The following is a 66,471-nucleotide window of genomic DNA, read 5'->3' on the forward strand; positions in this document are numbered from 1 at the left end:
CAAATTCACAGAGGCAGAAAGTAGAATGGTGGTTGCCAAGGGCTGGTTGCACGACAGTGTGAGTACCTAATACCATTGAATTATACATTTAAAAATGGTAAATTTTACGTTATATATATTTTACCACAATAACAAAAATATTAAAGAAGACCTTTCTTTTTTGAGGCAGAGTCTCACTCTCTTGCCCAGGCTAGAGTGCCATGGCATAAGCCTAGCTCACAGCAACCTCAAACTCCTGGGCTCAAGCGATCCTTCTGCCTCAGCCTCCCAAGTAGCTGGGACTATAGTCACATGCCACCATGCCTGGCTAATTTTCCTTTTTTTTTTTTTTTTTTTTTTTTGAGACAGAGTCTCACTTTGTTGCCCAGGCTAGAGTGAGTGCCGTGGCATCAGCCTAGCTCACAGCAACCTCAAACTCCTGGGCTCAAGAGATCCTACTGCCTCAGCCTCCCAAGTAGCTGGGACTACAGGCATGCACCACCATGCCCGGCCAATTTTTTGTATATATATCTTAGTTAGCCAATTTCTTTCTATTTATAGTAGAGACGGGGTCTCGCTCTTGCTCAGGCTGGTCTTGAACTCCTGAGCTCAAGCAATCCTCCCCCTCGGCCTCCCAGAGTGCTAGGATTACAGGCGGGAGCCCCCACTCCCGGCCTAATGAGTTCATTTTATACAGTCTCTTAGCATGGGGCCAAATATGTATTATTATCACTTTGTCCCTAGAAGTGGTCTAATACAGGGAGAAACCAAGAGCTGGGAGAGCGGAAGCAGGCAAGTTGGCTAACGCTGTCTGTGACCTGAGTCAGGTGCCAGGTGCCACTTCACAGCCCATGTGACACTGGACTGAGATTTTGCTGCCCAGCTAGAAGAGGAAGCTCTCGTGAGCATGGATCCACCAGAATATAAACACTGTAAGTAACTACAGGGAGGCTCCCCTAGCCTTATCGGGGGGTAGGCGCTAGGGGCAGCCCACCTGCCTATGCCCTTCCCTTCCCAGACTGCCAGAAGTCCTGTCCTTTGTTTTAACAGGGCAGGAATTGCCAGGCCTGGGAGATTTGCATTTGGTGTCTTAACTACTGGCCTGTTCCCACAGCCGCTAAACCACTGATACACTTTCTCTCTCTGAAACCCCAGTGGGCAGGTAAAGTCAGTAAGCCTGGCCCTACCAACTTTTGTGTCATAATTGGCATTTTATTCCTTGCGTAGAGAGAAAATAGCCCGAACACCTGCCCTCAGAGGCGTCAGTTGCCGGCAGAACTCCTTTGTACATTCTTTATAGATATGATTTTAGAGGAGAGAGCTTGAGGAGTCTCCTGGTCCGACCCATTCATTTTACAGGGAAGCCGCTGCCATGCCAGAGGAGTAAACAGACGTGCAGTGCAAGGGGCGTGATGGTTCAAATCCCGGGCGGCCACTTTCAAGCTTTCCGACTCCGACAAGTTACTTACCCTCTGTAAGTGTCATTCTCCCACAGTAGAATAAGGATGATAATACTTTCCTCTTGGGGATCTGCTGAGGAATGGAGGCCACAGTGAAGTTTCAAGCCAACCGCAGCTTGCCGGAGGGAAGCTCAGCCGGCCCCACCTCTGAGAATCCTGTCTACACCAGCTGTCTCTTCCCGCTTCATCACCCGACTTGGGATTATTGTCTCCCTGACATGTATACTCAGTTGAAGTTGTTTGTGTATGTACTTTTTTTTTCTTTTTTTGAGCTAGAGTCTCACTCCGTTGCCCAGGCTAGAGTGCCGTGGCGTCAGCCTAGCTCACAGCAACCTCAAACTCCTGGGCTCAAGCGATCCTCCTGCCTCAGCCTCCCCAGTAACTGGGACTACAGGCATGCGCCACCATGCCTGGCTAATTTTTTCTATATATTTTTGGTTGGCCAATTAATTTCTTTCTATTTATAGTAGAGACAGGATCTCGCTCTTGCTCAGGCTTGTTTCGAACTCCTGACCTTGAGGAATCCACCCACCTCGGTCTCCCAGAGTGCTAGGACTACAGGCATGAGCCACCACGCCCGGCCTGTGCGTGTGTACTTCTTGCTTTGCTCTTGCCCCTTCCTCCAGGAGAAAGCAGCTCTGACCCACCCTGGCCCAACAGCTAGGGCTGTGTCTGGTGTACTACTGGCTTTTAATAAATGTTTGTGGAATAAATGGCCCTCTAGAGTCACTGTGGGGAGAACCAGATCTTGTTTATTGAAATCCACACAAAACTGTCCGTGTTGGACACTTTGTGTACATTATTTCACTGACTGTTGAGAAGCCATCAACCTGAGAGGGAGATATATTTAGCTGTGTGGGACCAGGAAGTAGCTCATACCTCCAGGGCCTGGGGAAAAAAGAGTAAATAAACTAAAACCTTTTGTAGCAGCAGCTTTATAGCCAGCTCCAGGAACAAATTTCTTTTTTTTTCTTTTTTTTTTTTTGAGACAGAGTCTCGCTTTGTTGCCCAGGCTAGAGTGAGTGCCGTGGCATCAGCCTAGCTCACAGCAACCTCAATCTCCTGGGCTCAAGCAATCCTCCTGCCTCAGCCTCCCAAGTGGCTGGGACTACAGGCATTCGCCACCATGCCTGGCTAATTTTTTCTATATACATTAGTTGGCCAATTAATTTATTTCTATTTATAGTAGAGACAGGATCTCACTCTTGCTCAGGCTGGTTTCGAACTCCTGACCTTGAGCCATCTGCCCGCCTAGGCCTCCCAGAGTGCTAGGATTACAGGTGTGAGCCACCGTGCCCAGCCTCCAGGAACAAATTTCAGTGACCCCTATATGTTTTTTAGAATACTTTCCCTCAACTAAATACATGACCTTTTGAGGTATTTCCCAGATATGTTGGATTTTCTGCAAGACAAAGGAGCTGAGACTCTGAAGGCCCTAGGACAGACTTCCTGACAACTCACTTCCGCCCAGACCTGCCCCAAGGTACAAGACCCCTCCCTGGTGAGCACATGATCTCCAATAGTCTGAGACACTGGTTTGAGGCAACTTTCTCGCAGGTGTCTGCTGTAGGAAAAAATTGCCTGGCTGTCCTCCCTGTCTCAATAATTGGATCTTTGTGTGGTGAGCAACTGAACCTAGGCTGCAACTCCCTTGTGGTTTTGATAACACCTTCTTTGTGGAACCCAATGGCCTAGTAACCCAGGAGAAGCACTAGGGTTCTGAGAGTAGAGGTGGGAAGGAGATGAATGTGAGTGTGTAAGACATAGTGGGTAGGGACAAAACGACAACCTGCAGTTGAACTGGCTCTCCTAGGCATCTGATGCTTGGCCATGGAGGGTATTGAAATCGTTGTGTTGGCGGGCGAGGTATCTCACGCCTGTAGTCCTAGCGCTCTGGGAGGCCGAGGCCGGTGGATCCTTTGAGCTCAGGAGTTCGTGACCAGCCTGAGCAAGAGCAAGACCTGTCTCTACTAAAAATAGAAAGAAATTAATTGGCCAACTAAAAATATATAGAAAAAATTAGCCAGGCATGGTGGCACATGCCTGTAGTCCCAGCTACTCGGAAGGCTGAGGCAGGAGGATTGCTTGAGCCCAGGAGTTTGAGGTTGCTGTGAGCCAGGCTGACGCCACAGCACTCTAGCCCAGGCAAGGCAACAGACTCTGTCTTAAAAGAAAAAAATTTTTAAATTAAAAAAAAAGAAATTATTGTGTTGAACAGGGTAGCTTAGTGGCAAAGTACATGGGCTCCAGGTCTAAAACTAGCTCCATCTCTTACCTCTTGTGTGATTTGGAGTCAGGTTTGTTTCTTCTCTGAGCCTCAGTTTCTTTGCCTGTAAAAATGGGATAATAATACAAGCTACTTTACGAAGTTAGCCCATGGTTAAAGGAGATCAGCTATGCAATGGTCAGCACAGTGCTTAGCACAGGAGAGTGACCAAATAATTCCTAGCTATAGTTTCATCCAAATGAAGCCTTGAGATACAGCACAGACATGACTGCCAGTTAGTGTCAGATCCTGGACTGGAACCCAGGGCTCCCGAGCTCGTGCTCTTTCCAGCTATATGTGGTAGCTGCCATTTCTTGTCCCCAAAAGCCTGAGAGTCTAAGAGAGGGGGCTGAATATGTACAAAATAAATCTCAGAAACATGTAGGGGTGACAACTGAGGCTTAGTGTATACAGTAAAGTAGACCTGTGCTTTGTGATTTTAGGATCTCCAAGAAGAGCCCTCCAACTGAGAATGATGGTGACAAATATAATTTACGAAGTGCTTCTGTATGCCAGACCTTGGTTGAGTGCTTGAAATGAATTATCTTATTTAATCTTCAAAGCAACTCTAGGAAGCAGTAGCTGTTATGACTGCCATCTTACAAATGTGTCCACTAAGGCCATAAGAAATTTAACTAGTTCAAAGCCGTGTAAGAAAATTCAGCTGGCCGGGCGCGGTGGCTCACGCCTGTAATCCTAGCACTCTAGGAGGCCAAGGCGGGAGGATTGCTTGAGCTCAGGAGTTCGAGATCAGCCTGAGCAAGAGCGAGACCCCCATCTCTACTATAAATAGAAAGAAATTAGCCAAACAACTAAAAATAGAAAAAATCAACCGGGCGTGGTTGCACGTGCCTGTAGTCCCAGCTACTTGGGAGGCTGAAGCAGGCGGGTCGCTTGAGCCCAGGAGTTTGAGGTTGCTGTGAGCTAGGCTGACGCCACGCCATGGCACTCTGGCCTGGGCAACAGAGTGAGACTCTGTCTCAAAAAAAAAGAAAATTCAGCGGAGGGGAGGGAGGAGAGCAAAAAGAAAATTCTAAGTTCTAAGTTTAGTGATGGGGCTTCTCCTCCTTACCTTTCCACAGATTGATGTCCACCATCTGAGAGTCCTGCTGGTTGATCATAGCATTGCCCCTGGCAAAATGCAAAGACTATATTAAGGCTTGCCAGTTACACATTTAAAATATCTGAGTTTGTTCAGAGTAGAATCTCAGGGTGGAAAAGAACATCAGCAATAATCATAGCTAACACTGTGCTAAGAAGTTCTCTTAACCCTTTAAAGTAAGACTACAAAGTAGGTACTATTGTCCTTGTCTCATGGATGCAGAAACAGTGACAGAGAGAGGTTAAGCAGTCGGCCACTGGAATGGCATCGCTGATGGCCATGAACCGAGCAGAGAGTCAAACTCAGCCCACAGGCAATACTGTGCTCCTAATTTGACATAGTCTTGCCTCATGACAGTCTACCTACCCAGCTGTTTGATAACCTTTTTTGTGTTTTGTTTTGTTTTGTTTTGTTTTCCTGAGACAGAATCTTGCACTGTTAACCAGGCTAGAGTGCAGTAGCATCACCATAGCTCACAGCGACCTCAAACTCCTGAGCTGAAGTGATCGTCCTGCCTCAGTCTCCCAAGTAGGTGGGACTATAGGTGTGTGCCACCATGCTCTGTTAATTTTTGTATTTTTTTTTGTAGAGATGCCACTATGCCTAGCTGATAACTGTAAGGTTTTTCGGCGGTGGCGAAAAGAAAAGAGACACAGAAAGAGAAAGAGTGGGGGGCCAAACCACGTGGCTTTATTATACACTCGTGGACGAGGTTCTGGGGCCCCAAGAGCGGGGGGGGGGCCCCGGAAGTCGCCGCAGTTTGAAGGGGCTGAGGCCTTTTATATCCTTTGGGCCTGGCTAGGGACTTTTGGCGGGAAGAGCTGGGGATTTTAGGAGGGGCTGGAGGTGTTTGTGGAATCCAGGAGCCAAAACATTCTTATCTAGGTGGACATCTGGGTGTGGATCCTCTCAGCAGGGCCTGACAGCTTTGTCCTTGGCGGGTCTGGTCTCATGAGTCTTCTCTTTTTGATCCAGGGAAGGGAGGGGGCCCGCCACCAGCCTTACAATAACCTTTAAAAAAATTTTTAAAATTCTTTTATTGATATATAATAAAATTATATACATGTACATATTTTTGAGGTACATGTGATATTTTGATACATTATACAATGTATAATGTAAATGATCAAATCAAGGTAATGGGGGGTATCTATTGTGTCAAGTTTTCACCTCTTCCCATCCAAGTACCTACCAGGCCTGAGTCTGCTTAGTTTCCAAGATCAGAGGAGATGGGGCGTGTCCAAGGTGGTATGGCAGTAGACCAGTGTTTATCTTTTCTTTGTGTTGGGAACATTACAAATCTTATCTTCTAGTAATTTAAAAATATACAATCCTAGCACTCTGGGAGGCCAAGGCGGGCGGATTGCTTTCGAGGTCAGGAGTTCAAAACCAGCCTGAGCAAGAGCAAGACCCCCATCTCTACTATACATAGAAAGAAATTAATTGGCCAACTAATGATACAGAAAAAATTAGCCGGGCATGGTGGCGCATGCCTGTAGTCCCAGCTATTCGAGAGGCTGAAGCAGGAGGATTGCTTGAGCCCAGGAGTTTGAGGTTGCTGTGAGCTAGGCTGACGCCACAGCACTCACTCTGGCCTGGGCAACAAAGCGAGACACTGTCTCAAAAAAAAAAAAAATACAATAAATTATTGTTAACTATAATTTCCCTACTGTACTACCAAATTGTAGAACTTACTCCTCTCTAACTGTATTTTTACACCCCTTAACTAACTTCTCTTCATCTCCTCCTCTCCCCTCCCTTTCATGGCCTCTGGTAACCACTATTGTACTCTTTACCTCCATGAGAACCACTTTTTTAGCTCCCACTTATGAGTGACAACATGGAGTATTTGTCTTTCTGTGCCTGGCTTATTTCACTTAACCTAATGACCTCTAGTTCCATCCATGTTGCTGCGAATGTCATGATTTCATCTTTTTTATGGTCAAATAATTCTGTTATATATATAGACCACATTTTTCACCTATTCATCTGTTTAAGGCTATTTAGGTTGATTCCATATCTTGTTTGTTTGTTTGTTTGAGACAAGATCTTGATCTATCTTCACCCCAGGTAGAGTGCAGTGGCATCATCATAGCTCACAGCTACCTCAAACTCCCGGGGTCATGTAACCTCCTGCCTCAGCCTTTCCAAGTAGCTGGGACTACATGTGCATGCCATGATGCCCTGCCAATTTTTCTACTTTTTTTTTCTTTTCTTTGAGACAGGGTCTCACTCTGTTGCCCAGGCTAGAGTGCCGTGACGTCAGCCTAGTTCACAGCAACCTCAAACTCCTGGGCTCAAGCAATCCTCCTGCCTCAGCCTCCCGAGTAGCTGAGACTACAGGCATGCACCACCATGCCCAGCTAATTTTTTCTATATATATTTTTAGGTGGCCAATTAATTTCTTTCTTTCTTTTTTTTTTGAGACAGAGTCTCACTTTGTTGCCCAGGCTAGAGTGCCGTGGCATCAGCCTAGCTCACAGCAACCTCAAACTCCTGGGCTCAGGCAATCTTGCTGCCTCAGCCTCCCTAGTAGCTGGGACTACAGGCATGCGCCACCATGCCCGGCTAATTTTTTCTATATATATTAGTTGGCCAATTAATTTCTTTCTATTTATAGTAGAGACAGGGTCTCGCTCTTGCTCAGGCTAGTTTCGAACTCCTGACCTCAAGCAATCCACCTGCCTCGGCCTCCCAGAGTGCTAGGATTACAGGCGTGAGCCACTACGCCCGGCCTTCTTTCTGTTTTTAGTAGAGATGGGGTCTCGCTCTTGCTCAGGCTGGTTTCGAACTCCTGACCTCAAGCAATCCACCTGTCTCAGCCTCCCAGAGTGCTAGGGTTACAGGCGTGAGCCACCACGCCCGGCCAATTCCATATCTTGGCTATTGTGAATAGTGCTGCAATAAACATGGGAGTGCAGATATCTCTTCAATAAGCTGATTTCCTTTCTTTTGGATACATACCTACCCAGCAGCAGGATTGCTGGATCACATGGTAGTTCTGTTTTTAGTTTTTTGAGGATGATAATCTTTCCGTAGCTCAGATGACCCTACTGAATCTGAAAAAAGTCACACTCTCCCCAGACGCACAACTCTCTGTGATTTTAGGGGGCTCCCCAAGCCTCTAATATTTATCTGAAAACCTCCAAAAAGTAACCTCGGCTCAACCCAGAGGCTCTGGTTGCCATCTTGCTACAGCACCGCCATCGGTGGCTTCCTGCCTTTCTGTATGGTCTCCAAGAGCAGGCACTTCCTATCTCTCCAGGCTCATTCTTAGAACATCAAGATCCAACAGAAACTTCTTCCTTCTGGTAAGCAGAAGTGTGTCTCTCGGGGACCACTGCACAGAGCCTGGAGCCCGAGAGCAAGTCAGCTCCCCGCTCCCAGACAGCCCTTCAGATGATGGCCTTGCTCCCTCCCACCCCTCCTTCCTCAAAGGCTTCTGTTTTTTGTTGTTGTTGTTGTTTGGTGGTTTTTTTTTGTTTCTTTTCGAGACAGAGTCTCACTCTGTTGCCCGGGCTAGAGTGCCATGGCATCAGCCTAGCTCACAGCAACCTCAAACTCTTGGGCTCAAGCGATCCTCCTGCCTCAGCCTCCCGAGTAGCTGGGACTACAGGCATGCACCACCATGCCCGGCTAATTTTATATATATATATATATATTTTTTTTTTTTTTTTTTTTTTTTTTGAGACAGAGTCTCACTCTGTTGCCCGGGCTACAGTGCTGTGGCATCAGCCTAGCTCACAGCAACCTCAAACTGCTGGGTTCAAGCAATCCTCCTGCCTCAGCCTCCCTAGTAGCTGGGACTACAGGCATGTGCCACCATGCCCAGCTAATTTTTTTTCTATATATATTAGTTGGCTGTCGCGCCCGCCTCGCCAGCAAGGAAGACGCGGCAACCGGAGATCTTCTGACAGTGCTTTAATGGGGTTCCCTTTAGACTTACATGATGCGGAAGACCCAGCCCAGCAGCGCGCAGGCTGCTATATACCCTAGAAGCACAACCCCTAAGCTGGGATAGGCCGCTCAGCTGTCGAGCCACCAAAGCATTAGTCCATAGCAGGACCCTTCGTTTGCATGCTCGCGCCACAGGGCAACCGACAATTGCGCGTGCGCTGAACTTGTTTGCTGCTCTAGGCAAAGCCGGAAACAGGCGCCAACTTGTAATGGCGTTGACACCGCGCCCCACAGTTGGCCAATTAATTTCTTTCTATTTATAGTAGAGACGGGGTCTCGCTCTTGCTCAGGCTGGTTTCGAACTGCTGACCTTGAGCAATCCACCTGTCTCAGCCTCCCAGAGTGCTAGGATTACAGGCGTGAGCCACCGCGCCCGGCCCCCTCAAAGGCTTCTGGCCCTGCCACTTGTGTCCTCTGCAAAGACCCCTGTGAAAGCAGGAGGTGCAGAGATGAGGGTGGTGCTCCTTCTTAAAAGATGCCCTCAGCCCTGCTGGGAGCAGGTGTAACCGAGGGAAGCCAAAGGCCCCTTGCCATCTAAGACGTGCAGGTATAGATACCTTTCCCCTGGCCCACTGTGCATCCTTGGCCAAGAGACTGGACTGTACCTTTCTGGGCCCAGATGAATCCTTCTGCAAAACTAGGGGTGGGAGGGTGATTAAATTTGGATTGCAAACCCAAATGCTTACTGGGGCCAAGCCAATGATAGAAACACCTAGGAATAGTCATTTCCTCTATAAAGAGGCGGGTTCTCTTGGGATTTCCTTGAAACATGTCACCCTCTCACTCTTTCATTTCCTATTTCTGATGGAGCCGTAGAGACCAACTAGCTAAAGTAATAAAAACGAAAATGTAAGAGTGAAAGAAAATGACAACTGGCACTTGGTCTCATCAGATGGGAACAAAGGGGACCTGAGATCTACTCCCTGTCCATGCAGCAAATGTAGGATGCCTGCTGTCTTCAGGAGCAACTGACACCCAACACTGGCCATTAATGCCACAGGGACATGCAGGCCCAGTGTCAGCAGATCTTACAAGCTTTTTAGAGAAGTCAGACACATGAATTTTTATGTGAAATCTACCAATTTTTAAATGTTGGCTCAAATTTTTCTTAACAAGTGGGAGGGCCAAATACAACATGTCCTGGACTATGAGGTGCCAGTCTGCAATCTCCAGATTAGATGTTTTTAAAGCTCCCTTTCTGCTGGAACATTCTGTGATGGGAGAAGTGGAGAAGGAAGGAGGAAGGGAAGAAGGGATGGCAGGAGCCACTAGGGAATCTGAGACCTGCTTCAGCCTCTGCCGAACCTCTGAACCTCTGCTGGTTGAGCAGAGGGTGTGGGGAGAAGGAGAGGAAGGCCTGGCCTTCCCACCCTGCAAGGCGTCGTTTTAGGTTAACCCTTCCTTTCCTCTTGCTGTTGGCTCTCACTTGGGAGAACTGTGATGGCCCAGGCCTCAGGAATGTCTGAGCAGGTCTGAACAGGATGCTCCAGTCTGTGGTTGGAGAGGCGTGATCGTGGCTCCTAGGCCCCATGCTGATTGGAGAGGGGAGACTCTGGCATCCTAGTCCCGAGTGGGACCTCAGCCCTGGCCTCAGAGTCGACTGCTCCCTGCACCCTGTCCTACTTCTAGCTCTGGAGGAGCCCCGGATGTCCTTCCGACTGGGCCTCTGTGTCAGGGAGAGAGAATGTAGTCTGTGGTCAGCATGGCTGGTGGCCAGCCTGGCGGAGGGCCAGAGTCCGGAGCTCACTGGGAAGAAGCATAAACAAGGCCTGGTGGGCAGCTGTGACCCAGAATCTTCCAGTGAAAGAGCAGTGAGGAAGGAGGGGGAATGGCAGGGACACACTGCCCCTGACCCCCAGGCTGCCCAGGACACAGGAATCAGCCAGGGACAGAATGGGGCTCCCTGGGGTAACTAGGCAAGCCGTTGTCACATAAAGGGCTGGGTGAGCCCACATTTAAGGGGCCTTCTGAGACTCTGTGATTCCACGACTCTGTGATCTAGCTTCTCTCACGCTGTAGAATTCTCTCTCTGTAGAGAGGACATCTGTGGCTTTCCCTTGCCCAGCATCCACTCTGCTCCTTCTGCTAGCAGCACCCCAGTTATCCATCCCGAAGCCACCTCTTCTCCACTGTCTGTCCACGTGGTTTGGGCGAGGCTGACATTCTCTGCCCTCCCACCCTCTGGCTCCAGGGTGGGTGTGTGCGCCAGGCCTGGCCAGTCAGCAGATTGCTTCGGCTGCTGGATCCAAGGAGATCCAATCCCAGGGATTTGCTGGAACTCTTGGGAACAGTAAAATTGCCAGCACTTGGCGTGATGCATATCTGAAAGTGCTGGGGGCCACCTGGCCCTGCCAGGAGAGGAGACTGCCTGAGAATGAGACCATCACAGAGAAGGCAGAGAAGACAGGGAGGGAGAGGGCAACAGATGGAGTCATTGACATCTATAAGAGGGCACAGGGACTTGAGACTTGTTGAAATAGTTTGAGCCCCTAGATCTAGCTTTAACTGATGCAGTCAGTATCTTATCCCTGGACTTCTCAGTGAAGGAATCCTGAATACACCACCAGGGCATGAAAATTATTTTGAGCACAAGGCATTTGAGTTCCTGAAATCATTTATCTGCCTAAAAGCAGAGCCTCAGAAATCTCCTCCCAGGAGCAATCAGGGAAGATCAACTCTTATCATTGCATGCTAAAGGTCACCAAATCTAAACTAGGAGGGTCACAAAATCATCCTATCTTCCTGTAAATGTCATTCTCCCCTCACTTCCTCTATTTAGATGGTTTATACCATCCCACCCAATCTCCTCCAATCCTAAACACCTCCTTGGTTCACATTTTTCTGTGAATTCCTGGAGGGGCATGATTAAATTGTCTTTTCTCTTGCTAATCTGTCTTTTGTCGGTTTAATCCAGAGGCCTGGCTCCCAATTGTTAAACCTAAGAGGGCAGAGAGAAAGTTTTCCCTCCTCCCACCCCAATCAGTTATGTAAGCAAAAAATCACCTCTGACTTAAGCTTCTATGACTCTAACATTCCCAAGTCTATGATTTCCCTAAAGATAAAATTCTTTTTTTATTTTATTTTTTTTTACTAGAGACAGGGCCTTGCTCTTGCTGGTCTAGAACTCCTGACCTCAAGTGATCCTCCCGCCTCGGCCTCCCAGAATGCTAGGATTACTGGTGTGAACCACCATGCCCAACCTGTAGGGCAGAGGAAGGGCAGAGGAATTTTTCCAATTGTCGGGAATTTACTTGGGTGGGGCAATGAGCTAACTGCAAACTTTTGCTTCTGGTCATTGCTTGCTACACCGCTGTATGGGGAATTATGGGATGAGGTCATTGAAGCTTGGGCGACTGGCCCATCAGGCAATAGGGAGCAACCAACCCGCCAATTATTTCAAAAGGCAATAGTGGGCAACCAATCATTTTAAAGGTCAACGCATGATCCATGCGTAGTCAGCTTGTGCACCATGGGGATAAAAGGCATGCCGTTGTTCCGGTCGGGGTCCTTGCCTGCGAGAGTGGCCACTGCGTTGGTGCTCTGGGGCTTGGACCCTGGCTAGCCAGAAAATAAACCTCCTCTTGTGTGATTGCATCCTCGATGTCTCTGCTTTTCTGTCCGGTGGGGCTGTGGAAGGTCGGTCACTAACACAACCCTTAAGAGTAAATTCTACTTTATTTTCTGCAGGGCAGAAAGAAGCCAGCAATGACCTGGGCACCTTAAAGCCTGCCCTGGTTACCTGAAATCAGAGGGATTTGCCTCAAGGAACCCCGCTGCATTCCTGCCCTGCCCGCAAGCCCAGCAGATGCCCCAGGCAGCCCTGGTCTCTGCCCAGACCTGCAAAGGGGATGCCATGGGTCCTAGTGGTGTCCCTCACTCATTCATCCATCAATTCAACACACATTTATGGAGCACCAACTGTGTTCAAAGATGAAGTTCTTACCCTCAGAGAATCTAGGATTTAATGAGGAAAACAGACCAGTAAAAGGAATTTCATTAGAATGTGATTAGTGGCTGGGCGTGGTGGCTCACGCCTGTAATCCTAGCACCCTGGGAGCCCGAGGTGAGCAGATTGCTCCACGTCAGGAGTTCGAGACCAGCCTGAGCAAAAGTTAGACACCGTCTCTACCATAAATAGAAAGAAATTAATTGGCCAACTAAAATATATATAGAAAAAATTAGCCAGGCATGGTGGCGGCGCATGCCTATAGTCCCAACTACTTAGGAGGCTGAGGCAGTAGGATTGCTTGAGCCCAGGAGTTTGAGGTTGCTGTGAGCTAAGCTGATGCCATGGCACTCACTCTAGCCTGGGCAACAAAGTGAGACTCTGTCTCAAAAAAAAAAAAAAAAGAACACACAGATAGGAAGCAACACAGCCCCCGTCCCAAACCTGAGCCCAGGGCAAAGCCTGTCCACAGAGTAGAAAACAAGCCTGCAGACCTCCATCCAGGGCTCTGAGCCAAGTGGTACAGCAGACCCTTGAGCACAGTATGGGTGAGCTCCTTGCCCAGCAAAAGCACTCGGACCTTTCCCTGTTGAAAGTTACTGGAGGGAAAAGCAAGGCTTTTCGTCACAGCCTTGGCTTCTTCCTGGGCACAAGGATGTCCAATCATGATATCTCCTTTTTGGCAACAGCAACTGGTCCTTGGGGTGGGCTCAAGCCTCAAGCAGGCCAACCAGAGCCTGCCTTGGGAGAGAATCTCTTCCTGGGCTTCCTGAGCTGGGAGAATACAAGTCTGGAGAGAGCCTGTCTATCTGTGGATAAAGTCACTTCTCAGAAGGAAACAGAGCCGAGGTGGTGAAGACGGTGTAGACATCCTTGTGCATTGCTTGAAGCCAAATCCACGCCTAGACTTCCTAGTTCCAAGGGCCAATTCATTAGCCTTTCCCTTATTTAGTTGGGTTTCCTTTACTTACAGCCACAGGAATCTTAAATTATTTAGCAGGTAAAGCCTTGAGCACAGTGTCCGCCACATAAGAAGGGCTCAATGAATGGTCACGACAATGCAGAGGGTGAAAATGATCTTATTCCCCTTCCCCACACTTCTTTTTTCTCCCAGTTCCACCCCTTTTCCCTCTGGCCTGGGGAACAGGCTGCTGGCTGGGTGGGCTTTCTACTTGCAAGGGTGGGCTGGAGGTGAGGAATGTAGCAATAGGCAGGCCAAGCCACCCGAGGCCCAACTGTCAGCATGGGTGCCTCAGCAGCACCCCCAAAGTCCCTAGCCTGTTCACCAAATGCGATTCGAATCAACTGCATGATGGAGCAGGATTAAGCTGGAGTCAGAATGACCTAGTTTGAATCCTGTCACTATAGCTGTGTGACCTCCAAAAGGTCACTTTATCTTTCCAGGTTTCTGTTTCCTTATCTACAAAACCAAGACAAAAATAAGCCCTGTCTTTCCAAGAGAAGTTGTGAGGATTAAATGAGAATGAAAAAGAACCCTAAAATTAATATCGTGCTGTATATGTTCCAGAGCGTGTTCTAAGCACTTTGCAAACTGTTAGTCCAATTAACCTTCACACCAAGCCTGGATGGTATTATTATTCTTCCCACATAACAGAAGAAGAAATTGAGGCACAGAGAGGTTAGTGTGCCCAGAAGTAGAACCCAGCACTTATGGTACATCCTGTGATACCTGAAAAGCAAGGAAAGGGCAACTGGGGGCCCTCCTGTCCCTCCTCCCCCAGACCTTTGCACATCTGGAAGATTCTACAGATTGCTCTGTACAGCTGGGTGCAGACCTGACACAAGAAGCGAGCTCTCTTTTCTCTTTTTAGGGAGTAGGGGAGTAGGAGCAGCCTGGATCACCCCACAAACTGCTTTGGGCTCTGAGAGAAGCAGATGCAGCAGCTGCAGAAGATCAGGAGGCAGATAAGTGGGGTGAGGTGCCCCGCAGCTCCCTCATTTCCTTCTTTTACAAAAGCCATCACATCACCCCCTGCTTGGTCCCTGTCCCGGCCCGCCCGCGGGACCTTCTGTTACTCACGGGGGTCAAGGGGGACCTTGCCTGAAAGAGATGGGTGAGAGAAAGGAATGAGACCAAGCAAAGGGTTGTCAAGGTCGACTTTACTTAGATTCTTAGTAGGTTTTATAAGCATACAGAAACAAGGAAGTAGAAACAAAAAATGCAGTGGGGTGACGGTGAGTCTTGGGTTTGGGCTAATCAGCCCCAATCAGTATCTTATCGGTATCTGTATCAAGGTTTGTGACTGATTACTCGACCCCAACCTGGCAGGTGGTCGGGAACAATTGCAGTTAGCACACCCTGGAGCATTTTGGATCTTTTCAGAGCTATAACTGGAGGGTGGGGTGTTGTTTTTGTCCTAGGAATTTTTCTAGGGCGAGGCCCGTGCGTAGGACAAGTCATAGGGGAGTTGAGGGTCTTTGAGGGTCCTTGCCTCTAACAGGTCCCCTCATTCCCTTACCCCTGCAGGCCTCTGTATAACCTTGATGAGTAGCTGGGAAACAGCTGCCACTTGCTGCCCTGGAGCAGGCAGGATCCCACAGGTGACAGAGAGCACGAGCAAGGGCAAAAGATCCTGGCCAGCACACAAGAGATGTAGGGTCTGAGCCTGCTCTGGTGGGATACAGCATAGATAGTCATGGGAAACCTGCCCTTTGACGCAGCATTCTGTCTCTAGGAATTTAATCTTGCACAGGGGTCCTCAAACTTTTAAAACAGGGGCCAGTTCACTGTCCCTCAGACCGTTGGAGAGTGTGGCACACATTCCACACATGCACACTGTGGGCCCGGGACAAGTTGGCTGCTAAGCAGGACAAGCAGCGGTGTCCTTGGTGGGCCGCATGTGGCCCATGGCCGTAGTTTGAGGACCCTGATCCTTGCACAAGTGCACAAAGACTTCTGGAAAAGGCTATCCACTGCAGTGTGGATTATGATTAGCGGAAGACTGGAGAAAAAGAGCAAGTAGCCAATAGGAGGTGATTTAATTAAACACATTACAGTGCATTTGAACAATGAAATTGCTCCATGCTCATACAAGAAATGAGGCCCATGTATATGTGCTGAAACAGGCTGATCTTTCAGATAAATTATTAAGTGAAAGATGCAAGGCACAGAATTGTATATCTAGTATACTCACATTTTGGAGGGGGAGTAAAAAGAGGTATTTGTATGTATATTTATGCAAGCATCATTTGCTATCCAAATCTATTTATGTTTCTGAATTCAGATAGTGAGGAGTCAGAAAGCATGGAATGCTACATTATTGGAATCTTTGACTCCTGTATTTCATTTTAGATAGCAAATAGCAAGAGTCAGATAGCAAATAGATCATCCAGGAGGTTATCTGAATCCATTTGGTTTTTATGTTGGAATAGTATTAATATTTGGATAGTCAGAGTAGATAATAGAGATATATGTACATGCCTAACTCTCATGCCTATATATATGTGCACTCTCTCTGGGAAGACACACAAGAAATTGGTTAGTAGTAGTTGCTGCTGGGCTGGTGGGTAATTCAGCCCTGAGATGATGGGGTAGAAGGAAAACTTATTTTTCAGTTAACGTATAATGTTGTGATGATTTTAAAGCATGGTCCCAGAATTCTTTGAGAGACAGAATCTATGTCCCCTCTCATTAGATCTGAGTGGTTTGCAAATGGTTAGAAAAATAAAGAATGGTGGGACTGACATTATGATTTTTTTTTTTTTTTTGAGACAGAGTCTCACTTTGTTGCCCAGGCTAGAGTGAGTGCCATGGCGTCAGCCTAGCTCACAGCAACCTCAAACTCCTGGGCTCAAGCGATCCTTCTGCCTCAGCCTCCCAAGTAGCTGGGACTACAGGAATGTGCCACCATGCCCGGCTCATTTTTCTATATATATTAGTTGGCCAATTAATTTCTTTCTATTTATAGTAGAGATGGGGTCTCACTCTTGCTCAGAGCTAGTTTCGAACTCCTGACCTCAAGCAATCCACCCTCCTAGGCCTTCCAGAGTGCTAGGATTACAAGCGTGAGCTACCGCGCCCGGCCTGATACTATGATTTTTAAGGTGAGGTAGAAGATCATGCGGCTACCCCAGGTTCTCTTGGATTGCTTGCTCTTGCTATGTTCTCTCTCAGACCCCAGCCACCATGCTGGGAGAAGCCCAAGCCACATGGAGTGACCCCACGGAGGCACCATGGTCCATCCGAGCTCCCCATTGACAGCTAACATCATAGGTCAGGCGTGTAAATATGCCAACTTGGTAGGTCAGTCCCTGTCAAACGTTCAAATGACTGTGCTCCCAGTTGTCATGTGACCTCAACAACTCCTGAGACCCCTGGTGAGATCCGCCCATCTGAACTAAGTCAACATGCAGAGCCACAAGAGACAACAATATATTATTGTTTCAAGCCACTAAGTACTTTGGTGGCCTGTGTGTGTGTGTGTTATATTACCATGCATATAACCTATTTAAAATTTAGAGTATCTTCCTTGTCAACATACAAGGGAGGGTGCTAAGTGTTAAATGTGCAGTATCTATTTTAATCCATTTTGCAGATGAGGAAACTGAGGCTCAGAGGGGTTCCTCGGTTACCTGCCAAGAGTCATGCAGCTCATAAGAGATATGAATCCAGGAGGCTTCTCCGCTCCAGGGCTGTCACTCGTGGGTCCCTGCGTAAGTTCCTTGCGCTCTGTGGGCCTCACTTTCCCCAGTGGGGGGGTTCAACAGAAAACTCCAAGGGTGGGGGGCGCCTGGGGAACACAAAGGGGTGCAGTGGGCGTGGCGGGCTCTGTCTGGAGCAGTCTCAACTCAGCTCTGGGAAAGGCCAGCCCAGAGTTGCCAGATCTTTGGAGAATTTAAGGGAAACCAGAAATCAGACTTTTATGTGCAATCTATTCCCGTTTAAATGTCGGAAACTAATTCTTCTTCTTTTTTTTTTAATTGTGCAGACTAAAAGCAAAACAAAAACAAAAGCCAAGGGCCGCTGCTTTGCCTCTCTGGACTAGATGGTGTCTGGGGAGTCTTGGGCTCAGACGTCTCGAGTTTCAGCACAAAGCCCCTCCCGGGAGGCCGCGATGGAGGAGGGAGAGGCTGCCGGGGAGGGCGGAGATGCCCGGCCGCGCCGCCACGCCCTCCCGGGTGCAGGGGGCGCCGGTCCGGGAAGCCAGGGAGCCCCAGCGGGCGTGTGCGGGAGGGCAGCCCGGCCGCCACCCGTCGGCGCCGGGGCCGCCCGTTTCCCGGAGCTCCAGTCTGCTCCCGGGAGCCGCGGGGCGCGGGCCGGCTCCAGCCGGGCCGAGTTTCCGCTGCGGGGGGAAGCCGCCCGCCACGCAGCCATCTCCTCCGCCTCTGCTGTCCCTCTGCTGTCCCGGTGGAACCCTGCCCTGCCTCCGCCCCTCCTTAGCCGCCGGGAACCGGATCGATCCCGCCCGGGCCTGTCTGTCTGAGCCTTCCCTCCCTCCCTCCCGCCCTCGCGGCGGCTTCGGTCCCCTCCTGAGCCCGCGGCCCGCCCCGGCTCCCGCAGACTCGTCTTCCCCCGAGATCCGCCCGGCCGCGTGATCGATGGGCTGCGACGCTGGGCTGGCGGGCGGGTGGCAGCCGGCCAGGACCACGGCTCTCTCTGGCGCGCTAGATAGCAGGGCTGCCCCCGGGGAGAGCCCGCAGCCACCGGGATGCGACGCTCCCTGGGGTCCCCCTCTGCTCCCCCTACCCCATGCCTAGGCTGCTGGTGGCGGCCACTCTGGGCAGAGCAGACAGCCACAGGGGCCACTGGGCACTGTATCTGGCACGCAGTAGGCCCCCGGTCAGTGGGGGCTCCCTTCTTCCCCCACTCCAAAACAGAGACCCAAGGAGATGAAGACAGGGAGCTCCTGAAAGCTGGAAGTGTCTGTCATTCAGTCATGCCACTCATTCCAGGTGTTTATAATTTGCTCATTCATTCATTTATTCATGCATGAGGGTTTGCTATTAATAGGAGGCTCAGCACACCACTGGAACTGTAATTGTGGTCTTGGGGCGCAGGCTGGTTTCAATCCTGGCTCCATCCCTTCCTAGCTGGTGACCTTGAGCAGGTCAAGTCACCTGCCTAAGCTGCAGCTTCGATCTTGGGGTTGCCACTGCAAGATTCAGTCAGATAGTGCATGCAAAATGCCCAGAACAGAGCCTGGCATATAAAGAGATCAGTAAGTTCATTCATCCTGTCACTGATACCTGAGGGCCTGTGATGGCCTGGGTTCTGGGGCCACAGCGGTGAGCCAGGCAGGTAAGGTCCCTGATGGCAGGCAGTTAGTCTTAGAAAGAGGAAGGCTGCCCACCCCCCCAGGTGGCTCATGCCTGTAATCCTAGCACTCTGGGAGGCCGAGGCAGGAGGACTGCTCAAGGTCAGGAGTTCGAAACCAGCCTGAGCAAGAGTAAGATCCCGTCTCTACTAAAAAAATAATACAAAGAAATTAATTGGCCAATTAAAAATATACAGAGAAAAAAAATTAGCCAGGTGTGGTGGCGCATGCCTGTAGTCCCGGCTACTCGGGAGGCTGAGGGAGGAGGATCACTCTAGCCCAAGAGTTTGAGGTTGCAGTGAGATACACCACTGCACTCTAGCCCGTGCAACAGAGCAAGACTCTTGTCTCAAAAAAAAAATTAAAAAAAGAAAGAGGAAGGCTGACAATAAACACATACCTTGATGACCAAAGGAGGAAATGAGGGGGGCCGGGATAAGTGGGTGTAGAATGGGAGTGGTGGTGGGGAGGGTGGGTGGTCATGAAGGCTGAGTTTGGTTGAGAAGGAAGCAGTCTAGCGGTCTGGAACATCTGGGGAAATAGCATTCTAGCTGGAGGGAACAGCACATGTTCCTTGAGGCAAGAATAGACCTTGGAGTGTGTAATAATCAGAAAAAGAATGACTAGGGACTGGGAGAGCAGAGCAGTGTGGGGAGAGGAGTGGAGGGAAGAGGAGTGTACAGGAGGAGAGCTCAGAGACAGACAAGCCAAAGCTGCAAGGGCCTGCAGACCAGGACAAAGGTTTTACTTCTAGCCCTGTATGAAGTGACTGTGCTTTTGTTTTTGTTTTGCTTTCACTCTGCATAGCGTGAAAAAAAAAAAAAAACAGCAACAATTAGTTTTAAGCAGGAGTGGGGTGTGATGGGGGTAGTAGAAGAGAGAGCCTCTCAGCAGCTGCCTAGGTGGCTGGGGCAGATTCCAGATGGTTTGAGGGGCAGAGGGGACTGATCTTTTCCCGGATACCTGGGAAGAGGGAAATCAAAATCAAGGAGTCCATCCTGATTCCTCGGTTTCCCATTTGTGCCCCCTGATGAGTGGTGGGCTGAGTGCCGAGCTGGCGCAGGCCAGAGAGACAGTGTTGGGCTCTGCTCATGGATAATGAGGATTTTACTTTAACTAGTGAGTTAAGAATAGGCCGGGCGCAGTGGCTCACTCCTATAATCCTAGCACTCTGGGAGGGCGACGCAGGCGGATTCTTCGAGGTCAGGAGTTCAAAACCAGCCTGAGCAAGAGCTAGACCCCGTCTCTACTATAAATAGAAAGAAATTAATTGGACAACTACTATATAGAGAAAAAAATTAGCTGGGCATGGTGGCACATGCCTGTAGTCCCAGCTACTCGGGAGGCTGAGGCTGCCTCATGTTACAAATGAGGAAACCGAGGCCCTGAGAGGGAATGGATTTGTGCCAGTTCACACAGCAAGCCAGTGGCAGAGCTGGGATGGGAGCCCAGTGTCCTGACTGCTGGTTGGGAGCCTTTCCCAGTTTGTCCCACCTTCTGTCAATCCACTTCCAGCCCTCTGCCTTTCAAGTTGTCAGAAACCAGCAGATTAGAGCCAACAGGAAACCCCCAGCGCCTTTTACCAGAGTGAAGGCATTGGGTTACAGGGAGAGCAGATGGGGCGACCCCATTAGCTAACACTGAGTTCCTGTAGGTTCCATTAGCGTCTCTGATTAGCCCATTTTAGCACCCAGGGGAAGCCGGAAGCACAGGGACCGCAGAGGGGATGAGTCACTCAGTAAATCAGCTTTTTTTTTTTTTTAATTTATTTATTTTGTTTTTTTATTTTTTTCCACCCGCCCCCCCCCCAGTAAATCAGCTTTGAGAGGTCGAAGGAACAGAGGTAGAGAGAGAGAGGGAGGGGTCTTTCCTCTTTCTTTGGAAAGTGGCTCAAAGGTGATGAGAGTGTCCCTGGCAGTGTCAGGGATGATAAGGACCAGGCAGGCCTCAGAGTCGTGGCATTTGGGAGCTCCAGGGAGCCTGTTGAACTGACCCATTGTACAGATAGAAAAACTGAGCTTCGGAGAGAAGGAAATTGTTTCTGAGTCACAGAGACCCAGGCTTCCTGCCCATCACAGTATGTTATGGGACTGAAGAGTGCTGTAAGAGTTACAGCCAAAATTACAGCCACCATGCTAACTGCTCTGCATACATTATTTGATTCTCATGGCAACCCTGGGAGATAGGTACCATCACTCCGATTTATAGGGCAAAACTGCCATCCTGCTGAGCAGCAGAAATAGAGTTACCATTTCATTTGATAAATACTATCTGCTGAACCCTTCACACACACAGGGCATGCTTTATATTACAACCACTTTGAGATGATATTATCCTATTTTACAGGTGAAAATTCCAAGCCACAGTGAGGCCCAGTAACCTACTTATGTCACTCATACACAAATATCATCAGAAATCTGTTTGTCTCTTTTTCTTTTTTTTTTTTTTTTTGTTTGAGACAGAGTCTCACTCTGTTGCACGGGCTAGAGTGCAGTAGTGTAGCTCACTGCAACCTCAAACTCTTGGGCTAGAGTGATCCTCCTGCCTCAGCCTCCCAAGTAGCTAGGACTATAGGCATGTGCTATCACGAAAGGCTAATTTTTAAATTTTTATATAGAGATGAGGTCTTGTTCTTGCTCAGGCTGGTCTCAAACTCCTGGGTTCAAAGTGATCTTCCTGCCTCAGCCTCCCAGAGTGCTAGTATTACAGGAGTGAGCCACTTCACCGGCCTCCCTCCCCACATTTGTTTCACTTCAAAGCTAAGGCTCTTGGCCACTCCACTACATGAATGAGATCCCACGCCCCAAGTTAGGACAACTGTATAATGCGCCACATCCATGCCTGGCACCCAGATCGATGCATCCACTTAATCATTTGTTCATTCACTCATTCAACAAACATGATGTCGAGCACCTGTTGTGTGCCAGGTTCTCCCTTGCTTACAAGAGCAGTGGGGTTCCAGCACCCTTGCAGCTTACATTCTTGGGGGACAGTCAGACAAGCAGTTCCAGTATGGCAGGGATGAGCATTGGGTGTTGTGACATGGCCTAGTCCTAGGCCACAGAGAAGGCCAAGTTGAGTCTTACAGGCCAAGTACGTGTTGTCCGGGCAAACAGAGGACCAAGGGCTGGCACATGCAGAGGCCCAGAGGCCTAAAAGAGCACCAGGGCAGCGACAGCAGGGCAGGGAGAGGAGTTTGGGGTTTAGCCAGGAGACAACGGGGAGCCACTGTGGCGTATTAGGCATGGTGACATGGATTTGCATTTAGAAAGCTTGGGAGCCGGGCATGGTGGCTCATGCCTGTAGTCCCAGCTACTCGGGAGGCTGAGGCAGAAGGATTGCTTGAGCCCAGGAGTTTGAGGTTGCTGTGAGCTAGGCTGACGCCACGGCACTCACTCTAGCCTGGACAACAAAGCGAGACTCTGTCTCAAAAAAAAAGGAAAAAAAAAAAAAAATAGAAAGCTTGGGGTCTGGAGGAAGGATGCCAGGAGGCTGATTGCATAGAGTTGCCAGAGATAAGGAGGGCCTTTGGCGACTGATTAGATCTGAGAGGGAGAGGTACAGGGGAGGCCTGGTTTCTGACTGGAGTGACAGCCACAGGGTGGGATGAGGCTGGGGATAAGGAACCTTGGAAGAAAAGCCTGGAGAAGAGAGATAAGTTCTGTTCTAGAACTACTGAGTGTGAGAGGCCTGAGGGTGTCCAGGAGCCTCTGTTCAGACTGCAGCTGGACTTAAGGCCTGGATTTTTTCTTTTTCTTTCTTTTTTTTTGAGACGGAGTCTCGCTTTGTAGAGTGAGTGCCGTGGTGTCAGCCTAGCTCACAGCAACCTCAAACTCCTGGGCTTAAGCAATCCTCCTGCCTCAGCCTCCCAAGTAGCTGGGACTACAGGCATGCGCCACCATGCCCGGCTAACTTTTTCTATATATATTAGTTTGCCAATTAATTTCTTCCTATTTATAGTAGAGACAGGGTCTCGCTCTTGCTCAGGTTAGTTTCGAACTCCTGGACTCAAACGATCCGCCCGCCTCAGCCTCCCAGAGAGCTAGGATTACAGGCGTGAGCCACCGTGCCCGGCCTCTTTCTTTTTCTTAGACAGTCTCACTGGGTTGCCCAGGCTAGAATGCCATGGTGTCAGCCTAGCTCCCAGCAACCTCAAACTCCTAGGCTCAAGCAATCCTCTGTCTCAGCCTCCTGAGTAGCTGGGACTACAGGCATGTGCCACCATACCCAGCTAATTTTCTCTATATACATTTTTAGTTGGCCAATTAATTTCTTTCAATTTTTAGTAGAGATGGGGTCTGGCACTTGCTTAGAGCTGGTTTCAAACTCCTGACCTTCAGCAATCCTCTTGCCTCGGCCTCCCAGTGTTCTAGGATTATAGGCGTGAGGCACCATGACTGGCCCAAGGCCTGGATTTTAGGAGAGTACTCCAAAGTTTCTATAGAGAACCGGCTCCTGACTCGCCTTCCCTGTACCTCAGTTTCCCCATCTGTAAAATGGCTAATAATATTACCTATCTCATAGAGTTATAAAGATTAAATGGAGGCTGGGCGAGGTGGCTCACGCCTATAATCCTAGCACTCTGGGAGGCCCAGGCGGGTGGATTGCTCGAGGTCAGGAGTTTGAAACCAGCCTGAGCAAGAGCGAGACCCCGTCTCTACTATAAATAGAAAGAAATTAATTGGCCAACTAATATATATAGAAAAAGTTAGCCGGGCATGGTGGCACATGCCTGTAGTCCCAGCTACTTGGGAGGCTGAGGCAGGAGGATGGCTTGAGCCCAGGAGTTGGAGGTTGCTGTGAGCTAGGCTGACGCCATGGCACTCACTCTAGCCTGGGCAACAAAGTGAGACTCTGTCTCAACAAAATAAATAATTTTTTGACTCTTTATAATAATACAGCTTAAATGCAAACACATTGTACAGCTGTACAAAATTATTTTTTTTCTTTATATCTTTATTCTATAAGCTTTTTTCCTACTTAAAAAGCTTTTTTTTTTTATGTTTTAAACTGTTTTGTTAAAAACTACGACACAAACACGCACGTGAGCCTAGGCCTACACAGGGTCAGGACGGTCAGCGTCACTGTCTTCTACCTCCACACCTCGTCCCCCCGGAAGGACTTCAGGGGCAGTAACATGCTTGGAGCTGTCATCTCCTATGACAACAATGCCTTCTTCCAGAATACCTCCTGACGGACCCACCTGGGGCTGTTTTACTTTTTTTTTTTTTTTGAGACAGAGTCTCTCTCTGTTTCCCAGGCTAGAGTGAGTGCCGTGGCGTCAGCCTAGCTCACAGCAACCTCAAACTCCTGGGCTCAAGCAATCCTTCTGCCTCAGCCTCCCGAGTAGCTGGGACTACAGGCATGCGCCACCATGCCCGGCTAATTTTTTTTCTCTATATATGTATATACTTTTTGTTTGTTTGTTTTGAGACAGAGTCTCGCTTTATTGCCCAGGCTAGAGTGAGTGCCATGGTGTCAGCCTACCTCACAACAACCTCAATCTCCTGGGCTCAACCAATCCTACTGCCTCAGCCTCCTGAGTAGCTGGGACTACAGGCATGCATCACCATGCCCACCTAATGCTATATATTTTTAGCTGGCCAATTAATTTCTTTCTATTTTTAGTAGAGATGGGGTCTCGAGATCTTGCTCAGGCTGACCTTGAGCGATCCACCCGCCTGGGCCTCCCAGAGTGCTGGGATTACAGGCGTGAGCCACTGCGCCAGGCTGCATTTTTTTTGTATATAAAAGAAGAAGGAGTACACCGTAACATAATGATAAAAAGTATAGTATAGTAATGTAGGGCAGAGGAATTTGTAGGACAGAGGAAGGGCAGAGGAGTTTTTCCAATTGTCAGGAATTTACTTGGGTGGGGCAATGAGCTAACCGCAAACCTTTGCTTCTGGTCATTGCTTGCTTGCTACACCGCTGTATGGGGAATTATGGGATGAGGTCATTAAAGCATGGGCGACTGGCCCATCAGGCAATAGGGGGCAACCAACCCGCCAATTATTTCAAAAGGCAATAGTGGGCAACCAATCATTTTAAAGGTGAACGCATGATCCATGCGTGGTCAGCTTGTGTGCAGCTTGTGCACCATGGGGATAAAAGGCATGCCGTTGTTCTGGTTGGGGTCCTTGCCTGCGAGAGTGGCCACTGCGTTGGTGCTCTGGGGCTTGGACCCTGGCTAGCCAGAAAATAAACCTCCTCTTGTGTGATTGCATCCTCGATGTCTCTGCTTTTCTGTCCGGTGGGGCTGTGGAAGGTCGGTCCCTAACAGTAAATACATAAGCCAGTAACATAGTTGTTTATTATCATTGTCAAGTATTATGTATTTGATGGGAGTTTTTCAGCTCCGTTAGAATCTTATGGAAACACTATCATATATGCGGTCTGACCAAAGGTCTTTATGCGGTACATGACTGTAATTACTGTATGAAGCACTTAACAAAAGACCAGCCACATGTGTAAGGCTTAATAAAGGTTAACTGAATAAATATACAAATGGGTAGTTCTTTCAGCCATGGCAGATAGAAGCTACTTAGGAAGAAAGAGTTGATCTATAAACCCAAGGACATTTCCCTCCCTCTTAGTTATTCAGGGTTGGGTGGGGAGGTAAGGGAAAAGTATAGGAATGCAAGTGTTATCTGGAAAGGATTCAGTGGGGGAGGGGATGGTGCTGTTTCTCATCCCCACCCCCACCCCCCACCCAGGAGACAGACAGACAGACACACACACGTACACTCAGGAGGTCAATCCTTTGCTAGATATTGAATAACATAAGCATTATGACCGAGAGGACTTTTGGAGGTTTTGCAGGACTTTGGTTCTATAGGCGTGGAGCTTTGAGCATTGTTTTGGGAGGAAAGGAATGGCCAGGCCTTCTCTGGCTCTCTTCCTCTCAACAGGGCTGACATTTTAAGCTAAAGAAAGTAATAGACACAAAAGTAATACCATTGGGTGAGTCTGGGAAGGGGAACTGGGTGTCTGTCTTCTCATGCAGAGATTAAGATATAAAGGTAAAAGAGTTTATTTTATCTTCTCAGAAGGATAGAGAGAATAAGAGAGTGAGAGAAAGAGGGAGAAAGAGAGAGGGGAAGGGGAGGAAGAGAGCAGGGAGCTGGGCGTGGCATCCCCAAAGAAATAGCAGGGGTGCCAGTAGCAAGGCCAAGTGGCTCGCTGATTTTAAGGGGGACCAAGAGAAGGAAAAAATAGCGGCAGCTGTCAGTTGATAACAAAAGTGGCAGCGGGTAGATAACAAAAGCTGCAAGGATGTCAAAGTCCAAGACTTGGTTTTCTGCCTTTCCTTGGAGGAGGAATTATCACAGGAGATGTGACTCTGTCCTCAAGATATGGTTGAGGCTGTAGCTCGGTCTCCTGCTGTTTACTCAAGAACTCTGTAAAAGCAGGTTCTAAAAAAAACAATTTTGGAAGAGAGATTGACATCTCTTTTCTGCCCATACAGCTATCTTCAGAAGTTGTGCAAAACAGAACTCCTGCAGGGTACCTGTTAGTGAGAGAACTCATAGGGTTGATCTTGAACCGTTACTGGGGAAATTGTAGGATTAGGCATTTTCCTGTTATTTTTGCAAGGCTGCCCCTTTCAGCCGGGGTTTGGGGGGCCCAGAGAGTGGGAGACCGAGGCTGGGTGAACAGTTACTCTCCTGCTGGGTTCTGAGCCACGCCCTTAACACATGTTTGTGATTATTTTTATTATTTCTCCAGGCTACAAGAGAGGGCGTCTTCTGAATTCCTCTGGGGCAGTACTCTCATTTCACCCAGGAGGAAAGCAGGCAGGGGTCCGGCAGGCGAGGAGGACTCCAGCGGGAAGCAGGGCTGAGGTGGGCGGCTGGGGCGGTGGCAGCCCAGGGCTGCTCTCCAGGCGTCCTGCAGATTCCTATCAGCCGGGAGCTCCAGTTTCTCCCACCAAACGAGATCAATGCTGCTTCGGATTCCAAGGAAGCTGGGTGCGTTTCTGTGCTTTGCAAGAAAAGCAGGACAGAAAAGCCCCCGGTGAATCCCAGGGCCCAGGTAGCAGGCGGCTGGGTGGCCCCGGCCTGCAGCTGGGGAGGGGAGTGGAGGGCTTTGCTCCGAAGCCCAAGCTGGGTGCAGGCTGAGCACGGGACAGATAGGGAGGCCAAGCCGCAGGCGCCTCGCCTGTGCCGCCCTGGCCCAGCTCAACCGAGGGGGCCCCTGAGGCCTGAGGCGCCGCCCTCGGGGCTGCGCTAGCCTGATGCGACCCCCAGTGTGGCCCTGGTCTCCCCGCTGCCGCTGAGGAGGCAGCTCCTGGACCTGGCTGTTAGCCACGTGCTGGGTGGCTTTGGGCAGATTGCCTCCTCTCTCTGGGCCTCAGATTTTTCTCATCTAAAAGAGGGAGCAGGACTCTTTCTCCAAGATCCCTCTCACTGGCTGCAGTCCCTGCAATGCCTTTTCTTCTTTGGATTTGAAACTCTTGCATTCTCCATAGCCTTAGGGGACGCAGGGGAGGGAGGTTCCAGGGTTATCTCTGGGTGGCATTTATCCTGTCTGTCTCTTTGGAGAGAGGTGGTGCTGTGCAGCTGCCATTTTAGAGCTGAGGCCTGCACCCTTTTTCTTCTTTTTTCTTGTTGTTGTTTTTGTTTGTTTGTTTTTGTTGTTTTTAACATCCAGAACGCACAATGGAAGCACTCTTTTTCTATTGATATAAAGGGCCAGAGAGTAAATATTTTGGGCTTCACAGGCCATCCTTTGTAGCAACAACTCAACTTTACCACTGTAGCAAAAGCAGCCACGGATGAGGGATAAATGAATGGGCCTGGATGGTTCCCATGAAACTTTGCTTATGGCAGCTGACATTTTTTTTTTTTTTTTTTTGAGACAGAGTCTTGCTTTGTAGCCCAGGCTAGAGTGAGTGCCATGGCGTCAGCCTAGCTCACAGCAACCTCAAACTCCTGGGCTCCAGCAATCCTACTGCCTCAGCCTCCCAAGTAGCTGGGACTACAGGCATGCGCCACCATGCCCGGCTAATTTTTTCTATATATATTAGTTGGCCAATTAATTTCTTTCTATTTATAGTAGAGACGGGGTCTTGCTCTTGCTCAGGCTGGTTTCGAACTCCTGACCTTGAGCAAATCCACCCATCTCTGCCTCCCAGAGTGCTAGGATTACAGGCCTGAGCCACTGCGCCCGCCCGGCCGGCAGCTGACATTTGATTGCTCATGTGTCAAGAAGTTTTATTCTTCTTTTGATTTTTTTCCAGCTATTTAAAACCACTGCTGGCTAGCAGGCTGTAATAACACAGGGACTTGGCCACAGGTGGACGGTTTCCCCAGCCCTGGTTTAGAGCCCAGACTTTGTCATGTGGACTTTAGGGCTCCTGACATAGCTCAGGCATACTTGCGGGATGAAGCTACAGCATGAATGACAGTCATCGTGTCGTTGCTGGTGGGTGTCCCCAGCACAAGGTGGAGGCTTAGAGGTTAGGGTGGTGTGTCTTGTTGGCCCTTGCATTGTCCCCGTTTCCTGAGCACTTCTGGTGAGACAGGCACTGTGCTAGGTGTCCACTGTGCAATATCTCATTTAATCATCTCAGCCTAGGAGATAAAAATGACACATTCCCACTTTATAGGAAAGAAGACTGGGACTCAGAGCCAAGATTTGAACTTGGTGTGTTAGATCTGCCCCCAGAGCCCCTAATTCATCCTCCTCCTTTTCCTCAGTTTGAATAAACTTGAAGTTGCTTGGTCTAGCTACGGGACATTTTTTTTTCTTGAGACACAGTCTCGCTTTGTTGCCCAGGCTAGAGTGAGTGTAGTGGCATCAGCCTAGCTCACAGCAACCTCACTCTCCTGGGCTCAAGCAATCCTGCTGCCTCAGCCTCCCGAGTAGCTGGGCATACAGGCATGCGCCACCATGGCCAGCTAATTTTTTCTATATATATATTAGTTGGCCAATTAATTTCTTCCTATTTATAGTAGAGACGGGGTCTCGCTCTTGCTCAGGCTGGTTTTGAACTCCTGACCTCGAGCAATCTGCCTGCCTCGGCCTCCCAGAGTGCTAGGATTACAGGCGTGAGCCACCATGCTCGGCCGATGTGACTTTATTTTTTTATATATTTTTTATTTTAGCGTATTATGGGGGTAAAAGTATTAAGGTTACGTATATTGCCCATACCTCCCCCCCCCCCCAGTTACCTGACTTTAAACAGAGCACTTTATTTTTTCTGGAAGCCTATAACTTCTTTGGTCAAGGGATAAGAATTAAGACTTTCTATGTACAACTATCATCTTGTCCCTATTTTACAGAAGAGAAAACTGAAGCTTGAAGAGATTAAGGTAAGGATTGAAATTCGTGGCTGCCTGACCTCAAAACTGAGCTCTTTCTACTGAGAACAGCTCCAGACTAAATAGTTGCACAGGCTCCAAGCCTAGCAGCCCTCTAGGCCTCTTCCCTTTCCTAAACCTGTGTCCAATATACTGGCAAGTTGTTCTCATTCATCCTCGAAAATATATCCTGAGTCTATCCATTTTGGGGAAAGTAAGCCATAGCCTTCTTTGGGATCTACCACGGTGTTCTAAAAGTACAAATCAGATCATGCTGCATACCTGCCTAGAACCTCAGAAGGCTTCCTAGTTGACTTAGAATAAAATCTGGAACCTTACCTTGCCCATAGGACGCTGTGCCACCTAGCCTCTGCCCAACTCTCTACTATGTCCCCCTCTCAAGCCCTCATTCCCTTATTTGTTTATTATTATTATTATTTTTTTTTTTTTTTTTGAGTCAGAGTCTCACTCTGTTGCCCGGACTAGCTCACAGGAACCTCAAATGTCTGGGCTCAAGCAATCCTGCTGCCTCAGCCTCCCAAGTAGCTGGGACTACAGGCATGCACCACCATGCCCAGCTAATTTTTTGTATATATATTTTTAGTTGGTCAATTTCGTTCTTGCTATTTTTAGTAGAGGCGGGGTCTCGTTCTTGCTCAGGCTGGTTTCGAACTCCTGACCTTGAGTGATCCACCCGCCTCAGCCTCCCAGAGTGCTAGGATTACAGGTTTGAGCCACCATGCCCGGCCTTTTTTTATTTTTATTTTTTAAAGCCAGTCCAATTTAGCAGTGAGGGGTTGAATATCAACTTTAGTGACACTAATGTGAATAAGTTCTGATAACCCACTACCATCCGACCAGCCAAGCCCTCATTCCTTTTGCTCTGGCCCCAGTGGCTTCCTTTCTATTCCTTTACCTAGCCAGGGAGCCATGTCCCTTGCCTTCACCTGACCCTTTGCACTTTCCTGCTGGTCTTCACATGGGTAATGGCCCCAATGACACCTCCCCAGCCAGCCTTCCCTGGCCACCCCCACTGGTCCTCTTATCCCATACCCTATTTTATCTTGTTTCCAGCCGTCTTCCCGAACTGACATTCTTCTGCATACGCTGTGTCTCTCCCAGTGGGATGTTAGCTCCATTCCAGCAGGAACCTTGTTTGTTTATTCTCCACCAAGTCCCCAGGCTGAGCCTGTATCTGGCACACAGAAAGTGCTCAACACGAATCTGATGAGCTGATGACTCATTATGCCTCCATCTCTATCCCCTTTGCGGGAGATCATGAACTTGCAACAGAATCATCCAGTAGACATTGGGCCCTACTACGTGCCTGGCATTGTGCCAGACAGCAGGGCAGGCACAGAGACACAGGCCCAGTCCTGGGCTGAGGAACTCACTGGCCCACTGGGCAGAGACAATGTGCACTTACAGTAGTAGTAAGGTCAGACAAGGAGCATGTACCCAGGTTCTGCTGAAAGATGGCCTGGGTTCAAGGGCAGCCAGACATAATGCCAACATGGCTCCTGAGTCCTATCAGGAATCCCCATGCCCACTCTGTCCCACAGCTGGGCCTCTCCCCCGGGACTCCCTCTGCCTGGAACACCTTCCTCCACTGCAGCCCCAGCTCTCCCGGGCTTTTGTTCATTCTTCTGACCCCAGTTTCCACATCACCTCTCCAGGACGCCTTCCCTGGCCCCTCGTGTCCCACCTCGATGGCAGTCCCCTTAGAAGCCAGTCCTAGTGCTGGTCACTGCTGCGCTCTGCTGCCTGTTTCTTTTTCTTTTCTTTTCTTTTTTCTTCTTTTTGAGACAGTCTTTGTTGTCCAGGCTAGAGTGAGTGCCGTGGCATCAGCCTAGCTCACAGCAACCTCCAACTCCTGGGCTCAAGCAATCCTGCTGCCTCAGCCTCCCAAGTAGCTGGGACTACAGGCATGAGCCACCACGCCTGGCTAATTTTTTTCTATTTATATTAGTTGGCCAATTAATTTCTTTCTATTAATAGTAGAGACGGGGTCTCGCTCTTGCTCAGGCTGGTTTCAAACTCCTGACTTCAAGCAATCCGCCCGCCTCGGCCTCCCAGAGTGCTCTGCTGCCTATTTCCCTGTCTGTCTGTACTTCCACATCCGCCACTCCCTGCCCACCCACAGGTCTATTTGTCCAGGAAAGCACCCAGTGCAGTGCTAAACACATAGTAGGAGCTTAAGAAATATTTGTTGCTTGAATGAGCAAATACATGGACGAAGGGTTTCCTGGAAAGACAGAATTTAGTTTCCTTTCTGAAACCAGGACAAGGGGATGAGAACAAGAGCCTCTGCATGGTCACAGCCTGTTCTCAGTCTGTGTTCGCTGTTGGCCTGGCCGCCGCCTCGTTTAGGGGCTCCAGTGCCAAGCCTCCAATCAATTCTTTTTTTTTTTTTTTTTTTTTTGAGACAGAGTCTCACTTTGTTGCCCAGGCTAGAGTGAGTGCCGTGGCGTCAGCCTAGCTCACAGCAACCTCAATCTCTGGGCTCAAGCAATCCTCCTACCTCAGTCTCCCAAATAGCTGGGACTACAGGCACGCGCCACCATGCCTGGCTAATTTTTTCTATTATATTAGTTGGCCAATTAATTTCTTTCTATTTATAGTAGAAACAGGGTCTTGCTCTTGCTCAGGCTGGTTTTGAACTCCTGACCTCGAGCAATCCGCCTGCCTCGGCCTCCCAGAGTGCTAGGATTACAGGTGTGAGCCGCTGTGCCCGGCCCTCCAATCAATTCTTTCTCTTTTATTATTATTACTTTTTCAATAGGTCCACCAAGGTTCACCTTTCAAGAGGTACACAAGGGTGTGCACCAGTGCATCTGCCTCCTCCCCTCCAGAGGTAGCTGGGCTTCCCGTGTTGTCCTCCACTCTGGGGTACATTCAGGCCACATAACCCTGCAGCCTGCATGGGAGCCCCAGCGCCACTCGCTGTTTCAAAGGAGGGTTCAGCTCTGGTGCCGGCAGCCCCGCTCCAGGGCAGCGGATCCAGGCAGAGGCAATGGAGGCTGTGAACACAAAGGGGACATGGCCTGGAGGATTCATTCCAGGCTGGAAGATGCCCAGCTCCCGGGCAGCCGGAGAACCCCATGCAGAGAGAACAGACAGTGCCCACTGTCCCCCATCACAGGGTCCTCCTGGTCAAACCACCTGTGGCAATGCCAGGCTGCTTGATGAAGGGTAGGAAAGGTCTCACTCCAGTGGGGGGACCTGGAGAAGGGACAGCCCTAATCTGGGCCCCTCTGCCAGTTCTAGCCCAAACCTTCCCCAAGAGGACTGAGAAAGTGGTAAATATCTCAACTATAGACCCTCTGTCTGCCCAGACAGGAATCCTGGTAATATCAGGTTAAGATGAATGGCAGGAGGACCCTGGGAAGGAAGGCACTGCAGTTGGTGGAGGCTTTCTTGGGGACCTGGTGTCTTATGAGCCCCAAGTCTTGTGGATTTGCCAGCTCAATTTTGAGTCACTGCTGAGTTGCAAGGAGTGGGGAGGGGCAAGACAGCTTCTAGCCAAATTGCATTTCCTATTCCCCATATCTGAGGACAGAGGAGGCAGATGCTGGGCACTCGGAGCCACTCCCATGTCCTCTTCCTGCTCCAGACCTTACTCACTGACCATGTGTCTGCTATGCAACCCACGTTTGCACTGAGACAAAGCCCATTTGCTATCCCTGCCTTAAAGGCAAGTGTGCCTTACCCCCACAAGGAAGCCCACGGGAATGGCGTCCCCCAGAGTTTTGCAGTGCACAACCTGTGCCCCCCTCCATGGTGGCCCTGCCAAGGTGGACAGATGGCCTTGGAGGCTCCATAGGGAGGACAGGAAGGAGGTGGAGCTGTGGGGGAGGGGGGCTGACACCCTCCCCCACCTCTTGAGCTTCACCCAGGCAGTTCTCCTTTATCTCTCTTACACACTGGACTTCCAAGTGAGCCTTCACTTGATACAATGTGTCCCATTGCCAAGACAATGACATACCTTTTTTTTTTTTTTTTTGAGACAGAGTCTTGCTTTGTTGCCCAGGCTAGAGTGAGTGCCATGGCGTCAGCCTAGCTCACAGCAACCTCAGACTCCTGGGCTCAAGCGATCCTGCTGCCTCAGCCTCCCAAGTAGCTGGGACTACAGGCACGCGCCACCATGCCAGGCTAATTTTTTCTATATATATTAGTTGGCCAATTAATTTCTTTCTATTAATAGTAGAGACGGGATCTCGCTCTTGCTCAGGCTGGTTTCGAACCTGGAGCAATCCACCCACCTCAGCCTCCCAGAGTGCTAGGATTACAGGCGTGAGCCACCATGCCCGGCCATGACATACCTTTTGAAAAGCCCCTCCCTAGGGAGAGAGGCCCGTTAAACCACAGGCTCTATAGTCAGAATCCCGGCTCCATGCCCTTGGGCAGATAATACTACCTTCTCAGTGTGGCAGAGAAGACTGACAGAGATAATGCAGGGACAGTGTGGCCACACAGCTACTGCCTGATACACGGCCACGTGGTGACAGTGGGACCATGAGGAAGAGGACAGTCCCTTCCTCCAGCCCTGACGGCAGAGCCTGGGGAAGGGGCTCCCAGCTTCAGCACTGTGGACTCTTGGGGCATGATCATCCCTCGCTGTGGGGCTGGCCTGCGCATCCCTGGTCTCTAGCCACTTGTCCTGCCCCCTCCCTAGTTATAACAACCGAAAATGTCTCCAGAGGTTGCCAGGTGTCCCGGGAGACAGAGTAGCCTCCGGTGGAGAGCCACGGGTCTAGGAGAAATGCGGAGGGAAGCTGACAGGGCGATGTGGAGGCGGCGGGAGCCGGAAGGAATGTAGAAGGCGCAGAAGTCGCCTCCCCCTGCTCAGAAACCGCCACCGTCAGCGCCTCTTGCGCTGTCCCTGGAGACAGCTTGTCTTTGCTAAAGGCTTCCTCCTGATAAGGCTGCAGTAAACTGCCTGTGTGTGTGTGTGTGTGTGTGTGTGTGTGTGTGTGTGTGTGTGTGAGAGAGAGAGAGAGAGAGAGACACGGAGGAAGAGGGGAAGCTGGAGAGGGAAGGGAGAGGGAGAGAAGAGAGAAGGGAGGAGGGGTGGAGGAGAGGGACTGCAGAGGCAGGCAGGGAGAGGACAGCTATATGAGGCTGAAAACACCTCCGGCCCCCAGGTCCCTTGTTTCTGGACAGACCCAAGACAGCTCTGAGACCCAGGGACCTCTGGCAGCAGAATCTGGGGTCCTTTGCCCCCCCTCCTCTTAGGGACCTCAGGGCGATGACTCAGAGGGCCCCCCACCCAGGCTGAAAGGGGTGCAAAGGAGGAGGGAAAGGTGCCCAGTCTGTCCTTCGCTGTCCCTGTCCCCTCCCAGGCAGTCCAGCAGCAGGTCTTGCCCACCGTGCCTCAATAGTCTCCATCGGTACCTGACTGCTCCCGGCTGCCTGGCCTGGTCACCACGTATGTGTTTCCGGAGCCGGGAAGTTGCTCCTCTCTGGTCTGATTCCATGTTCCCTCTTCCTACCACGCACTCTCCTCAGAGCAGGCGAACGGCATAGGGAAAACGCAAATGGGATTGTGCCACCCCTGTGCCACAGCCCTCCTTGGACCCGCTAAGCTTCCGTAGAAGCTGAACCTTTGTTTGCAGTGCCTCGCCCTGCGTCCTCAGCACTAGGGCAGCCACGCAAATGTCCCTTTGCCAGACAGGCCTTCCGCCACCCGATCTGAACCTGCCCCCTGGGACGCTCACACATAGCCCTGTTGTCTATTGTTCTCAGCACTCCTCGTCCTCTCCTCTCCGTGCCTTCCCTGCCTGGAATCTGAGTCCCCAGGGGACAGGCCCTCCCCTGTCCTTTTGCGTCCCCAGGGCCCCTGTGTCTGGCAGGTATTGAACAGACAATGGGTGCGTGGTTAGATGGGCTCCAGCCCAGTCTGAGCCTTGCTCTCCATCTTACTGCAGGCTTTGTCACCTCTGGCTCAGTGGTGCCCACGGGCGGAGCTGGCCTAGCCCAGAGGCGAGGAAGACGGTGGTAATGACGGTGGTGGGGCAGCAGGTGCTGACCGGGCATCCCTGAAGCTGGAAAGAGGTCATTGAGGCAAATGAAAGGATGTCCCGGGTCACCGTGGGGAGGACACCAGGCAGGCATGTCCACCTTTCCCCGACAGCAGACTTGCTATGGCTTCGAGCACCCTTTTCCTCCTTTCAACTGTCTCTTCGTGAGAGTCTCACTGTGACTTTACTGAACTGGCTTCCCTTAGAGGAGGGACACTCTCCGGGTGGTGGCAGGCCCGCCCTCCGTTAGAGACGATGTCCCTTGGCCCAGCCCCTCCCAAGCCTCCCTGGCCGGGCCGGACCGAGTGGCCGCCAGAGGGCGCTGCAGGTCGCGGCGTCCGGGCTCTGTGGCGGCGGGAGGCGGCTGGGCGGGGCCCGGCGCTTTCCCACTGAGGCCTCCGGCTTCTCCTCCCCTGTCCTCCCCATGGAGCCCCTCGCCTTCCTCTCCGGGAGCAAGCCGGCATGGCCTGTCCTGTGCTCAGCCCCCGTGTCAGGCACAGGCGGGGACACAGACGCGTCTCAGTGGGGTCTCTGCCCGCCAGGCAGCTCACCGCCTAACCCACACCAGCCTGGGAGTGATGAAGCCTCATAGGAGGACTGCTGGGAGGATTGCAGGGAGGATTCCTGGGAGGATTCCTGGGAGGATTGCAGGGAGGACTCCTGGGAGGATTCCTGGGAGGACTCCTGGGAGGATTGCTGGGAGGACTGCAGGGAGGACTCCTGGGAGGACTGCAGGGAGGACTCCTGGGAGGATTCCTGGGAGGACTCCTGTGAGGACTGCTGGGAAAACTCCTGGGAGGACTGCTGGGAGGACTCCTGGGAGGACTGCTGGGAGGACTCCTGGGAGGACTCCTGGGAGGACTGCAGGGAGGACTCCTGGGAGGATTGCTGGGAGGATTGCTGGGCGGATTACAGGAGGTGGAGCAAGACACGGTCTTCCCAGCACAGGGGGCTCCAAGTCCTCCACCCGTCCCAAGCCAGTTGCTCTCTGGGGTGCTACTCACTGGGCTGTCACAGCACACGTGGCTTCCTGAGACAGAAAAGGCTTAGGCAGATCTGGCTGCCTCATCTCACTGAGACTCCAGCTTAAATATAGTAAAACATAGTGTTAAGTATGGGTTCAAATCCTGACACTGCTGCTTAATAGCTAGACGACCTTGGACAGGTTCCTTTTTTTTTTGAGACAGAGTCTCACTGTGTTGCCCAGGCTAGAGTGAGTGCTGTGGCGTCAGCCCAGCTCACGGCAACCTCAAACTCCTGGGCTCAAGCAATCCTGCTGCCTCAGCCTCCCGAGTAGCTGGGACTACAGGCATGCGCCACCATGCCCAGCTAATTTTTTCTATATATATTAGTTGGCCAGTTATTTCTTTCTATTTATAGTAGAGACGGGGTCTCGCTCTTGCTCAGGCTGGTTTCGAACCCCTGACCTCGAGCAATCCGCCCGCCTGGGCCTCCCAGAGAGCTAGGATTACAGGCGTGAGCCACCGTGCCGGCCTTGGACAGGTTCCTTAACCTCTCTGAGCCCAGGCTGCGCACGTACCAGCCTCTTAGGGTTATGGGAGATCACACATGCAACGTGCTCACCCGTGTGCCTGGAGTCAGCTGCTCCCTTATGAAAGTGGCCTGCCCAGGGCCACCTGATGAGCAGAGGTGGCAGATATAGGCCCAGAATCCCCATCTCTGAACTCTGAGGCCCCAGCTCTTCCTGCTGTGGGGAGTCGAGGCTGCAGGCAACAGCAGCGGTGGCTACCTGTGGGTGGGTCCTTATTTTGGAGGAGAGCTCCGTGTTACCCGCTGATATTAAAGGACTGTCCCCAGCTGCCTCATCTGTGTTTTCCTGCCACAGGCTTCTCTCAGGATGGCGCCACCCTTCCTCCTGGCCTGGCCACACCTGATCTCCCAGCAAACCCAGGTGTGGGGTGGGGAGGAAGGGTCTTCAGACATTACTGGGGGAACAGAAACTAGCACCACCCCCATGGAGGAAGCTCTGCCAACAATGTCTAGCAATATTCTGACCCAGCTGTTCTACTTAAATCAGGGGATTTAACACTACCGATATAATCTTACAGATGCAAAATAAAATAATGTACAACATTTTCCACTACGGTTTTGTTTATGATAACCTAATAACCTAAATATTCTAAATAACCTAAACATTCCTTCAGTAGGTGACCGGTTAAATACATTATGGTGCATAGTCATAGAATGAAATACTAGGCAGTTGCAGAAAAGAATTAGGATCTCTTTCGTACCCTTGTGAAACATTCTCCAAGCCATATTAAATTGAAAAATCAAAGTGTGAAAAAGGGGGGAAATATATATACACACACATATAAATGTACAAGTATTTGTGTGCATATGCATCGTGTCTCTCTGAAGGATACGTAAGAAACTGGTAGTTTTGTTTCCTGGGGGGAAATCAAGGGGTGGGGGTGGAGATGGGGGTGGCAGATTTTCTCTATAGCCTCATTTATTACTCTTTTTATTTTGGAGACAGGGCCTTGCTTAGGCGTCAGGGCTAGAGTGCAATGGCATCACTGAAACCTCCAACTCCTGGGCTCAAGCCATCCTCCTGCCTCAGCCTCCTGAGTAGCTGGGACTACAGGCACAAGCCACCGCGTCCAGCTAAATTTTCTTTTCTTTCCTTTTCCTTTTTTTTTTTTTTTTAGGAGAGACGAGGTCTCACTTTTGCTCAAGCCGGTCTTGAACTCCTGGCCTCAAGCAATTCTCCTGCCTTAGTCTCCCTAAATGCGAGGATTACAGGCGTGAATTATCATGCCCAGCTTACTTTTTGCATTAATATTATTTATTACTTTTTTTTTTTTTTTGAGACAGAGTCTCACTCTTGCCCGGGCTAGAGTGCCGTGGCATCAGCCTAGCTCACAGCAACCTCAAACTCCTCTGCTTAAGCAATCCTCCTGCCTCAGCCTCCCAAGTAGCTGGGACTACAGGCATGCACCACCATGCATGGCTAATTTATATATATATATATATATATATATATATATATATATATATATTTATAGTTGTCCAGCTAATTTCTTTCTTTTTTTTTTTTAGCAGAGATGGGGGGTCTCGCTCTTGCTCAGGCTGGTTTCGAACTCCTTAGCTCAAATGATCCTCCCGCCTCAGTCCCCAGAGTGCTAGGATTGATTACAGGCGTGAGTCACTGCGCTCGGCCCTGTATCCCCTTCTATTTGGTGACGGGGCTCTGGAATGAGGCAGACTGGAGTTCCTGTCCCACCTCTGCTAATTATAAATGGGGAGTCTGTGGGGAATCACTTTCCCTCTCTGAGCATCCATTTCCTTGTCTGTAAAAAGACCACAGGGTCCTTGCTTCAGAGCTCATTGTGGAGACTGAGTGAAATTCCACAGAGGACACATGTGAGTGGCGCATGAACATGCTCAGTCCATGGCGCTTCCTCCCCTGCTCTGTTTCCCCACCCCTCGTATCTTCTTTCCCGGGAGACGCTGTGCAGAGTGAAGAGAAGTCGGGGGCTTGGGGCCTAGTGGAGGTGGGAGGCCTCACCCTGCCAGCAGCCTTGAGCTCGGGTCCTGCTCTCTGAGAAATCCTGTCCTGAGGTTTACAGGCGTGGGTGGGGATGGGATGCAGATTGGGGAAGGAGGGGGTATAATGACCAAAGTTCCCACTGGCTGTTTTATATTTTATTTTATTTTTTGAGACAGAGTCTCACTCTGTTGCCCGGGCTAGAGTGCCGCGCCATCAGCCTAGCTCACAGCAACCTCAAACTCCTGGGCTCAAGCAATCCTCCTGCCTCAGCCTCCCGAGTAGCTGGGACTACAGGCATGCCCCACCATGCCCAGCTAATTTTTTGTATATATATTTTTAGTTGGCCAATTAATTTCTTTCTATTTTTAGTAGAGACGGGGTCTCGGTCTTGCTCAGGCTGGTTTTGAACTCCTGACCTCGAGCAATCCGCCCACCTCGGCCTCCTAGAGTGCTAGGATTACAGGCGTGAGCCACCGCACCCGGCCCCCATGGGCTATTGGGGGCCAGCAGTGCCCCAGGTAGAAAACCCCTGGCCTGGAAGTCTCTCAGGGCATAAGAAAAAAACGTGGAAGCTTCTTCCCCCACTGCTGGCATTGCAGTTTGGGTGGGGTAATGAAAAGGGCTGCAAGGCCTTCCGGTCAAGGACAAGATCCCAGTCGTGATTAGATCGTTACCTTGGCCAGGATCTGCTGTCTCAGCACACCTACCCAGAAAGGCCCCAGTTGTGGCAGGACTCCACTATGCACGCACATGTCTCCCTTTCCTCCACTACACATGCCCCCAGCTCAGGTGGACATGTGCACAACTCCTTGTGTGTGTCAATATAACATGTGCACACATACAGGCACATATATGTGCACATATATGTGCACTCCCGCATACACATACCACTCTCCTTAATGTACACACTCGATGCACCCACACCCAGGGCCGTGTGACTCTGCACCTAAGCCTTCAGCTTCCATCCAAAGGTTTTCTCGTGCCAAACTCCCAAATTACATTGAAAAGACATTTTGGGAGATAAGGTAGCAATAGGCGAATTTCCTTTCTGGCTTGTGTGTGAAGTTATTTGGGTTTTAGTCTCTAAATTGCCATTCTTTTGACTCTTTTTATAACAAAGAGGAGTTACCAAGGATATTCTTGCAAATTGGTTTTTATTTATTATTTGACAATGTAAATTCACATTTCAGAAATGTCATGTTTCTAAGTTTAATAAAAAGCTATTTCCAAAATAGTACGTGTGTGGTATGATTCTGTTTTGGATAAAATGTTTGCATGTGTATTTATATGTGCATATAATAAGATCTAGAAGGAGATACACACCAACTGTTAAACAATAGTTATATATGAGTGACAGGATTGCAGATCATTTTTATCTTCTTTAGTCTTTTCTGCATTTTTCTGAATTTTAGGCAAAAAGCATAGGTTACTTTTATCATCAGGAGAAAATGATTTCAAATTTTAAAAAAAGTTTAATCTTCATTGCTATGGTTTGGATGTTTGTCTCCTGTGAAACCTATGTTGGAACCTAATCCCTGGCCAGGCATAGTGAGTGGCTCAGGCCTATAATCCTAGCACTCTGGGAGACCGAGGCAGAAGGATCACTTGAGGTTAGTAGTTCAAGACCAGCCTGAGCAAGAGCAAGATCCCATCTCTACTAAAAATAGAAAAAATTAACCGGGCATGGTGGCACATGCCTATAGTCCCAGCTACTCAGGAGGCTGAGGCAGGAGGATCACTTGAGCACAGGAGTTTGAGTTTGCTGTGAAGAGGTAGGCTGATGCCATGGCACTCTAGCCTGGGTGACAGAGTGAGACTCCATCTCAAAAATAATAATAATAATAATGAAGTCATATTTGGGGGGAGGAGAAAGGAAGAAAATGTTTCTTTATTAAAATTTTTTCTTTTTTTATATTATTATTTTTTTAATTAAAAAAAAAGGAAGAAGAAACTTAATCCCCAATGTAACATTATTAAGAGGTGGTGATAGGGTCTCAAAGGCTCTGCCCTCATGAATGGATTAATGCACTCCTGGATTAATGGATTAACGGGTTATCACAGGAGTGGGTTAGTTGTCAAGACAGTGGGTCTATTATAAAAGCCAGTTTGGGTTCCCAGTGAGCTCTCTCGCCATGTGATGCCCGGCACCACTACTTCTGCAGAGAGTCCTCACCAGCAGAAAGCCCCCCACCAAATATGACCTCTAGACCTTGGACTTCCCAGCCTCCAGAACTGTAAGAAATAAAATTTTTTCTTTTTTTTTTTTCCAGCATATTATGGGGGTACAAATGTTAAAATTACATATATTGCCCTTGTCCCCCCTCCCCCCCTTTTTTTCTCAATAAATTATCCAATTCCCAGGTACTCAGTTATAGCAACAGAAACTGAACTAAGATACACATTTTAACCACAAGTATAAAACGGGTTGTAAGAAAATTTCGGAAAGAAGTGGAAAAAGAAAGCATAAAATCAGCCTGTGTGTGATAGAATCTTCTGGATATTTCAGGACACCTGACCTGAGCTAACCGAGGGAGCCCTGCAGCACCATCTTCTGAATCAAGGCAAGTCAACAGGTAATGAGGATCACAGAAAGGGCTCCGACCTCAAGAACGTCCGATCTAAGTGGAAGGATGAGTCACACAGGCATGAAAAGCACAGCAGGCAATAAATGAAAGGTGAGCTGGAAAGAGAATTCGCCTGGGTGCCAGGAGATATGGGTTCTGATGTCAGTTCTGGCACCCAGCGACCTTGGGAACCCAGTGGCTTTGCCTCTATGAACCCCAATCTCCTTATCTGTCAAAGGGGTTTAATGACAATAATTGGGATGTCATGATGATCAGATGAGATAACCTATCTCTGACTGCTTTGTGAACTGGGAGGTGGGGAATAGGTCGCCTTTCTACCTGGAACAGCACCTCAAACAGGAAGAAAATGTATACCCAAGGAGTGGGCAGATGGGGTAGACCATCTGGGGACAGGGCCACCTTTGGATGGCCCTTAAAAATCCAGGCACACAGAGGCAGGCTGCCCAGCTCCCACACTGCAGAATATGAAGTCAGGGAGGGCATCCCTGCCTCAGCTCAGAGCCCTTTGTAGAGCAGTGCACCCCAAGGAGAAAATGCAGCAGCAGCCACATCTTGGCCTTCTCCAAATGGCCAATCCTTCCCATAATTTGACTGCTTGCTCTGCATAATTACTTTTCTGTTGCTTATGAGCTTAGAGCAATAGTAGTTCCCAATAACTAGAGACTTAATAAGGCTAAATTACAATGAGTGTCCTGCGGAATTACACACCGCATTAACACCAAATGAGTTCATTAGAAATTCATTAGGAATGATTCCTGTGGCTGCCACAGGAATTAATCACGGTTAGCCAGCGGCAGGAGATGGGGCGATGTATAATTTCATGGGGGACTGGAAGACCTTTTGGCATCTGACTTTGGCCTGAAGCAAATGTTTTTCAGGGATCATGGGCTGCTTTGGAGGTGAGGCTGCTTGGATGTTGTTGAACCTGTCTCCCACTCTTCCTCCTCCTCCTTCTTCTTGGCTATGGCCCCAGTTGGGATTAGACCTGTAGATGGGGTGAGCAATCGTTGTCAGTCCTGGGGAGCTGAGAATCACAGTTAGCACTCCTGTGCTAGCTAGCTCCTGCCTGTCCAGCATCCGTTTCCCCTTCTTCCGTCAGAGGACTTCTGTGTTCTTTGAAGAGCTACCCTTGGAAGATCCTGCTGCATGTGGGTCTTCATGGAGCTGTCAATCAAGATCCTCCACCCACCTCACCCACTCCCAGGAGTGGGTACACGTCCCTAGCTAAGTCAGTGGACTTTCCTTCCTGGTATATTTTTAATCTCTGATATTTATGAATATCAAGCTGTCTAGGTGCCAGCCCTTTCTCTAAGGATCTTCCTGTATTGAGTATCCAACCCTCCTATTACCCTAGGAGCTGGGTTTAATTGTTAGCTCCATTCTTTTTTTTTTTTTTTTTTTTTTTTTGAGACAGAGTCTCACTCTGTTGCCTGGGCTAGAGTGTCATGGCATCAGCCTAGCTCATAGCAACTTCAAACTCCTGGGCTCAAGCGATCCTACTGCCTCAGCCTCCCGAGTAGCTAGGACTACAGGCATCTGCCGCCATGCCCGGCTATTTTTTTCTATATATTTTAGTTGGCCAATTAATTTTTTTCTACTTTTTAGTAGAGATGGGATCTTGCTCTTGCTCAGGCTAGTTTCGAACTCCTGACCTTGAGCAATCCTCCTGCCCTGGCCTCCCAGAGTGCTAGGATTACAGGCGTGAGCCACCGCGCCCGGCCTAATTGTTAGCCCCATTCTGCCAACAAGGAAAAAGAGGGTTAGTGACCTGTCCAAGTTACTGGCCAAGCTGGGACTTTGAGTCTTGGGTGCTGTGCTATAAAGATGAAAGATTGGTGAAGGTGATTGACCAGAGGGCAGTGCCCCAGGGAGTCTCTCTCTTCCTTCTTGCTCCCTGGCGCCATGTGCTATTTGGTAGTTCGGCTCTTCCATCCTTTTTACGAGCTACCCATTACCCTTCCAAGAAATTTCTTTTTTGGCTTGCTACCAAGAGTCAGTGTCTGTTCCATCTGTAAAAGCCCTGGATGATGCTCGAGCCAACCAACACGTGTAAAGCCCCAGGTATAGGCCCTGTTCTGGGTCAGCCGCTGTATAGTTCACATAAAAGCATATGGCGGGCTTCCTGCTTTGCAAGTGCTTACATCTCAGATGGAAAACCAATGTTAATGATTTCATCTTCTATCCTCCTATGCAGGTTCTGAGTGAAAGAGAGACCAGGATGGGGTAGATTGGGAGGAAGAAAGAAAGGCTTCATGGAGGGCACATGAACTGACCAGGATCTCTGGGGAGCGGTCACTGTTGTGGACACTCTTTGAGCATCTACCCAGCCCACAGTCCCTTCTCCAAGACTGTCCACCCAAAGCAATTGGCCCTCATGGCCAAGGTGGTCTTTCATGACCCTGTCAGTGGGATCGAGCATCTGCACCCTTTTCTTTGTTTAGAGAACTCCCCACTCCATGGGTCCTGGTGGAAGGTGGGTCCACCTCCCAGTGCAAAGCTGAAAAGGCCAGATACTCATGTCCCCTCACCCTGTGGCAATGAGGGTGACCGCTCATGAGGTGGGCTCAGCCTCTGCAGCTTGTGATGACAATATGTGGGGACAGGATAATCCATTCTGCCGCAGGCGGTGGCCCTATCCCATGCACAGGGAAGTGGCCCTGCAGTGCCAGCAGTGCTACCGTGATATGGGAGCAAACTGCCCAGGCCAGCTTGCAACAGTACTGGCAGCAGGATCCTCACAAAACCATTTCTGGCTGTTTGTTCTCTCCTGTCCCTGCTTGTTTTGCAAGCTTGGAAATTCCGTGATCTAGTGGATATCCTTTCCATAAATGTCTTTTTTTTTTTTTTTTTTGAGACAGAGTCTCACTTTGTTGCCTGGGCTAGAGTAAGTGCCGTGGTGTCAGCCTAGCTCACAGCAACCTCAGACTCCTGGGCTCAAACAATCCTTCTGCCTCAGCCTCCTGAGTAGCTGGGACTACAAGCATGTGCCACCATGCCCGGCTAATTTGTGCTATATATTTTTAGTTGGCCAATTAGTTTCTTTCTATTTTTAGTGGAGATGGGGTCTTGCTCTTGCCAGGCTAGTTTCGAACTTCCCACCTCAGCCTCCCAGAGAGCTAGGATTCCAGGTGGTTCCACGCCCGGCAAATTTCTTTTCTACTCAAATCAGTTTCCATTGCTTGCAATTAGAAGCCTTGCAATGAAGAGCTCCGCCTTCCTGCCCACAGCTGATAGGACCAAAGGCGAACACTTGACACGAGATAGACCAATCAGATGATTTCTCTCCTAACTTAGCTTCTGAAAGCCACCTTGTCTGGGTGTCCGCGGGTCAGCAGGGAAGGGAGGTCTGCAGAGAATGACGTAAGCACAGAGAGGAGAGGGGCGGGGGATGAGGAGGTAGGCAATGGTTCTTGAGGTGGTCCAGTTCCTGGTTCTAGTTCCTAATGAACCCAGACTTCATTTCTTAACTCTTGAGCTCCCTGAATGTCCCTGCATCCTTAGAATATTGGCGTGAACCATACGAAATTGTTGTTTTTCTAGGTCAAAAAGGTCCAGTACTGGCAATTGCAAATGGTTTGACCTAATAAAGTCCCCTCGTTTGGCCTAAGCTAGCTCAAATGGGTTTCTGTACTTGTAACCCAAAGGACTTTGTCTGCGACAGTCAGAAATTCCATGAACTCAAAAGCAGGGAGTGAAATAGCAGAGACACAGCATGGAAGCAGCAGATAAAGATTTTCCTGTCTGGCATTTTCCTGTTCCCAGTAAGGAGCTGCCCTGAAGTCCAATGGCGCAGGATTTCCCATATTGTCTCCGGTCACCATCCTAGAGGTCACTGTTCTCCGCTAGTTTATGACCCATGAACCTCTGGCAGAACTTCAGCCCCACCCTACTTCCAGCTACTTGGGAGTTTCAGCTACTTTGGAGGCTGAGGCAGAAGGATTACTTGAGCCCAGGAGTTTGAGGTTGCTGTGAGCTAGGCTGACGCCACGGCACTCACTCTAGCCCGGACAACAAAGTGAGACCCTGTCTCAAAAAAAAAAAAAAAAAAAAAAAAAAAGAAGAAGAAGAAGAAGAAGAAGAAAAAGAAAAAGTAAAGGAAAAAGAAAAATAGGACTTTTGGACATGTTAAGTTCAAGACAGCATAAGCATAGAGTGGAGGAGTTAGGTATGCAGTGGAATATACTAAGTCCAGAGAAGAGGTCTGAGATAGATGGAAAAAACTCAGAGTTATCAGCATGAGATGATCTTTAGAGGTATGGGCTGGACGAGGTCAGCAAGGCAATGAGTGCTCAGAGAGAGGACAGGAAGGGGAACTGGACGCTGGGGCATCTGGTGCTGGGAGAGGAGGGAGGTGATTGTCACTACAAAGCTGGGATGGGGCACAGTGCATGGAAGCTGCGCGGCCAACCTGCCCCTGCAACCTGCACTTTACACGCTCCTCTATATTCAGTGCCAGGCCCTGTAAAAGTGCTTTTAAAAAAATTAACTCATGTAATACTAGTAATATTCCTTTCAAGCAGGCACTATTATTATCCTCATTTTGTAGGACAGAAAACTGACACATAGAAAGATAAACAACTTGTCCAAGGCCACACAGCCAGTGAGTGGAAGAGCTGGGATTCAAACCCGGGTAGCCTGGCCCCAGAGTCTCTATCTCTTCCATTTTTTTTCTTTTTTTTTGAGACAGAGTCTTGCTTTGTTGCCCAGGCTAGAGTGAGTGCCGTGGCGTCAGCCTAGCTCACAGCAACCTCAATCTCCTGGACTCAAGCAATCCTCCTGCCTCAGCCTCCTGAGTAGCTGGGACTACAGGCATGCGCCACCATGCCCGGCTAATTTTTTTCTATATATATTAGTTGGCCAATTAATTTCTTTCTATTTATAGTAGAGATGGGGTCTCGCTCTTGCTAAGGCTGGTCTTGAACTCCTGACCTCGAGCAATCCCGCCTGCCTTAGCCTCCCAGAGTGCTAGGATTACAGGCGTGAGCCACCGCGCCCAGCCTATTCCATTTCTCACTGTGGGTGAACACAGTGCCCACTGGACTTTCCAAGGGAATGCTGAAGTTCTTAGCCTTCGACTCTTGAGAGTAGAGCTAGAAGAATCATCATGGAATAAATCGCCTCCCATGTAGTCCTGACATTCTAGGATCAATGGCAATTAGCATTTCAGATTCTTGGTTGAGGAAAGAGGAAGGGGGTTTAATCAAGGAATTGACAGCTCTGATAGTTCGCTTAGTCTATGCAAGGCCTGTAAGGTCCTGGGGATGGGGAGGGCAGGAGAAGGCCCAGGGCTCCTCCTCCCACCGTGGACTCAAGCACCTGCACTCCCACCCCCTTTTCTAGGCATCACTCTCAGCATGGTGCTGCCCATCAAAGGCAGGAGCCAGAGTCCAGATGGGAAGTTTGGGTGGCCCGGGGAGATTAGCCTTGGGCCCTTCTTTATCTCCATGGGGTAGAGTTATTCTATTAGTTCAATTGCCCCATAAAACCTCCCTGTGATACGGAGGCAGTCTGAGTTCATTTACCCCTTCTGGGAGGTTCTCAATGAGGGTCCAAACAAATAGGTGAACTGCAGGAGAAGAGGGGGAGAGGCAGGTGTGGATGGATGCAGACTGCAGGGTCAGGTGCACACCTGAATCAGCCGAGGGGTAGGAGCACAGCTGAGTCAGGAGGCCCTGTGCCAACGTCGCCCTTTCCCACACCCCACCACTCCCATCCTGCCGTGGACGCTGACCTTGGACGAGTAGCAGCTAAGGAAGAAACAGTTCTGACTGTGCAGCAGGAAATCAATGAAAACAAGAGTTAAGTGGGGACCTAGAGAAGCTACCTGGTCCATCCTGCCAGCTTCTTGCCCACATGCCCTGGTTGGTCTGGGGCTTTTCTTTTCTTTTCTTTTCTTTTTGAGACAGAGTCTCACTTTGTTGCCCAGGCTAGAGTGAGTGCCATGGCGTCAGCCTAGCTCATAGCAACCTCAAACTCCTGTGCTCAAGCAATCCTCCTGCCTCAGCCTCTGGAGTAGCTGGGACTACAGGCATGCGCCACCATGCCCGGCTAATTTTTTCTATATACGTATTAGTTGGCCAATTAATTTCTTTTTATTTATAGTAGAGACGGGGGTCTCGCTCTTGCTTAGGCTGGTTTCGAACTCCTGACCTCAAGCAATCCGCCCGCCTCAGCCTCCCAGAGTGCTAGGATTACAGGCGTGAGCCACTGCGCCAGGCCTGGTCTGGGGCTTTTCAAGGTCACTGAGCACAACAATTTTAGGGTCCCACCCCAGACCTACCAATTCAGAATTTCCTGGGATCAGGACCTAGGGATTCTCATTTTTCATAAGCCCTCCCATCCTTCACCCCCAGCAGTGTCTGACGAAGACCACACTTGAAAGAACACGGCCTATTCCAGACTGATCTGAACAGATATAATAGAATCAACAGCACCCCCATGCCCACTAGTACACACACATAAGGAAATATGAAAGGCATCCTGTATCCTGGAAGGGTTTACAATCTAGTTAAGAGATAAAAGACTCACTTTGTGAAGAGTTAAATTAGTGCCACAATATGTAAACAGTAATTCAAAACAATAAGCAGATAGGTTGGACAAATTGCCAGTGAGTGAAAATAACAGCAGATGTCCTTCAACGATCACGTATGAAATGCTGGATCCTGTCCTAAGCGCTTTATATTATATTCTTTCATTTAATCTCATTAAAAACTCTGGAAGGTAGTTGTTTATATCCCCACACAAGAATGAGTGAGTTAAGGCTTCAGCTTATTTGTCAGTTCCTCTCAGATCAGCCTTCCCTGACCCTTAAGAGGTGGTCAGAGTAATGTCTCAGTGTTCCCCAAATATCCTTGTCTCATTGATCACACTATGCTGTAATTGCTTATTTACCAGCCTGGGTCTCCCACTAAACTTGAGGACAGATACTTGATGTTTCCAGAACCCAGTGAACTGTAGGAGCTCAGCTAATGTTTGCTGCCTGAATGCAGGTTGTGTGTCTGCAGCCTCAGAGCTCACACATGAAGGGGTCTGAGTGACTCTAATGTCCCGGTACCCCCTGCCCTCTCAGAGCCATTGCAAAGAGATGGTACAGGCCACGCAGATTCCTGTAAGGGACGGTCTCTATAGGTTGGAGCAATCGGAGAAGCCTCCCTGGAGGAGGTGCAGGTGGAAGGACTAATAATTAAGAGTTCAAGACAGAGGGGAGTTGAGCATTCATTCCAGGCAAGCCAAGGCATGAAGGAGAGGTTCTACAAGGTGCAAGGGGTTCTACAAGTCTTCTTCTAAGACTAGAGACCACTGGGGACTCCAGGAGTCAGTGCCCCATGCCCTGAGCCTTTCTAGCTCACCCTCTGGCTGTCACCTTATGTCTGACTTGCATCTCCATTACTGCTGCAGAATTATTTTACCCCAGGGTTTTCAGGGAGACGGCAAAACCTCCATTGTTTCCCCATGCCTGGAGCAGGGCGACATCACGTATTCTATTAGTGGATTTGTCCATTTGGAAAGCCCTTTTTAATGACGAATGGGGTATTTTCCAGTTTCCGCGAAGAAATAAGACTCATTTATGTTCATGATATATGACTAAGCAAAAAAAAAAAAGCAAAACAAAACAGATTTCTGGATTTCCTTTTCGTTATAAAGAACAGCGGAGAAAGAGAATAAGCACAAATATGTTTGTGTGCATGTGGGAAACATCTAGGAAGTCGTATACTGAATTTAACAGCAGCAGGCTCTGGAAAATTAGATGTAGTGGGATTTTTACCTTTTACATAGTCTTATGCTTTTGTCTTTTTTAAACATCGAGTATGTATTCATTTTACAATTGAAAAATAATTTTGTTTGGTAGGATAATAGGTAGCTTTTAATTTATTTGTGCTTTGTTCTTCCCAAATTTTCTGATATGAAGAATTATTACTTCCCAAATAGAAAACCCTTTCCACTATAAATGTTGACAAAGGAAAAGAAATAGATTCTCAAGATGGTGCAGTTTGTGACGTTGAGGTGCAGGATGTCTGGGGAAAGTACCAGAAATTTTCTAAGCCTTGAGTCCCAAGAGATTAAGAACTCAGGTAAGTGGGGTGTAAACCAATTCGGTCCCAACGTGGCAAAACATCTTAAGAGCTGCAAAAAATGCTTTAGATCTCTCTCTCTCTCTTTTTTTTTTTTTTTTGAGACAGAGTCTTACTCTGTTGCCCAGGCTAGAGTGAGTGCCATGGCGTCAGCCTAGCTCACAGCAACCTCAAACTCCTGGCCTCAAGCGATCCTCCTGCCTCAGCCTCCTGAGTAGCTGGGACTACAGGCATGTGCCACCATGCCCGGCTAATTTTTGTATATGTATCAGTTGGCCAATTAATTTCTTTCTATTTTTAGTAGAGATGGGGTCTCTTGCTCAGAGCTGGTCTTGAATTCCTGACCTTGAGCAATCCGCCCGCCTCGGCCTCCCAGAGTGCTAGGATTACAGGCGTGAGCCACTGCAGCCGGCCTATGCCACCATTTCTAACAATAAACATGACAGCTTTATAGAAACATGGGACTGTGTTTATCAGCTAATGCTGTGTGAAGAAAAGCAGAATGCAATATTGCATTTGTGGTTATTACATATTTGTTATAGAGTTGATCAGAAAGAGAGCAAAGATGAGCAAAGAGAGAGATAGTGTTAAGAGGGAGGAAAAGAGTAGAAAAAAATAAATACAGTTACTGTGTTAGGTTTATAGGATTATTGGGATTTTTTTCTGGTGAAATATCCTCCAAAGATGTTGAAAGTTGTTTCGATAATAAATATGAACTATACACCGGGGCTCTGTGACTTCAGGCAAGTTACTTAACTTCCCTGAACCTCTGTTTGCTCCTAGGCAAAATGGGAACAACAATATTACATATTTTATAGAGTTGTTTTGAAGATTCAATGAGATCATCCCGGCCCTTCAGGATGCCAAGGCAAGAGGATCACTGGAGGCCAGGAGTTTGAGACCAGTTTGAGCAAAATAATAGACACTGTCTCTACAAAAAAAAAAAAACAAAAACAGAAAAATCAGCCGGGTGTGGTGGTGTGAGCCTGTAGTCCCAGCTATTTGGGAGGCTGAGCCAGGAGGATCTCTTGAGCCCAGGAGTTAGGTTTTAGTGAGCTGTGATGACACTACTGCACTCCAACCTGGGTGACAGAGCAAGAACTTGTCTCCAAAAGATAAGAAAAAGAGAGAGATAATCCATATAAAACACTCAGTAGATTGCCAAATAAACACTCATAATAATGTTAGCTGCTATTGTCCTTGTTCCTTCATCATTATTTTTATCAATGAGGGAAATTCTCATAAGCTCTATCTGGGTGGGAGTGTAAACTGTTACAGACTGTCTAAAAGGCAGTAGAGTAATAGATATAACAATTTTAAACACAAAAATCCCCTGTTCCAGGAATTTCATGTCTGGGAATTCATCCTCAGCAAATAACTTTAGTAAGTAATCTGACATGTACACTGGGAGGTGTAAACAAGAGTATTTATATCAGAGTTATTTATAATAAAAAATTGGAGGCCGGGCACAGTGGCTCACGCCTGTAATCCTAGCACTCTGGGAGACCGATGTGGGGCAGATTGCTCGAGGTCAGGAGTTCGAAATCAGCCTGAGCAAGAGCGAGACCCCGTCTCTACTATAAATAGAAAGAAATTAATTGGCCAACTAATATATATAGAAAAAATCAGCCGGGCATGGTGGCGAGTGCCTGTAGTCCCAGTTACTCGGGAGGCTGAGGCAGCAGGATTGCTTGAGCCCAGGAGTGTGAGGTTGCTGTGAGCTAGGCTGATGCCGAGGCACTCACTCTAGCCTGGGCAACAAAGTGAGACTCTGTCTCAAAAAAACCCAACAAATCCTATAAGCCCTCCGAGACCTGTAGCAAATGCCACCTCCTCCCCAAAGGTGCACCAGCCCCCCACTGGACACCGTTGGTCCTTCCCCAGGCCCCAGGCCCCCCATCTGCTTTGCTCCCGGGACACTACCACTTCCTATGCACACAAGAGCTCTGCAGGTGTGTGCCTGGTCTAAACCGGAAGCTCTTTTGGGGAAGGCGCGAGTCCCATTGACCCATGTTTCCTCGGTGCAGGCCCCACGTGCAGCAGTGCTCAGTCTCTGGTTGCTGAGTGAGGGGCGCAGGGGACAATGAGAGCCAGGAGGGCATGGTGGGAGGGCAGGGCGTGGGTGAATGGAGGGAGGGGTGGGCAGAGAGCCGGGTGACTCCTCCAACCCGGGGCAGTGCTGGCCCTGGCCTTTGCTGACAGTGGCAATGGGAACACAGCCAGCACTTCTCCAGGGTGAATAACCCCGGGGCTCTGCCCCCCTAGGTCCTGCCCATGTCGTAAAACAGCAAGAGCTTCCTCTTCAGGGCTGGACGGAGAGGAGGATGGGGTGATTTAGGGGCCGAGCCTCAGTGGGAGCAGAGTTTATAAGCCAGGACACCAGGCCCCTCGGCATCAACTGTCCTCCTCACCCCTCTGCTCTCTGGCCCTCCAGCCTCCCAGCGCCATGGCCTTCAACGGCAAGTTTGAGATGGAGAGCGAGAAGAATTATGACGAGTTCATGAAGCGCCTGGGTGAGTGAGCTCCTGAGTATGCCTTCCCTGGGGCCGGTTTGTCACAGCCAGCTTGGGGCCAGGAACCCAAAACCCTAAGGTAGAGTGGGGCAGGACTTCATTCATTCATTCACACATTTGTTGAGCAACTACTCTGTTCTAGACTCTGAGGATAACAAGAACTCTAAGACATTCTTTAAAACACTTAGAGAATATTAGTATCTCCACTTTACTGATGGAAAACTTAAAAGCCCAGAGAAGGTGAGTGACTACCTCAAGGTCACACAGCTAGTAATTAGTGAAGTGGAGACTTGTTTAAAGTAGAGATTTGGTGTTTATTCATTCATTAAAGCTTTTATTGAATGTCTGCAGTATACAAGGGCTATCCCAGTGTTACGGATGGGGCCTCAGCCTGACTTGCCCAAGTCAGTAGCCAAGGTCATTAACACCCAGCATCCTATGATGAGTGGTGTCACCACATCCTGCCTAGGAGAGGTGACCGAGGGGTAAGTCTGAGACAGTGCAATTGTCAAGATTCCGAAGACAGCCCCAGAGAACTCAGGCTCTACCTCTTGGCGGCCACATCTTGCCTGCCTACTGGTCCTGAGCCCTGAGAGGAGGGCCTCTGTGCCCTGGGGCCTTGGAGAGGCAAGAGCCCTTTGCAGTCAATTATTGGCAGTGACTGGGCTTCACCTGTCACAGTCCAGTGCTGTCAAACTGGAAGTGAGCCCACCCCAGTTCTTGACCCGATTCTGCCATTAAACTCCACCACGAAGCTGGGAAGCCACCCTCCTGCTCTGGGTCTTCATTTCCTACCTGCAAAACAGACGCATTAGAAGATATAGTCTTGAAGGTCTCATTCATTCCAGAACTTTCCGAGCTTGGCAAGTTTCTGTTATATTTATTTGCTATTAATATCAGAAGATCGGCTATAATTTACAAGCACCCACTGTGTACCACGAGCTTCACAAGACACAACTGAGTTGAATTTAATTCTTGCAACAGCCCTGTGAGATGGGCCTTAGTATCCCCAGATTGTAGACGGAAACACTGAGGCTCAGGGAGGGAGTGACTTGCCCTGGGCACCCTGCTCACCGCAGAGCTGGGATTTGAAGGCACGGACTATCTGTCTCAGGCACTGTGTTCTTAACCTGCAGGCCCCAGGGATGGGGGGAGCTCTTTCCCCAAGTCATGGGTTAAAGGCAGCTCTTAAATGGCCACTCTGCTTGTCGCCGGGTTCAGGTCTCTCCAGCGACGTGATCGAAAAGGCCCGCAACTTCAAGACCATCACGGAGGTGCAGCAGGACGGGCAGAACTTCACCTGGTCCCAGCACTACTCCGGGGGCCACATCATGACCAACAAGTTCACCATCGGCAAGGAATGCGACTTACAGACCATAGGTGGCAAGAAGGTCAAGGTGAGAGGCTGCTGCCTACTTCTCCTTCTCAAACATGTCCTCAATGCTCCCAAGCTGAGGCCCCTCTCTTGAGTTTAGCCTCTAGCATTAAAAGCTTGAGTGACTTGGCAATTTAATGCTCCTGGTTTTTAATGGTCAATAATCGACACTGTAATATAATAAAAATAGCTAATATTTGCTGAGCACTTACTATAACCTAGACACTTGCTAAATAGTTGATACTTTTTTTTTTTTTTTGAAACAGAGTCTTGCTTTGTTGCCCAGGCTAGAGTGAGTGCCATGGCGTCAGCCTAGCTCACAGCAACCTCACACTCCTGGGCTCAAGCAATCCTTCTGCTTCAGCCTCCCGAGTAGCTGGGACTACAGGCATGTGCCACCATGCACAGCTAATTTTTTCTATATATATTAGTTGTCCAATTAATTTCTTTCTATTTATAGTAGAGACCGGGTCTCGCTCTTGCTCTCGCTCTGCTCTCGAACTCCTGACCTCGAGCAATCCGCCCACCTCGGCCTCCCAAAGAACTAGGATTACAGGCGTGAGCCACCGCTCTGGCGGTTGATTCACCTTAATGCAGTTAATCCTATGAAACTGCTACAATTACTCTCAGAATTTTACAGCTGGGGGGCAGAGTCATGGGATTAAATAGCTTGTCACCTGTCCCACAGCAGGGACAGACCTTCACGCCCAGGCCTTTGCACTGAGGCAGGTAACTATCTGAGCCTCCGGAGAGTATAACTGATTTGTCGTGCTGTCTCCCAGGCTGGATTGGAAACCCTGCTCTCCCGCCTGCAACTGTGGGGCCTTGGGCAATCACTTCATATCCCTGAGCCTCAGCTCTCTAGTGTGCAAAATGGGACTAGGTGCAGCCCCTGGCTCAAATGAGGAGCTGCGATGAAGATTAAAAAAGAAGTGACGGGAGCACCTAGCATAGTGGCTGCCATTAGTGAATGCTGAAAGAAAACAATTTAGTAGGGCGCATTCTGGGGCCCCCCTCTCTTGGGGCCCCAGAACCTCGTCCACGAAGAAAACAAAACAAAACAAAACAAAAAGAAAACAATTTAGTAATTTGCTTTTTCTCTTTTTATTCTTTTTTGTTTTTGTTTTTGAGACAGAGTCTCACTCTGTTGCTTGGGCTACAGTGCTGTGGCATCAGCCTAGCTCACAGCAACCTCAATCTCCTGGGCTCAAGCGATCCTCCTGCCTCACCCTCCTGAGTAGCTGGGTCTACAGGCATGCGCCACCATGCCCGGCTAATTTTTTCTATTTATTTTTAGTTGGCCAACTAATTTCTTTCTATTTTTAGTAGAGACAGGGTGTTGCTCTTGCTCAGGATGGTTTCGAATTCCTGATTTTGAACAATCCACCTGCCTCGGCCTCCCAGAGTGCTAGGATTACAGGCATGAGCTACGGCGCCCGGCATGCCTTATTCTTAATGGCTACACAGTATCCGAGAGCATGGAAATGCCATAATTTATTCAACCATTCCCTCATGGATAGATGTTCAGGTTATTTACTGGTGGATAGCCTAAGTTGGATAGTTAGGTTGTTCACTGTTACAAACAATGCTGCAGTCAACATCCTTGGATAGCGTCATATTGTCCTAATACTGATGACCATAACTAACTCTGTAGGTCACACTTAGGGAGAGACACTGCATGCCACTGCAGTGTCATTGCATGCCAGACACTGTTCTCTCTACACTGTACATGTGTCACTTAATCCTCCCAACAACCTATAAGGTAGGTACAGTTACTACCTCCATTTTAGAGGTGGGTAAATGGAGGCACAGAGAGGTTAAGTGGTTTATTTAAGGTTATCTATCTGTATCTATCTTTGGAAATATGTAATTGTATGTACGCGGGCAGATTCCTAGAGGAGCTCGCTGGGCTGTAGGCAAAGTCCTTTGTCCCCAAGGGGGTGCCTGTGCAGGGAGCCCTGATGGCACAGGCTCAGTGTTGTGCTTCCCTTCCAGGTCACCGTGGAGATGGAGGGCTCGAAGGTGGTGGCGAACTTCCCCAACTACCGCCAGACCTCGGAGATTGTGGGTGACAAGCTGGTGGAGGTGAGTGTGCTGCTGGGACCTGGCTCACTGCAGCCTCAAACACCTGGGCTCAAGCGATCCTCCTGCCTCAGCCTCCCAAAGTAGCTGGGACTACAGGCACATGCCACCACCTCAGCTAATTTTTTGTTTTGTTTAGAGGTTGGTCTCACTATGTTGTCCAGGCTGGCCTTGAACTCCTGGGCTCAAGTGATTCTCTCGCCTTGGTTTCCCAAAGTGCTGGGATTACAGGTGTGAGCCATTACGCCTGGAGTTTCATGTCTTCTTACAAGCACACCAATCCCTCATGACCTAACTACCTCCTAGAGGTCCCATCTCCAAATAGCATCACATTGGGGATTAGGGCTTCCACATATGACTTGGGGGCAGGGGTACACACAAACATGCAGTCCATAACACAGCCCAAGAGGCTCTGTGCCCTCCCATTATTCCCATTTTACAGAGAAGCCTTACAAGGCTCAGAGACAGCATGTGACTTGCCTAAGGCCACACAGCTAGTGCATGGTAAAGGCAGATCCATCAGCTGACTTTTGGACTAGGCTGTCTGCCTGTTCTTCTCAGGCCAGCAGGTCTTTTATCTTCTTTACATTTTTTTTTTTTCTTTTTGAGACAGAGTCTCACTTTGTTGCCCAGGCTGGAGTGCCACAGTATCAGCCTAGCTCACAGCAACCTCACATTCCTGGGCTCAAGAGATCCTCCTGCCTCAGCCTCCCAAGTAGCTGGGACTACAGGCATGCGCCACCATGCCCAGCTAATTTTTTCTATATATATTAGTTGGCCAATTAATTTGTTTCTCTTTATAGTAGAGACGGGGTCTCGCTCTTGCTCAGGCTGGTTTTGAACTCCTGACCTCGAGCAATCCGCCTGCTTCGGCCTCCCAGAGTGCTAGGATTACAGGCGTGAGCCACCACACCTGGCCCCTTTTACATTTTTTTAAATTTAAAAATTAATAGATATATAGTGTTGAAAAACGTGCAGAAAAAGAACAAAAGTGACTCTCTTCTCCTGGGTGAAAGTTGACCGCTTAGAGGATCTGATGAAAGTGTGGGACACGTTTGGACAGGAACTGTCCGCCAGTGGGTTCTGACTCCCAGAAGCAAAGCTCCCTGCCTGTGAAAAGCACAGGGCAGGAGAAATAGAGCAGGTTTGTGCCTGACAAGAGCATCGATTTTCCCAAGCAGAACGAATCTGCTTCTCAGTTCCCAGAGGCTCCTGACCATAGATCCCGTGTGGTGTGAGCGGTGCCTGCAGTTCAGGGCCGGCATGCACACACACACACACACGCAATTGCACACCCACTGGGCACTGAGAAGAGCTGTCCTGGTTGCAAGTCTCCCATCTCCATAGACCCAGAATTTTCAAGGGCGTGCCCCTCCTTCTGCACTAGCAGGGAGTGTGCATTTTGTAACCACCCCTCCTCCTGCCTCCAGCACCAGCACCCCTGCCTCGCTGCTCTCCTCACCTCTCCCCTATACGGGGAGTGCAGGGGGAGCCCCCAGCATCCTGCCTGCTCCCACCCCTCCCCCACTCCATCTTCCATCCATTCCCCGTGCAAATCGCCTTGCACCAGCTGCCCTTTGTTATAATCAGGCCCAACCTCCTCCGGATGCTCCTGTCCAGCACTGCCTCCTCCCACTAGTCCCGGCTGCCCAGCCCCCTGCAGGAGCGGCCCCACCCTCTCCCGGCTCCCTTTCTGTGCCACGTGGCTCCTTCTGCTCTGAATTCCCTTTCTCCTGTTTGCTTTTCCAAATCCAGTATATGCTTCAGGATTCTGTCCAAAGGCCTCTTCTCTCCCCACTTTCACTCATCAGTGGCTCCCTGCCTCCTTTGGGATCACCCACCCCGTCCCACAGGGGTGCCCCTTTCTCTGCTAGGAGTCAGCGCTGGCTGAGGACAGGTGCACATCCCCCAACAGGGCGGCAGGTCTCGATGGCAGGGGCCCAGGGCAGAGCACGCTGTGGGCCTTCAACGAACAGTGTCCCCTTGCCTGCCTCTGCCACTAGATTTTAGGCTTCCTGAGGGTGGGGACCGTATCGTCCCATCACCAAGCATGTGACAGGTGCCCGCAAAGCTATGTGGCACAGTGCTGGAGTACGGCCTCTTGGCCTAGGAAGGGTTGCTTGAGTTCTCTAAGCTTCAGTTTTCCCATCTGTTTAATGGGTACAGCCTCACAGGGCTGCTGGGAGGATTAAATGGAATCAAGCAAGGGAAGAGCCGCAGGGCTGAACTGAAAGGAACAGAGAGGGAAGGTTGTCACCCCAGAGCCACATCCCTCTCATAGCGGGTTGGCATTTTCATCATGTTGAGTCTGCACACTGACTACTGGGACAAAGTGGGAAACTGAGGCCTGGCGGAGTGGCGCACCTGACTCCTGACTATTTGGGGCTGGGACTGGCGGCTGGTTTTCCTTCGGCTGTGCCCCCTGGTCCCCTTGGGGCCTCTGCCTGGAGTGGGGACTGACTCCCTCTGTCCCGGCTGCTTCTTTCAGACCTCCACCGTCGGAGACGTGACCTACGAGCGCGTGAGCAAGAGGCTGGCTTAGGCGGCCCGGCCGGGTCCAACGGGCAACAAACCCACCAATAAAACTGAGATACGGATAGAAAATGCTCGCTCCAGAACCTATTTGTTTCTGTTTTCTGGCAATTTGGGGCCGCCTAGGGCTGGGTGGGGGTGGGAAAGCCCCCAAGGATGGCCAAACGGGCCAAACGCTGGCCCTGAGGTCCCTTGGGGGCTGTGTCATGGCAGAGCGAGACACGAGTGTGGACTGCAGGACTCCTGACCCCTGGGGAGGCCACAGGTGGGCACACCTCTGTGGGCACCCCCTGCCACCATCACTTTGCTTCGCCGCTCCTTTAAGGAGACAAAGTCTCCTGGGAGGGGTAACAGGTCAATTCTCAGATGGGCCACAGGACAGGCCTGGCAGGCCCTGGGGGTGCGGGAAAGGCCCCTGGCAGCCAGCCAGGCTCCAAGGCAGGCGTGGATGTACCAGGCTCACCCTGGGAGGCCGTGATTGCTCAACGATGGTGCCTCTGCTCTTATTTGCTGTAGAGTCATCTTCTTGGGTCTCGGTTTAACTACTGGTACATCGAGGACCGGGAGGAAGAAATGGGGAAAAAATGGTAGTCTATGAGAAGGCAGAGGGGCAGTGGGGGTGACAGGAGAGACAGGGAGGGGCTGGAATGTCCTGGTTTGGACTCGAAGGGCTGGGACAGGGTGCCTGGGAGGAACCGAGAGAGGCTGCGGTGGGCTAGGAAAGGTGGTCCCGAGGACCACTCTGATCCCTTGGCAGGCGCCCGGAACCTGGGTTGACCAGCATTCTGCTGCCACATTTGGGTTTAGCAGATGTCCTGCGACCGACGGGAAAGTGCGCCGGCCCCGGGTTGGGAGTGGAGGAGGGTGGCCCTTCTCGACACCCCTGGCTAGATAATCCTTAACCAAAGAGCCCTGAATGAGGCTTTTTTCATCTTCCCCTCTCCTTGGGAGTATTGTCACCTCTGGGTGACACCTTGCCTTCTTTTTACCCAATATCTTTTCTGCATGACAATTCACTTATTTGTACTGCAACGGAAACTTTATGTCACTTCCATACAGTGACAGCCACTATCATATGCCATAAGTAGAGTAAAACTATTTAAAAAGCCAAAGCTGCATGACATTGACTTTTAGCTAGATTCTGCTGCCTGCTCAAAGCCCTGAGCCCAAGACCTCCCTTTGTGAAAAGGGTGAGAGAAGTAAAAGACAGAGTAGTATAAAATGGGAAGCTTCCTCCTTAACTAATCAAAATTACTGAAAGACTACGGAAAAGAGATCATACTATACGAGTTGAATTATGTAAGGCAAGGAATACTTAGATTGTCTTCAATGTACAAGTTTCACATATAGGGCTTAAGAAATAAGGTTTGGGCCGGGCGCAGTGGCTCACGCCTGTAATCCTAGTTCTCTGGGAGGCTAAGGCGGGCGGATTGCTCGAGGTCAGGAGTTCGAAACTAGCCTGAGCAAGAGACCCCCCCCCATCTCTACTATAAATAGAAAGAAATTAATTGGCCAACTAATATATATAGAAAAAATTAGCCGAGCATGGTGGCACAAGCCTGTAGTCCCAGCTACTCGGGAGGCTGAGGCAGAAGGATCGCTTGAGCCCGGGAGTTTGAGGTTGCTGTAAGCTAGGCTGACACTATGGCACTCACTCTAGCCTGGGCAACAAAGTGAGACTCTGTCTCAAAAAAAAAAAAAGAAAAGAAATAAGGTTTGCCCAGCACCTTGCATAGGGTCTGGCAAACAGCAGGTGCATAATAATTGCTGCTTGTCCTACTAGCCCTGTGCAATCTGCAGCTTTTCACTTTGAAGGACCAGCCTCGACCCGGACAGATGTCATGGCCCAGCTCACTGGCAGTCTGTTCTCTGCCTGCTTTCACAATTCTACTCCAGAACCTTATTTATCTTTCCAAGAACAGTCCACAGCCTCTCCCCACTCACCAGCCTGGCCAGCACCCCATGACTTCCATCGTTTTGCCAAGACTTATTGCTAATTAAGTGAACTAGGTAAGCATTAAATTAAACTAGCAGTGTTGCTGTTTCTTCTCCAGACTGAATAATTACTCATAATGAGCTTGGATAATAAGTCTCTAAATAATAGAGTTAACCATAATTAGGCTGAAAATTGAGAGAGAGAGGGAGAGAGAAGGAAAAGGAAGGAGAGAGAGAGAGGGAGGGGAAAAAAGGGAGAGAGAGAAAAAAAGAGAATTTCACTCATGTAATTGATTCAAGGACAAATTCAAATTGCAAGCAGGAGAGAAATTTTTTTTTTTTTTTTTGAGACAGAGTCTTGCTTTGTTGCCCAGCTTACAGTGAGTGCCGTGGCATCAGCCTAGCTCACAGCAACCTCAATCTTCTGGGCTCAAGCAATCCTCCTGCCTCAGCCTCCCGAGTAGCTGGGACTACAGGCATGCGCCACCATGCCCGGCTAATTTTTTGTATACATATTTTTAGTTGGTCAATTAATTTCTTTCTATATTTGGTAGAGACGGGGTCTCACTCAGGCTGGTTTCGAACTCCTGACCTGGAGCAATCTGCCCACCTCAGCCTCCCAGAGTGCTAGGATTACAGGCGTGAGCCACAGCGCCCGGCAGGAGGAATTCTTAAGTCTGTGTTGTTACAGACTCACAGACTCATGGAATCTGGAATGGCAAGACCTCAGTTCTCAACTAGTTTGAACTCTGTGTTTCACAGATATGGAAACGGTGGCTCAGAGAGGAGAAGACATTCGTGCAAGGTCACATGGCAGAGAGTGAGTGAGTCTCTGAGAGAGATGTGGGGTTGGGCTTCACTCACTGACAGAGGAAGGTGAGCTGGCGTAAAGCAGCCCCTAGTAGTCATCTGGGCAGGGAGGCTCCTCAGCCAGAAGTGACAGTGGTTGAGAGTCACATTGCTAGGGTTTGAATCTCTTTTCTTTCACCCAGTAGCTGTGTCACCTTAGGGAAGTTCACCCATTTCTCTGAGCCCAGTTTCCTTGCCTGTAAATGGGGACAGAAACTGTACCTACCGTACAGAATTGCTACAAACTCAGTATGAGCGGCTACCACTGCCACCGCCGTCACTTCTATTATCACCACCATCATTCTCAAGTCAGTGTGATTAAAGGGCTAGGACCAACTTGTGAGTCACGTGGGCAAGCCACTGCACCTCTCTGAGCCTTATCTTGTCCATGTGTAAAATGAGTTAATGTGACCTCCCTTACTTGGTCACAGGGGAGTTGCAATGATAAAGGGTAAAAATCCACATTAATGGCTTCCAGAAAGTTAGATTGGCTTCATCATTTGTGTTCAAGATGCTGTAGGGACTCCCCAATCCAGTCCTCAGTTCAGGCGCCCTTTGCAACCCTGGCTCTTTATGACCTTCACCTTGACCTTTGATTGTCATCTTTCGCCCTCTGCCAGGGTAACTGCATCCCTCTTGCCAAGCTCAATCCGGTGAAACATGGCGCTACCCAAAATATCTCTAAAGGTCTCCACCAGGTGGCGCTCTGTCACCTGCCTGCTGTCACATGGACACCAGGTGCGGGTACTGTATGTGGGCGGGTGGGGGGAGCAGTGATATCCTGAATGATTGGGCCTTGATGTGGTTTGTGTGTCACCTCAGGTGACATGGCTTGGGAGGCCACATGGGCTCCTCAGACACACCTAAATGTGAAACCCATTCCCACTTCTCACCCATGGTTAGACCTTGAGCCTCCCTGAACTTCAGTATCCTCGACTGGACAATGGCAGTAATACTACTAGCTCATGGTGGCATTGCGAGGACAAAAGAGGAGTCGGGGGAATCAGAGAGCATGAGGAAAGTGCCAAAGGCAGGGCCTGCGACATAGCGAGTATTCCCAAGAGAGCTATTAAGGGCTCTGCTCAAGAGTTCTACAAGTAAGAACGGGCACACACACAGAGTCAGGCCTTTAGAGCAGGGGAAAGTGTCCCAAGTCTGCCTGTACACCAGCCTCTCCTGGGGGATCTGCCATCCCTGACCTTCCAAACCCATCTCTTAGGTACAAAGACCAGGCACTGCCACTGGACATGCTCGCCAGCAAGGCATGAACTTGGAGACCAGTCCAGTCCCAACCCTCCCATTTTGCAGATGAAAAAACTGAGGTCTAGAAAGGGGAAATGACCTGCCCAAGTGAGTCCACAAAGCTAAAGAGCAGCAGAAGGCCTGTGCTTCCTGTGAGTCCTGACTGCCGTGTCTCTGGGAAGTGCAAGGGCCTCCACACGGCTGAGTGGCCCAGCAGAAGCCTGACCTTTGAGTTCTTCCTTTAAAGCTAGAGCTGAGAGGGAGGGAGGTGAAGCTCAGAGACTCACCTGAGCCCCCAAAGAAGGGGGGAGCCCACTTATTGACAATATTCCTTGTAGAACTCACTGCTGAATAATGACACCATATATTTCTATGCTTCCTTACTACAAATCTGAAGTGTAGACCAGGCTGATAGCTTTCCCACCTTACAGAAGAGGGGACAGGTTCCAAGCGGAGAGATGGCTGTTCCCAAGGTCACCCGGGTAGGAGCAGACGAGCTCAGACCCTCCACCTCTCAGGCTCAGTGTTCTTGTCCACACTAGAAGTTGCAAACCTATGTTTTTTGTTTTTTTTTTTGAGACAGAGTCTCGCTTTGTTGCCCAGGCAAGAGTGAGTGCCATGGCGTCAGCCTAGCTCACAGCAACCTCAAACTCCTGGGTTCAAGCGATCCTGCTGCCTCAGCCTCCCGAGTAGCTGGGACTACAGGCATGCGCTGCCATGCCTGGCTGATTTTTTCTATATATATTAGTTTGTCAATTAATTTCTTTCTATTTATAGTAGAGACAGGCTCTCGCTCTTGCTCAGGCTGGTTTCGAACTCCTGACCTTGAGCAATCCATCCGCCTCGGCCTCCCAGAGTGCTAGGATTACAGGCTTGAGCCACCGCGCCCGGCCCAAACCTATGTTTTATTGGCTTTTCTATTGTGTTAAAATGTTTTCAATTTAATTTAGAAAATTCCTAAAATTAGATTTCCTAGAAAGTGTAGATTTCCAGATTCTCTGGAAGCCTAAATGTTTGGCAACACGAACCTTACATCCCTGAAAGGTAAGAATAAGCCGGCGCTAAGTAGACTCTCTATCCTCTAAGGGGGACACTGGCTTTACAACTCAACACCGTCCCCACCGCCTCACTCTGTCATCGTCACCCAGCTAGATTCACGTACTTATGCCACCTGCCTGGTCCTGGCAGGCATTCGGGCTTGAAACACCTGCCAAATGCTATGCTGCCTTTTTGCTGAAATTTAATTCACAGAAGTCTTCTCTGAGAAACAGGCCCTGGCTAAGGAGGGCTGGTAAGATTCTTTTCCAGGCACTTGGTGCCAGGGATTGCCCCAGAAACACAAGGATGCAGGTTCCTGGTCAGCGTGCTCTGAGAGAGGCCAGGCCGCGCTGGAACTCAGGAGTGGGAACGCCAGGCAGCTCCTTTCTTTCATGAACCTCTGTCCATTATTCTGTCCCGCTGGGGTCTTCCGTACCGGGTGAGAGGGATGGCCAAGCTGCAGCGGCCACGGAGCCTTTCACTCGTTCATTCCAAAGACTTTTTTTTTTTTTTGAGACAGAGTCTCGCTTTGTTGCCCAGGCTAGAGTGAGTGCCGTGGCGTCAGCCTAGCTCACAGCAACCTCAAACTCCTGGGCTCAAGTGATCCTCCTGCCTCAGCCTCCCAAGTAGCTGGGACTACAGGCATGCGCCACCATGCTCGGCTGATTTTTTTGTATATATATTTTTAGTTGGCCAATTAATTTCTTTCTATTTATAGTAGAGACGGGGTCTCGCTCTTGCTCAGGCTGGTTTCGAACTCCTGACCTCGAGCAATCTGCCCGCCTCGGCCCTCCCATCATTCCGAAGCCTTGAGTCAGGTGGCTCAGGACAGCGGCCGATGCAGACTGCTTGGGTTTGAATTGTGGCTCCTTCCTTAGGCAAATAACCTCTCCGTGCCCTTGTTTTCTGATCCGTAAAATACAGCTAGTAACAGCTCCTACTCTGTAGCATTATTAGGATGATTATAAGAAATAATAGGAGCAAGTTCCTGATATGCAGTGAGTGCTGCATAGATGCTGGCTGCACTAACTACTGCCACCGGGACCGGGAGCTATATTCTATCGGTAGTTCAGGGCACAGCCGTAGAACCAAGTAAACAAACCAATAAGATCATTTCAGATGGTTTAATACCATGAAGAAAGTAAACAGGGGGTAATGAGGGTGACTAGAGTTATTACAGAGGCCCCTGCTGGAGGTGGCATGCAAGCTGAGACCCAAAGCAGGCTTCTGAACTTCAGCACCACTGGCATTTGAGGCTGGATAATTCGTTTTTTTTTTTTTTTTTTTTTTGGAGACAAGAGTCTCACTCTGTTGCCCAGGCTAGAGTGCTGTGGCGTCAGCCTAGCTCACAGCAACCTCAAACTCCTGGGCTCAAGCGATCCTCCTGCCTCAGCCTCCCAAATAGCTGGGACTACAGGCATGTGCCACCATGCCTGGCTAATATATATATATATATATATATATATATATATATATATATATATATTTTTTTTTTTTTTTAGTTGTCCAGGTAATTTCTTTCTAGTTTTTAGTAGAGACAGGGTCTCGTTCTTGCTCAGGCTGGTCTGGAACTCCTGAGCTCCAATGATCCACCCACCTCAGCCTCCCACGGTGCTGGGATTACAGGCGTGAGCCACCGCGCAGGCCGAAGCCAGATAATTCTTTGTCATGGGTGGGGGTGGGGGGCTGTCCTGTGCAATGCAGGATGTTTAGCAGCACCTGGGTTATGACCACCAAGTATGTGTTCAGACACTGCCAAATGTCCCCTGAAGGGCAAAACTGAGCCCAGTTGAGAATCACTCACATAAAGGGTGAGGAGACAGTCGCACAGGGTGAAGGGGAAGAGCATTCCCGATGGGAGCACACAGCTTTGGAGAGATGGGCTTTGAACTTGGAGGACACGAGGCACTGAAACTTCGCCCCTACCCCTAAGCCAGGAATTTGCAAAGCTAGTCTAGAAAGCAGCAGGTTCTCCTTGAAAAAGGAGTCTGGGTGTCCCAAGCCTTCGCACAGCTTGATCAAAGAAATACTAAGTCTAGAACAAAGTTGTGGTTTAGAACTCAGATGGTCCACAAATTCAGGTAGGAAAGCTGTTTCTTTACTCTCTCCTTTGAGCTTGGGAACCACAGCCTGTACATTTAATTTTTTGTTGGATCCTCAAAGAAACTGTGCACTCAGATCACCAGGAAACTGAACAAAAATGTAGATTCTGGGGCCCCACCCTTCTTAGAGAAGGCTCCAGGTCTTTCTGCAGCTTGCTCAGGTTTGCAGACCTCTGGATTGAACCATATGTCAGCCCTAGGAGGACTTTAAGCCATCTCTGTGCAATGTTCCTAGCCACCTCCCAGCATGAGAACTAACAAAATAAAATCTGACATGGAGAGCCCTGTGTGGAAGAATTGTAAGTGGGTACCTCTGGCTGAAGGCAGGAGGCCAGGGACTCTGTGGCAAAGCCCCCTCCAAGGACTCAAAACCATCCATCAACTTGACTGTCTCCATGGCAACTGATGGGGAAGCTGAAGTCTAGAGGGGCGATTTTTTTTTTTTTTGAGACAGAGTCTCACTCTGTTGCCCTGAGTGGAGTGCAGTGGCGTCAGCCTCGCTCACAGCAACCTCAAATTCCTGACTCAGTCTCCTGAGTAGCTGAGACTACAGGTGTGCACTACCATGCCCAGCTAATTTTTCTTTTTTTGGAGACAGTCTCACTTTGCTGCCCAGGCAAGAGTGAGTGCTGTGGCGTCAGCCTAGCTCACAGCAACCTCAAACTTCTGAGTTCAAGCGATCCTCCTGCCTCAGCCTCCCAAGTAGCTGGGACTACAGGCATGCGCCACCATGCCCGGCTAATTTTTTCTATATATATAGTTGGCCAATTAATTTATTTCTATTTATAGTAGAGACAGGGTCTCGCTCTGGCTCAGGCTGGTCTCGAACTCCTGACCTTGAGCAATCTGCCTGCCTCAGCCTCCCAGAGAGCTGGGATTACAGGCGTGAGCCACCACGCTCAGCCAAATTTTTCTATTGTTAGTAGAGACGGGGTTTCCCTCTTGCTCAGGCTGGTCTAAAACTCCTGAGCTCAAACGATCCACCCGCCTCGGCCTCCCAGAGCTCTAGGATTATAGGTGTGAGCTGCCGCGCACAGCCTAGAGGGGATATTTGCCCAAAGGGAAGTGGGTGCTCTTGGTAAACCCAACACTTGCCTTGTCTCTAAACCTCCAAAACCCAGAGCCTCCTGCCCCGCCTGGCCTTGCCCAGGGCAGATGCGGGCCACCTGCAGGCCCTGCCTGCTAACAGACATGGTTTCCAGACACCCTCCTGGTTCTGGGCTTCAGCCTCATGCCCCAAGCACATCTCCCCATTGCTCCCCACCCTAATTGAAGGCATCTGCACTTAGCAAATACCTCAGCCCCACACTGACACCAGCTCTCTGT

General features: G+C 49.5%; 1 protein-coding gene across 1 annotated transcript; it reads left to right on the forward strand.

The window, feature by feature from the left end:
* Positions 1 to 51,794: 51,794 nt before the first annotated feature.
* Positions 51,795 to 58,051, forward strand: FABP6 (fatty acid binding protein 6). Its single transcript, XM_012786331.2, has 4 exons — positions 51,795 to 51,990; positions 53,212 to 53,387; positions 55,361 to 55,450; positions 57,936 to 58,051. The coding sequence occupies exons 1-4, from the start codon at positions 51,924 to 51,926 to the stop codon at positions 57,987 to 57,989; spliced, it is 387 nt and encodes a 128-aa protein (XP_012641785.1). The 5' UTR covers positions 51,795 to 51,923; the 3' UTR covers positions 57,990 to 58,051.
* The last annotated feature ends 8,420 nt before the right edge of the window (positions 58,052 to 66,471 follow it).

This window comes from Microcebus murinus, chromosome 21, assembly GCF_040939455.1.
Source record: "Microcebus murinus isolate Inina chromosome 21, M.murinus_Inina_mat1.0, whole genome shotgun sequence".
Taxonomy (NCBI): Eukaryota; Metazoa; Chordata; class Mammalia; order Primates; family Cheirogaleidae; genus Microcebus; species Microcebus murinus.

Excerpts from the sequence above, each read along its gene's own strand:
- FABP6 (XM_012786331.2), top strand. The coding sequence starts at position 51,924 with ATGGCCTTCAACGGCAAGTTTGAGATGGAGAGCGAGAAGAATTATGAC. Across the intron at positions 53,388-55,360 it reads TAGGTGGCAAGAAGGTCAAG|GTCACCGTGGAGATGGAGGG; the intron begins GTGAGAGGCTGC and ends CTTCCCTTCCAG. Across the intron at positions 55,451-57,935 it reads TGGGTGACAAGCTGGTGGAG|ACCTCCACCGTCGGAGACGT; the intron begins GTGAGTGTGCTG and ends TGCTTCTTTCAG.